General features: G+C 30.5%; 2 protein-coding genes and 2 long non-coding RNA genes across 4 annotated transcripts in view; 1 reads left to right on the top strand and 3 right to left on the bottom strand.

Moving 5' to 3' along the window:
• Window positions 1-15,530: 15,530 nt before the first annotated feature.
• LOC129972646 (uncharacterized) lies at window positions 15,531-32,274 on the bottom strand. Its single transcript, XM_056086858.1, has 8 exons — window positions 32,082-32,274; window positions 27,758-27,804; window positions 24,818-24,928; window positions 22,589-22,633; window positions 22,403-22,462; window positions 19,969-20,024; window positions 18,331-18,381; window positions 15,531-15,709 (listed from the first exon to the last, which is right to left on the bottom strand). Exons 1-7 carry the CDS (start codon window positions 32,218-32,220, stop codon window positions 18,372-18,374), a joined length of 468 nt encoding a protein of 155 aa, XP_055942833.1. The 5' UTR covers window positions 32,221-32,274; the 3' UTR covers window positions 15,531-15,709; window positions 18,331-18,371.
• A 491-nt stretch (window positions 32,275-32,765) lies between these two features.
• On the top strand, window positions 32,766-42,228 carry LOC129972457 (uncharacterized). The gene is made up of 3 exons (XR_008784860.1): window positions 32,766-32,913; window positions 38,809-39,058; window positions 41,471-42,228. It is a non-coding gene; the product is annotated as an uncharacterized LOC129972457 (long non-coding RNA).
• Window positions 38,424-54,311, bottom strand: LOC129972456 (uncharacterized). Its single transcript, XM_056086598.1, has 8 exons — window positions 54,162-54,311; window positions 49,055-49,101; window positions 47,804-47,914; window positions 46,562-46,606; window positions 46,374-46,433; window positions 43,907-43,962; window positions 42,567-42,615; window positions 38,424-38,631 (listed from the first exon to the last, which is right to left on the bottom strand). The coding sequence occupies exons 1-7, from the start codon at window positions 54,298-54,300 to the stop codon at window positions 42,606-42,608; spliced, it is 468 nt and encodes a 155-aa protein (XP_055942573.1). The 5' UTR covers window positions 54,301-54,311; the 3' UTR covers window positions 38,424-38,631; window positions 42,567-42,605.
• A 15,696-nt stretch (window positions 54,312-70,007) lies between these two features.
• Window positions 70,008-72,089, bottom strand: part of LOC129971249 (uncharacterized) — a 2,686-nt gene continuing 604 nt past the window's right edge. The window contains exons 2-3 of the long non-coding RNA XR_008784783.1: window positions 71,639-71,694; window positions 70,008-70,063 (exon numbers count right to left, since the gene is read on the bottom strand). This is a non-coding gene — a long non-coding RNA (uncharacterized LOC129971249). The remainder of the gene's footprint in view (window positions 70,064-71,638; window positions 71,695-72,089) is intronic.

The following is a 72,089-nucleotide window of genomic DNA, read 5'->3' as shown; positions in this document are numbered from 1 at the left end:
CGTTTTGGGCTTTGCTATATACTAAAAGTTCCCATTTCGTCTATTGAGATCAAAATTTTATACATAGCTGCAATTATAGTAACAAGATTACATACAAAATTTCAAGAACTTAATTCATTGTGTTTTAGAGTTGTCATGTTTATATACATTTGAATATCCGGACCAACAGACAAATAATCCTTTGATGGATCTGGTCTAAATTTGAAATAAAATTACATGTAATACTATAAAATTGACTTGATCTCCACTCTGATAAACGCGTTCCATCTCATTGCTATTTCGATTAAATAAACTTCTCCTCGTGCATGGTCAAAAGTGTAGGAAGATTCTGTATTTGATATTTGATAGTAATTACGTGATAATAAAGATTTATTGATTTGCTAAATCAAATATGAACATATAGTCTCCCATTTTTCATATCAACCATATTTTGCTGAAATCAACGCATCTTGGTGCATGCGCAAAAGTGGAATTTCGGTATTTGAGAATAGACAATACACTAATACATTCGTAGAAAAGTAAGAAAAGAGCAATCTTGGTGGTTATGAAATTCATACCCAACCGAATTAAGAAAACAAAATAAATAAAAATAATAAATTCTATTTACCACAATCGCACATTTGTTTTTCAAGGCATGCAAACAGCGCGTCTTCGCTTTTATGGCGCTTACGCCCTAAGCATTCTAATGCATTTGACGAAATATAAAGAAGAATCAATGCAATAAATCTAGGGACCACAGAAACCATTTCTCAATTATGTGAATTATTGTAAATGTATCTTTTGAGAAGGATTAAATAGTGATGTTTTAATTGTTGGCGTGTTTGAAATCTGCTGAGTAAACAGTTGCCAGTTCATTTTTTCTTATTGTCTTTCGGCTAAAGCTTGTAAACGTTTTCCTTTATAAGGAACGACAATACATTAGCAGAACATTGTAATTCGTTTTGTTACAAAAACGAATATTTATTGCCTTTCTCACCGTAACACGATAACATGAACTATTTTCTTGAACACGTGTATATTTTAGAATAATATAACATTACAGCGATGAAAATATTCTCAAATAAAATTTGAAAAAAAATGAGTATTTTCAGTAGATATATGCTTAAAGAGGTTCTGGTTATAATTAAATAATATCTGAGAGATCTAGCTTCGCAAACATTTTTTTTTTAATATTTAGATACAAATCACATACTGATTACATATGAATATTTTTTCAATCTTGCCTCATTTCACATCCATCAGCGCCATCTCACAAAATTTTCAAGTATCAGTAGGTCATCATTAGGGATTGCAATATCGGACCAGAATTTCAATACCGGTATTCGGCATTTTTCAGATCTTGATACCGGTATTAAAACCGATATTAGAAATTTTAGAAAAAGGAAGAAAACACAGGTGTTTCTTTGTTTTATTTGCCAGTTTTATTAAAAAGCGTAAATATCACAAAAAATAATTTTTAACTTATAAATTATAACATTATATAAAGAATTTTAAAAAAAAGTTCTCATTTTTTTAATCACAAAAAAGTGTAAATATCACTATTCAGTCTGTAGTACTATTACAAATTTTTGAAATGTAATCATAAAAAAACATAATGTATCAATTGTACTGTCATTAAGCCTGAAAAGTAATGTGCAAAAATTACCTGCTGTCGAAAATGCTCTTTCGGCGTCTACGCTAGTTGGTGGTACTGTTAGCAATGCTTGATATATTTTTTCCAAGTATTTACCTCTTCAAATAAATCGATTTCTCATCGGATGGTTTTTGGATATTGCTGCTTTCTGTATTGTATTTTGGTTCGTTGAAATTATTTTATCTATTGCTAATTCTAATTTTTGTTCAAGAGACAATTCCTTTTCACTATCGACATTAGTGTCACCATAATCTTCGATAACTGAACCGAATTCGTCTGAATGTGGATAGGTTTGTGGGTAAAAAATGTTAAGAAAACTTATTATAAACTTAATCAGATTTGAATTGGTTATTTTCTTTGCTTTCTTTTTCATTTTCATTTTTAAAATCATTATAATTATGTAAATACCATAAGACATTTTCTATTTCGGTATGCCTTTCTTCTGTGCGATTTTTCAATGTAATATATAATTCTTCAGCTAGTGATGTGTGCTGTTCTTTCATTGACTGCAACATTTATTTATTTTGCATTAGCTGTTAATAAATTAGAATCTCTCAGACATAATGCCTCAGTAGTCAGTTTTATTGTAAGTAGAGCTGATTCAGCTCTGGAATTTAAGTCGAATTCACTATTTGAAAAATTAATTTACAGGTTTAAGTCGATTATTGCTTTTAGGATTGGATTTCTCAGTTTCAAAATTCATTCCATCATTAGGAGTAAACTGTTCCAACGTGTTTTAGAATCTAATATTAACATATATTCTGTTTTATTTTCAGTTAGTATATATTTTAGTAATATGTCATTTTTTTATAGGGAAACGTTTAAATATCTTAACAATTTTTCAAACTTTATAAATTATAGGAAGCAACTCTTGATGGGTTAATATTTCAACCTCATTAGCAATATCTTCTTCTTTGTTATTATCTTCATTGTCAATATCACTTTCACTCTCTTCAAAATTGGAATCCGAAGTTTCTATATCCACAGTATTTGGATTCTTCTGTTCTTTCTTTCTTTTTTTTTTGGTATAATACATCTATTACTCCTAATTGAATTCCATGAGCATAACACAATTGCTGATTTACACCAATCAACTTTCCAACTTTTTTCATAACTGTTGTTCCGTCAGTCGTTATGGATACAATATCTTCTTTCAGGGATAATCCATGTTTCGCTAATTTAGATTTAAGCAATTAATTAAGCCATTAATTATCTAATAAATTTCGCCCATTAGGGAGACATAAAAACAAAAACGTGTACTATTTTGCTATGTTGGCGATCCCTGAACACATAGTGGAGAAAATTTTTTAAATTTCTAGTAAATACCGAAAAAACGGTATACTGGTATACAATACTCAAAATACTGGTATTCGGTATACCGGTATTGCAATCCCTACTTATCATCCTATGGCAACAATACAAGTACCACAAAAATTTAAGAGATGGGGCTGTATGACATTGTCAGCATGAGAGCAAATAAAAAAAAAAGGCTGTAATAGTAAGTTATACAAGTTATACAAAAGTGTGTGTGTGTGTGTGTGTGTGTGTGTGTGTGTGTGTGTGTGTGTGTGTGTGTGTGTGTGTGTGTGTGTGTGTGTGTGTGTGTGTGTGTGTGTGTGTGTGTGTGTGTGTGTGTGTGTGTGTGTGTGTGTGTGTGTGTGTGTGTGTGTGTGTGTGTGTGTGTGTGTGTGTGTGTGTGTGTGTGTGTGTGTGTGTGTGTGTGTGTTCGTTCAGGAAAGGCCTATATAGATAAACTTAAGAAACTAAACCTTATCTAAACAGAAAATATGATCCAAATTGTAAGAACGAAATACACGAGAGTCGCGAGAGAAATTGTTAGTCGAGATACGCGAAATATATGTATATGCAAGAATTTCTTGTTTAAAATTATGTGATAATATGGTTATAATTTAATCGGGAAATGGTGTAAAGTCGTAATTATTTTTATTTTTAGACTTTAAAATCCATTTGGAAACAACGTCAAGTCTCGTTTCGTATTGATTTCTTAATTTTGAATCTCTGTTAGTTGAGCTGGTTGATATCTGGGTTAGTGACCCTTCTGTAAACTTGCACAATACTTTGTTTTTACCCACGACGCCAAGTTTAATGTGAATTGGACTTGCATACAGGACATATGTTTAATAAAATGGGTTTTGGACCTGAAATTTTCTGCTCATGAACTTGCTTTTAAGCCATCATGATTCCATTTGAATATAGAAAGTTGACTTTAAAAATTTTAGAGCCATCTTTTTTTTTTATCGTGAAAGAATTTGTATAAAACGTAAATGATGAGTATTTGTTACTTTTTATGTACTCTTATTTGGTATGACTTGCTTCAGATTTATTTAGATGGAATTTTGTAATTTTTCCTTTACTCCCTGATCTGTTAGCTTTAAAATTTTACATTCAGGATGACTTTATGTTATTTCTGTACCTTTAGAACCTGGTTATCATTCCATTGATTTATAATTCGCACCGATTGCTAGTAGCTCCACCTCATAAAGAATATGAGAAAAATTAATGTGAAGATTCCTTAGTATTTATAAATATGTGATGGATCCGCAGTTCACAGAAATTCTGTGTGATATTTTCAATGTAAAGACTAACTTTCCATAAATTATTATGAAGTATATCGAATTTGAAGTGAAAAAGTATATTCATTCCTCAAAGTCAGCACCTTTCATGAATTGCGAATAGATACAGTGAGATTGTATGCTTCAGTTTCTTCATTTCATGTTTAGTTTTTCCAACCTTTTCCTCTGTTATTTAACTGACTTCTTTTGTGTTTTAGTTGCTGCTATTGTATAGAATCGCCTATGGATTCAAAGGAAATTTCTGACATTTTTATCTCCGCGTCTTTTAGTTTTCAAATCATAAGTTGGTTAGTGGCATTATTTTTATATAAATATAACTGTACTATGTATCAATTCTATGTGTTATCCAATTTATAACATTTGAATAACACAACTTTAATAAAATGGATGCATTTCAGTTAATACAAGATTCTAATTAGAATAATATTTTGTCTTAACTTGCTAAAAGGCTAATCTCGATTTCAGTTTCAACGAAAAATTTGCTGAAAATCTGCTTTTTGATGTTAGATACTAACAAAGTGCTACCGCAAATGCGATAGTGACAATAATTAGTTGATAGTTAATTTGATAATTAAAACCACATTATGTAATCAAAATTGATTACATTTTTTGTGATTTCTTTAAGATATAAGCTATAGTGAGCTGTTCTAAAATAGTTTATAAGTAATAATCGATTCATTATAAGTGTACTTCCAACAAAAGTAGTTAAGGGTAGTTAAAGAATAAGAATGGTATTTTGAAATTGATTTTGACATTTTAAAGAACATATTTAAGATGTTACCTGGTTGCCCAAACTTTCACACCTTACCAACATGATGCCACTTATCTCCTTACGACACATTAATATTTCATTGGTTTATAGATATATGGGAATTTTTCCGTTTAAATGGGTTTCGAGTCTGTTATTCTTCATTTTCATCTGCTCTGAGGAACATATATCTTCTAATAATAAAGAATATGTAAATATACGCTGCTGTTAGTTATGTGTAAGTTTGTTATATTAGTATAATATGTGTTATTAAAGTCTTAAAATAAATTTTAAAAATTACACTATTCAGTAATCATATAAATTTTTCCTCGATTCTGGTAATTTTTTTAGATATCTTTTTTGCAAAAATTTTAATAATGGATTTTCATAGTTGCGAGAGAGTTCAAACACTTCTCATAGTTTGAGCAATCATTTAATCGCTTGATTTTCTTCTATATTTGATATTAATAAAAAAAAGATTATTAAGTGTCTCTGAAGTTCATTAAAAGAAGAAGAAAGTGAAACGACAATGCCACGAATGATAAAGTGCAACTTGAAGATAAATTGCCTGGCAAATACATTTTTATGACATTATGATGTCATGGAAGGTTTATCAAAGCAGAATAAAAATAAAACAGGTGTAAATCTATTAAAATAGCGGGAATTTTATGCCTGTCTCAATTTGATGCATAAAAATTCTCTGTTGGAAAGTACTATGTGTATCAGATTATCCTTTTGATAAATTTAATTGAATTTAGACCTTACCACTATTTTCTGAATATCGCCAGTCACTAAAGGTATCTAGCCTTAAATAAAAATAAGAAATTATCGCTTAGTACGTATCGAAGCCTAGACATCGACAACACTGAAAGTGGATTTTGAAAACAAATTTCTGCTCTACATTTAGTCAATAAGTGGGCTTATTAATTATGGAATAAGCATAATTTTTAAGTAATATGCTGCTGATACAACAGTAAAGATTTATAATTAATGAATGCAGTTATTTTAATAAGTTTTTTTCAAGTTTGGATGAGGTTTTACAGTAGAAGTAATAGACCAAATGTCATATTTGCTGCTTATATTGCCATTTGTTTTGTTAAGAAACCAAACCAACAGCTGTTTTGCTTTATTCTCAGTATTATTAATTATACCTTACGAAAGAATCACGATGACTGAGTTGTTTGATTTGCAACAAATATTTTAGAAACAATTCTATTGTATCCTCTCTTAAAAATTGTTGTTTTCAGTGTTTCTTGATGAACTACAATTATCGTGACAAAATATAATAGCGAAAAATTAATAAGGCAGTAAACAGAAATCTTAATATTCTTCTCCCTTTGGAATTCACCTATTTAGGGAGGGTCATGAAAAAAGACCCGATAATTAATTTGAATAAAATTACGTCCACAATCCTTGCTAATTATTTTTTGTTTTTTCAAAAAAAAATTGTTGCTGTTGTTCTAAAGAAATTGCTGAATTGTTTTTATTTCTTAGAAAAAAATTATGGCATTCGATGAGATTTTATTGTTCGATATAAATTTCAATTAAAAATGTAAACCGATTGCAACCCGACCGACCCAACGTGTTTCATCATTTAATTTGCTATAAAGCAGGATTGTTAAAGTACTTCATTTTCATTTCGCAGAAAATAAATGCTATAACTGAATAGTTTGATTTACAGCAAATATTTCTTTTACTTATTTATTTCTTTTCTTAATACGTTGTTTTCTACAAATATTTTTAGAAACTATAACTATCGTGTAAGGAGACGTCTCTGAAAATCACTAAGCTGCTGAAATCTTGGTATTCCCTTTCTTTAAGTTGGACACTAATTTAAAGAAAAATCACTGAATCCACTTTAAACACAATTCTGCAATTGTTCCATTAATACATCAATGCATGCCATTCTTTTATTATTTTATTAGAAAAAGAATAATTACTTCCTATTTTTTTTTCTAGTTCTCAGAAGAAAAAATATCTGAGCAAATGAGTCGTCTGATTTGAGATAAATTTTTCAAAAAAAAAATTTATATTGTCGTCTTTTAAAATGTGTTGTTTCCTCCAAATAATTTGAGGAATTACATTATACCTGCCCTTCTGCCATTTTAATATCTAAAAAATATTTCGGGACCCGCCGATGAAATCTTGTGTACAGTCTTTCGGGTGAAATTACAATATCTACTCAAACATTCGCCGAAATTATCGATGAGAAGTCTGTCTGTCCATCCAATACATATGACAACAAAAGAGAAAATATTTATGTAAGTTAAATTTGGTGTGGAGTTTTATAGTTAAAATTGCAGATATTTATCAAATTTTTTACCAATTTTTTTATCAAGTTAACTTTTTAGCTATTCACCATTCGAATATAATTATTTCCAAAAATAGATTGGTGTAGTTTTATATATGATCTTTATTCCAAAATTGAAGACCGGCTTCAAATTTATGACAAAATATGTCTGTCGGTCTATCTATTCGTGTGCATATAAACAATGTGCACTTAAAAGTGATAAAAAATAAAAATATGAAACTTATTATGTAATCATAGCATTATAATGATTGGTATGTCAAAATTTGGACCAAATCCGTCAGTGAAAAGATTTCTAGATAGCATATTTCAACTACATTGCTGATATATACAAAAAGTACTCTGATTTTTAAATGCCATTTTAAAGCTGCAATATATTTGCAATTGTTGGAACTGAAAAAAAATGGATACAAAATAAAATTGTTGTGATAATAAATGAAACGGATTCGTGTTCGGTAACAAGTTACTTTTTTCCTCTTAACGTATATTATTAACCAAATTAGTTTCCAAATTTTGTATAAATCATATTGTTCAGTCCAGGAGGTTTGAATTCTTCATTAGCATTTGACATCACGTAGACTGTCCAACAACATGTAGGAACAATATAGTAAAGGAAGATATCGCAAATATCGAATTTTGTAGCAACTTTCCTGTATAATTGCAGCTGCTGTAAACACAAATTCGCGTGTATCGAACCAGCGGAAATAGCTTCACCTAGTTTTTTCATTTAATTCCATATTATAACGGATTTTTTAAATCTATGTGTCGTGAAAAATAGATAGTATATCTTTTGAACGTTTTCTTTCTAACCACTGGGATCTGAAATTTGATATAGTTCTATATTTATATAATTATATAATTTTATTTATTTGTTTTCTTCATGGAAGACAGTTCTACAAAATAACTGAATAAAAGACTAAAGAAAAGTTCTTCGTTAAAAAAAATACTTTAATAATTTCCCTCCAGGATTTCAGGTGATATAAATACAAATCTCGGTGCATAGAATCGGGGGGGATTTTTCAATCCGTGGCTTTCTTGCTTATTTGTACATTGGAACTAGATTTTATATCGATGTACAGTGAAAGACGCTGGTACACTAAAAGGCGTGTATGCATTTTAAACGTGTTTCCTTTCAACCACTGGAACCCGAATTTTGATATAGATCTACATTTATATAACTATATATCTAATTTAATTCCTTTCATTATTTTCTTCTCATAAGATTGTTCGACAAAATAAATGAACCAAATTCTAAAGAGAGATACTTGGCTAATAACAAATTCTTTCTTAATATTCTTGTATTAAATTATATAAATACAAATTTCGGTTCATAGAATTGGAGGAAGTGTTCTGTTTGGGATTTTCTCTCTTGTTTGCACATTAGAGCTAGATTTTACATCGATGTACAGTGAAAGAAAGCGCGTTTGTATTTTGAACGTGTTGCCTTTAACCATTTGGATTCAAAATTCTTCATAGATCTACAATAATATAAGTAGTTATCAAATTTAATTTATCTAATTATTTTCTTCTTGGAAGACGTAAAAAATTGTATGAACGAAGTGCTAAATGTAAATACTTGCAAGCAGCAAATGTTTTTTGTAAATTCTTTGCATGATTACAGAGGTATAAATACAAGCCTTGATGTTTAGAATCGGAAGGAATATTTTCTCTTCAGCTCTCTTGTTTCCATGCACATTAAAGCAGGTTTTTCTTTTTCATTTTTTACATCTACATATAGTAAAAAAAAGGAGTATCATTTTGTAACTTTTTCCTTTTTGGAATCGATAAAATAATTATATACCGCATGTAATATATTTAGCTACTTTCTTCTTGGAAAATTCTCCAAAAAAATATAAGAACAAAATGTTAAATATAAAAACATCAAAGCATATATTTCTTTCTTAATTTTCCAGCATAATTAAAGCAGGTGTAAAACGAAACATACAGGATGACTATAAAAAAAAACTAACCAATATATGAGACAGTAGCTATCATACCGTTCACAGGGGAAGGACTAAAATTTTGGTTCAAAATATTTTGAGGTATGCTCCCAAAATTCATATGAAAAACAAATAAACTCAGAGGGTTAATTTAATTGAAACTAAAAGTGACAAAATTTCAAAATGACAAGCATCAATTTTTATTGGAATATATTCCCCATCGCAAAAAACAATAAATAGCTTTGGAACTATATTGTAGCACGAAAATCGATAGCGCTAGACAGACTAAGAAGTAAAAAGAAAATACCAAATAAACAGAAAAAAAACATTGTATTATGTTTCACAAATTTTTTACTTGACCTACTTTAACCACGATGACACTTTTCAAACGACAAATGGTGGCTAGAATCAAAGTACGAGCAATGCCGAAAGGAATCTGTTCAACTTCATGCCTCTGGAAGGCACACCACAGTTATTCGTCTGCTTTCTTTCTGTCTAGCAGTGGTGAGTTTCGTGCTACAGGTACTGTTCCAAAGCTGTTTATTGTTTTTTGCTATGGAAAACACATTGTAATAAAAAAAAAGTCAATGTTGGCGTTTGAAAATTCTGTCTCTGTAACCGTAACTGTTAGAGCTTAACTTGTTTTTTTTTCTTATGATTCTTGGGAACATATCTCAAAATCCCTTGAATCAAAATTTTATTCCTTTCTTGTGAACAGTATAATAGTTACAGTTTCATTTATCAGAACAGTTTCTTTATAGTCATCCTATATACATACAGAACTCTTTCTCTTAAGAACCAGGAAATTGGCAACGAGTTTTGTACTTCAATGTGCAGGAGATTTAGCATCTACTTTATTTTTTTTTTTTTTACTGTCATGACATTTAGCTCTAATGTCACCGTACATTTGGATTCCTTCGATACGCTTTAAGTAGAAGTTTTGTCTTTTGATTGTTTACTTGTAACTGAAGGATGAAGATTCATTTAGAAATACTTTTAATAAATTATTTAAATATTTCTATTTTTTTCAAAATTGTCTCGAGTTAATATTGTTGGCTTTAAAATTAAATTATTAAAACCTTGTTTTAGTCTTTGTTCAGAATCAAACAGGGGACGTATGCAGGGAATTTGATTTAACCATCTTCGTTAACTCTGCTACTATATGACTGCGGCATGTTGTATAATCAAATTCACAAATTCGTCAAATATTGTTATAGCTAAATATTTGAGCTATATATTGCTAGGAATTTGTAATATTTCTTCCCTGTACAGTCTGCGTCATTGAAAAGAAGGGATTTTTTGCAGCTATTTTAATAGATGCTGTATGGAGGCTAAGTGAATGACCCCGATTTTGGTGATTCGTTGGAGACAAAATTGCGTTGAAGGCTACTTCATGAAAAGTTTGGCGACTAAAGGATAGCTCTAGAATATATAAGAATCTTAGCGATATCTGTGTAAGGAGTCAAGACCCTAGATCGTTCCAGAAAATTCGATATCGAATAATGTGTGGTCACAGGATTAGTTATCCAATACCATTATACTATGCTGTTATTTACTTAGCCATTCACTAATTCATGTGTATTGCTGATTTTTGAAAATGCTGCTTCTGAATACATTTCTTTTGTGCTTCACTTCACTGTTTTGTTCCGTTTTTTCTTACTGAGTAAAGCATCTTTACCTGCAAATTATCGAGCTTTTTATGCTTATCACCATGCACTAAATTGATGGAGCTTCCATATCAATATATATATTGTGTTAGTTCTGCCAATGTCGCACTGTGGTTCTTGATGTTAACAAATTCAAGATTTCGTCGTACTCTAATATACCGCGAAACTATTTTGTGGGCTTTTCGCATATATTTCAAGGGTACACAGGGATTATGGGCACTGCACAGAACACTTTCCATTTGGAGTTTTTATTTTTTATTTTATTTATCTTAGTTTTCTATTTGCTAATGAAATAGTTTGTTATACAAGATAGAATAGATAATAATTATTAAACACAATACTTTTACTCGTTAAGAAAGGAAAATGTTACAAATTTGAAAATTAAAGCAAAATTATAAAGGTGATATACGTGGATAGATATATTCTGAAATTAGAGTTTAAATCACAGTAATAGTATATATTAATTTTGCGTTTGTTTAGGATTTTTCTTTCATACGATGTTGTTCTATCGTACTGTTTTCAGTCTCAATATTTGTGACAACTTTTAATTTCCTTAATATATTTTCTAGCGCATTACTCTAATTAAACATTCTGAAATTAATTAGTAGATTTTATCATTTCTTTCTCGAATTCGCTATTAGATGGTATTTTCTCATTTGAAATAGCAATAAATAGCAGTTTATTAAAACAAATAGATTAATTTATAACAGAAACATATAGATATTTTATTTTCGGGGAATACACAAATGCAGAAAATTTAACACCAATAAAACTTAAAAGTATTTCAAGTATATCAGGAAATTGGTGATGATAAATCGATTACAAGATTCCAAACATATTTATTATCGATTCTTTTTTTTTCTATTAATCTATTCCTTATAAAATTTTATTCAATGAAAATCATTCATAATTATCCATTTTTTTTCTTTTTCTAAATGATTTGACATTGTTTCTATTTTACTGAAGTGAAATCACAATTTCTAACTTCAGAAAACACAGGATGATCTCGCATTTCGAAATTAATATAGAGTAAAAATTATTAATGACGTTTGGAACACCAGTGAGCCACAAAAATAGCTTATTTTAACTATATCCAGGTATCGAACTTGGGAATCTATTACTGATGCATAGATCCTTAAAAAATATATGTGATTTTATAATTGAGTTATTTGAAGGAATTTTAAGATGGTTAATACTTAACTAGAAATTAGATAACTTAAGTGTCTTTTTTTTCCCTTCTGAAATGTATGCAGTTATACTTTGCTATTTTCAGTACCAGTCTATTAAACTTTTAATGAACTTTTTACTTTTTCGCAACTGTACTCCTTTTGGAATTTTAACTGAAGCGTGACATCATTTTAATTACTCAGTCATTTAGTCAATCACTTCATATTCGAGTCACCTTTTTAATAACGGTGTTACCCTTAATGTAAGAATAGTATTTTTTTATAAATAAATTATATTTCACATAAAAATGCTATTTTCAACAAAGATAAATATATTTATTAAATTTTCTCTATTAATTTCATTTATCTAAAGGTTTTTTTTTGCATTTAAATACGAATTTTAAAATAAATACAAACAATTTATTATTATTTTAACTTTAACCAAATCTCTTACTCAAAACTTGAGGTTCATGTTTACTTTAAAAAAAAACTTTTAAAACTATCCAGTTAGGTGTTCAATTCAAACACACTCACACGCACAAAAAAAATCAAGAAATCCATTATTTATTTGTTTTGAAATGTATGAAAGCAAAACAATATTAAAATCATTTGTCCCATTTTGATCCTATATTGGATTTTGTATCCTTGACCACAGATTTAACTTTCTAATGCGAAGACGCATCTTATTTGGGACATTTATTGTTATTTCAATCACAATAATTATACAAAAGTTAGTTAAGATGTGGAATCGTTTCCAAGGGATTTTTGAGTTTTTAATTATGTAATATTTCTCAAATTCAGATTTAAATATTAAAAAGAAAATTCTGTAATTTGATACAAGTACAAACATGTCATTGTAAGGGAAGAGGTTAAATCTGATAAGTAATTATACTGTTAATACAATGTGCAACTGATACCATACCAAAATCCGAAAAAATCGGTGAAGGTGACAGTTTCTTTTCTAATTTTATTTTGCTACAAAAGAATATTTAAAATTTCCATCAGTTCATATAGCTTCATTTTAATATATTTTATATTTAAACCATACGTCTGTCGCAGTATAGGGAGAACTGGCTCTTTAGGCCATTAAAATCTACAAATCCAATCCAAATCCATTGATTCATTGTCTTTTCCTATACTTCTCACTAATCGTCATTGGATGCTAGCTTATTCGCCAGGAATTACAGTTGCGTTAAGTTTCAATCAAACCTCTTACACGTAGCTTGAAACTAGGAGAGCACTCAACAAAGTATCTTCAAGCTATAAAATATGACATTAAAATTGCAGTATTTTAAAAGACTTACACACGTTGATTTATTGTGTGCATGAACCTTCTGATAGCGTCAACCAATTGTCGTCATAGAACAATTAAATATGTAACTGTCTGTGCTATCTATCTTCTAATTGCACTCAGCCTTTCATGGTGTTGTAACTTTACCTTCTTATTCCTAGCGTGAGTGATACAAATAATAAATAGAATCCTCTAATCTTTCAAGTATACATTCCTATCACGAAATCAAATATTTTACAAAACACTTGAAACTCTTTAAATTTCAAATCAGGAATGAAAAGTATTTTTGAAATTTATGTAAATAAAATATTTTTAAAAATTTCAAGATTCATGAAAAGGAACTGGATTGCAAATAAGTTGGTATCATTGAAAAAGTAATTTTGGAATTTTAAAATTATTTAATCATTCTTTCTTCAATAATATTTTCATTAAAATCTCATACAAAATCCCCTAAATATTACCTGATTTTTTTTATTTATTAATGTTTGAATTTTTAAAATTCCACCCGAGCTGCAAATTTTATCCTTCCAAAATATTTTCGGAGGAAATTTGCTAATTCTAGATGAAACGATCTGATATCTAAAGATCCAACTGAGAGGACACACACAGACAAACATTCTGCTTTGTTATTTGTAGAGATTATTTACAAAAATAACATAGGAAAAGATTTCCGTGCCTGCGATGGGATTGGTGAAAAAATGAGATATGAGAATTCAATACAATGACATAATCTTTAATTCTCAATTAACCTTTTAACTATTTTCCTTTTTTTCATAATCTAATAAGATGACACCTACCATTTAAGGAATGTTCTGTATTACTAATTTCATCAAAAATCTATAAATTCTTGAGATGTTAGTGAATTATGTGTAATTTTTGCATCAAATTATGACTTCCTTGTATGATTCAATTTCAACTTATAGGTTTCAGAAGTCATATTCATTACTCGCATGACTTCAAGCACGGCTATGACTTTAATAAATGAAATAATCTTTCATACTTCTGTCAAAAATAGCATGTCTTAATATATCTGTTAATTATTTTTTTTCAAGTTTCAGCTTTTTTTTTCTCGCAATTAGAAAATGAAATATTGATCGGACAGTTCACGTTTAATGGCAGAAATAATTATTCTAAAAGTATTACTCTAATGAAAGTAGAAATTACTAAATTAAATGCATAATAGATAATGCAGAGAGTTTGTAAATTTATAAATGAAATCAGTGGCATTTGTTTCTCTGAAACTTTCTCGCATAATTTCTAAAAATGAATAGCCCTCCTCCCCCCCCCCATAAAACTGTGTATCATGAAAAGGGTGTGTACACCATGAGTTCTTCTTTTTATTATTTTCAAAAATCCGAGAGTTTTATAATTAGTAATATAATAAGGAAAACCGTGTAACCTTTGAATTAATTTTTTCAATTGATTGAAACAAAATTTAACATACAGCTTTAGCATCCAGCATATCAAATTTCAATTGTTTATGGCGTTTTCTTGTATGCGAAAATACAGGCAGACATAGAATCAAATATTTAAATGAATTTATTTAAAATGTGCTAAGAATATATATTTTTGAAGCTAAAATTTTATTTTCCAAATGACAATGATCTTAATTTTTACGTTTTTGAATTATTGAGTTTGCATACATGAGAAAATAAAGAATGCTTCAAGATAAGGTTCAATACTTGGTTAGAATTTACATCTTAAGTGCTAAACTTGTGTGTCAAATTTTATATTTCTAACTCTTTCCGTTTTGTAGTTATTGCGTTCTCGTGAAGTCAGACAAACTTCTTTTGAATGTACTTCGTACAAAATACGATAGAAATTTACAAATTCTGGGTAAAGATCGTAAAGCAAATTTCATTTGCTTTACTTAAGGTGTTTTTGAGTCAGCCTTTGCAAAGGCAAGCAAGCATAATTCCATTTTATGTTTTTTTTACTTCAAGAAGAGCTGAGATTTATTAAAATCGTGAGATGAATTTATTTTTAATGATTACAATATTTCTCTTTGTATATTTCATACACGTAGAATAAAAGTATAAAAAAGACTAATTCGCAAATTTAAATACGTTTTAAAGTTCCTTTCTGTTTCTATAACAACCCCCAATTAATGAAATTATTGGTTAAAATTATGATTTCCATTTTATGCATATAAAAGAATTTATTGTAATATCTTGCATACTTCAACAAAGTTTACATATGCATATTATAACAATTAATGTTTAGAAATATTTATACATTGCATTAAACAATGTGCAGTGAGAAAGAAATGTAATAATGAATGTTTTTCTTTATTTTACAATGGCAGGATTCCGTTGCAAAAAAAGGAAATCTCTTGAATCTTGTATTGTAGCCAATTTCTTCTCTGCAATAAGAAAAAAAAATACTGTAAAGCATTTCTTCTGCAAATACATAATTCTTTAATTTTATCATTTTGTCATGTATAGATTGTAATAAAAATCTCATTAGATTAAACTAAAATATTAAGCAAAATATTTTATGCGATTTGTTTACTGTTTAAATGATATTTAGATTTGTAATGAGATTGATATACTCAATTAAACAATTATCTGTAAATAATAAAAAAAAACTCTTATTAATACATGTACTCACAAAATTATGCAACAGTGATTGTCTTTTTCTATTTTATTTATCAGAACCGACTAAAGTATATGTGAAAACCATCAAAAATAATAAACATATAATTTGTTCCAAGGTATTTAAACAATGAAATTTCAAAGCAACTTGAAAACAATAAATTGATCGTGTATTTGTGATTTGATAAAAAGTTAGAAAGACATTGAAAAAAGCTTTGAAAGAAATCGTACACTTAAAATCCGCAATAACTGCAAACTGAATATAAAAATAAAATCCATCAAACAGCTTTATGGCTTCTATTTTGTATTTCTCTGTGCCATAAGGTTTTGTTAACGAATAAAATTATTATCAACCCTCCTTAGTTATAGTTACAGTTACAGTTTGCTGGGTTGGGAAATCACCCGGCTCGCTTTCCGCTGACATTGCACTACCGAGGTGATAGATGATAAAAACTTGTTTAACAAGAACAAGGCCTTAGCAAGTTAGAATCGATTAGCAAACAAGTTGAAGGATTTTATTGATTTTTTTCCCCTTGATTAATGTATTAAAAGCATAACATTGTAACCATTCTTGTGGAATTGTTATTTTAGGCTTCATCTAATGCTGGGACATAGTTACTCAGAGAACTCTGTTACGTAATCAAATGTTACGTCTATTTCATCTGAAACTGCAAAAATTGTTTCTGATTAATCTGAGTTTATGAAGGCGCTTGATAAAAACTCACTTTCGATGAATAAATTGTTCCCATTCTATCCTGTCTAGGACTTGTTATTGCATGGATGACTAGGCATCCTATGATTTTCAAAGAAGTTTACGTTTCAAAAAAGTTTATTAAAGGTTTCTATAAAAAAGGTATAGAAATTTTAGCAAAAATGAGTTGGTGAGGCGACACACGATCCAATTCTGTTTAACAGAACCTTACAAGTTAGAATCGACAAATAAATAAGTTGAATGATTTTATTGATTTTCATCTTGATTACTATATTAAAGGCAAAACATTATAATCATTCTTAAATTTTTCTTGATTTTAGGCTTTATCTAATGGTGGACATAGTAAAGATAAACTCTGTAAAGTAATCAAATGCTGCGTCATCCGCAACTACACAATCATTGCTGATTTATCTAAGATTATGGCGATATATTGAGAAAAGACCACTTTTGATATGTATACTTTCCAATATATTCTTCCTAATGTATCCTGGCAAGTTGCTCACAATACTGGACGTGACATTGCATCGATAACTAGGCATCTCTGAAAGAAGTTTATGCTTTCAAAAAAGCTTATTAAAGATTTTCACAAAGAAAATCGAATGGGAATTTTAACAAGTGCTATGAGTTTATTTACAATCCTACGTTTAGAGACTGTCTGTCCCATTTTAGGATGTGCTGCCAAAGCGAATGGCACCATGAAGAGTTCTATTTTGCAAAGTTCTTAACACTCTTTTAGAAGGTTTATTTTAGGCTTCATCTAATGCTGAGACATAATAAGGATGAAATATATTGTATAATCAAATATTGTGTGTAATCCTCAGCAATTACAAATTTTGTTATTGATGAATTTGAGGTTAGAGATGTATTGAAAAAAGTCCATCTTCGAAGAATAAATTGTTCCTATTCTATTCCAGTTAACTGTCCCAATATTCTATGTAATACTGCATGGTCTAGGCAAACCTATGTCACTTTGATCCCCAAAGAACTTTATGGTTCAAAAAGAACTTATTAAGGATTTCTATATAAAACCAAATGGGGATTTTTAAAAGAAGAGGTTATTAAGTGCTATAGGTTTATTTACTATCTCATGTCTAAAGACTATCTGTTCTATTTTTAGGGTGAGCCGCTGCATGATTGGCATTATAGCGAAATCCATTTTTGGCCTACTTTGCGGAGTTCTCGGCTTTCTCCTTGGTGGTCTAGTTTTTCATTAATGCGAAATATATTTTCTGATGAGCGGCAGTAATTTCTTGTAGTTGCGAACTAAATTCTACATTTGCATATTTCATTCGATATTTCTTATAATTTCACATTTGTTTCACGATATTTATTTGGAATTTAATTTACCCGAATCAAGAAAAGTATCAAAGTAGCTAGAAAATAACCCGTCAGATTAGAATTTCCTAGAAAGAATTTGAATAAAACATTAAACACTCTTATTTTATACATTTTTAATATCTTACAATCTAATATACAAAACAAAATCTATATTTTCAAAATAATGCAAATGTTTTTATGAATTAAAGATTAAAGCATATGATTGCGCAATTTTACATGGAACTACAAACAATCAGAATTAGAATCCATAGAATTAGTATCCAAAGAGTAAAGCAAAACTTTTAAATTTCATTCTGAATTTCCTTTAAATTACTAACTTTGAACTGACTTTATACTTACTAAATTGGAATTAACTCATTTTTTTCCGTTGTTCTTCTTTCTTAACCAATGCTGAAAGGAAATAGCACATAATTATTATCGATAATGAATCACTCGATATTTTCAATTATTCACTATTAAACTTTTATTTTTCTAAAATTATTATTTTCAATAAACCTTTTCAAAATATATATTCCCTTTGAATATGTATTTCAAATGCTTATATGTAATCTATTGCATTTGTAAACATCATAATACCTTCTATAGTAATATAACTATCATAACTGTGAAGTTGACTTTTATCAAAGATCATTAAATGATGCAGAAACAAAATCTCATAATACGCGGACAAGAATTCAATTATCCTTATCTTTTAATGATTGATTGAATACTATACACAATTAAAGCTCATTGTTAAATTTTTATTAATTATCCAAAATATCGTTTTTTAATGTCATATGAATCATAAATTTAATTTTCGTTTTAACTCTGTAATCACATGACCATCTTTTCACTTTTAATATTCTAATCGGTTTCCTTCAATAGTTTAACAAATTTAAAATACATACTTTAAAATAAACAACATTACCTTGCAAAAACAGGATTTTATTTTTCCCGAAAGAAGTAAATATGCTAACATTTTAAAAGATCGATCAAAATAATCTACATTTGAATTATAATCGAAACTCTAATGAAAAGAATGGATGTAAAAATCGTTGGTATAGGGTTTCTAATATTTGGGCTATAAAACACGAATATAATAACATCAGTTCTTTTCGTTTTGTAGATGGGTGACTTGACATGATGCTAACGGTATGATTCACAGAGGGACATAGGAAAGCTTTCTTCTTTTGGTCACGTGCTAAGAAACTGATCATCTTATACCCGTAAACTATAAAAGAACAGTTTTTACTGCTAAATAATATGTTCAAAAGAACATATGAAGAACTGAAAGTGTAAAACAAGACGGTCATCATCTGCAGCCAAGGACTAAACGCGCCACCAATTACTCATTTTTAATGCATTGAAGAATTATTCCAAATTACTTTCCGAAAAAAAATTATTTCTCTAAAAGAAGTAATTTCCCTTTTTATGAGATTTTACTTCAGACTCTATCCTATATTCAAATTTCTACGATTCATTTTCAGAAGGATATTTATCTCCAATGCATTCAGTGTGAACTAGAATCCCATATATCGCGGATACAAGATCATATTTGCCACCAGATATCTTTGGTTTTGAAAACCTAAGTGCGAAAGTTTAAAAATGAAATTCTATAGCCAGATACTATATGTGTAATGATTGAATAATCTCAAATAGTAAAATCTGATAGTTGTTCCTACATTTTGATTTTATTTGTTATATGTCCAAAATAATGTTAAAAAATAATCTTAAAACATTTGGCATTCTAATATATTATTCATTAAAACATATGATTGACTGAAACTCATACCGAAAACTATGCAAAAATAAAATACTTTGGTCGTTGAAAACACTAAGTAATAGAGAAAGAATTTGGTCATTGAAAAACGCTAAGAAGTGATTACCTCATGCTCATATCGGAAGATAAAAAGATTTCGGTTATAAAAAACGGCAAGAGCACTTCAAGCACATATTGGAAGAAAAATTGAATCATTAATACCGGAAAAAAATGATTACCTCATGCACATGTCAGGAGTTGACTGGCAGAAAGCAACAATTGCTTCAGAGCATTTCTACAAATGAAAAGTAATTGGAATATAGGTTAGATCGATAATAATGTTCCACATTACTTTAAATATTAGCATTCTTAAAATATATAGTATGTCTCTTATTTATTTCATCTTACTAAATTATAAGGTTATTTCGAGGTGCATAAGATTTATAGGAAGTAATTGGTGAGATTGATTTCGTTTTCAATTTTTGATGAGATTTAGCCTTCAGTGAATTTTAAATAGAACAAAAATGTGCTTATGTATTTTCATTGTAAGATTTTGGTCTATTATATTTAAATTTCTGAGTTCTGAAGATTTTTTTTTTTAGTTCTTGCATCGACTAGCTCCTTTATTTCCGTAAAGTATGAGACTGCTTTAGATTTCTAAGGCCAATATATAGGATGTTGCAATATCTTAGGAAGAATTGCAATTAGTTTTATATGCAAGCATAAATTTCTGAAGCACTATTGAATAAAACTTTGATAAAGTGCATCATTAGATTCATTTTTAAGCATTTTAATAATTTTCAATAATTAAAAAATATATTTATGAAATTTGACCTGTTTTCAGCTGAATAAATATTAGTTTCTTTGTTTATTGTTCTATAATCAAGCATTTTAACGACATGTAACATTTGCAAATTTTTCTCGACTCATTTTAAACAACAGCTTTCAAGTATTTCATGAATGATAATTATTAACATCTTCCAAATATTTGTAAGAAAATATGAATTTGAGTAAGTTCAAATTTTGGTATTTTTTAAAACCGATTCCTTAGCTACAAATAGAAAATATTGTACCTGGACATTTCTAAAAATTTCATAAACATATTGTTTGTTATAGAAAGTATCTGAGAGGACATTTGTTATACACTATCTATCAATAAGTATTTGAACACCCATGCAAATGAGGATATCTGCGGTCCTGATCTACGTCACGCCTTCTGTACTTAAATATCATATTGGAAACAGCATTGGCATTAGTCGCATGCAAGATGCCACTAAATTCAGAGCGATATTTCTTCGGGAAAGGCATTGTTGTCGTATGTCATAGAAATGATCGATCCTGAAGAGACATATCAAGTGAGTTAAATATTCCCAAATCGACAGTGAGTTTTGTGATTAAGAGTGGTTATCGGAAGGAATTATAGTCTGGGGATGTTTTTCGTAATTTGGACAGAGGACCTTTGATCCCAATTCATGATAAGCTCAACTCTAGAACAGTGACTCCACTGTTCTAGACAACAATGTGCTTCCTAATAATGTGGTAATTTTGCGTGTTAGATCATTGTAAATTAAAGGCTGACAACGTTACTTGTCATGTTGCGCGGTCCATAATGAATTGATATGATGACCAAAATGGGGTGAACCTACTGGACAAGCCTTCCCGGAGTCCAGATTTTAATCCAATAGAAAACTTCTGGGACGAGGTGCATCACCTAATTAAGGAGTTCAACAACCACTCAAAGAGCTTACATATCTTCTTCAAGTCGAGTAGAAGAAAATACCACTGTCCATCATTCAAACACTTGTGGAAAGCATTTCCCGGAGGTTAAAGGTTATAATTGCCTCAGATGAAGTCTCTACCAACTATTGAGCATGAATAAATTGTGTTTATCTCTTTTCACACACATGTTCAATTACTTATTGGTATATAGTGTAGAATGTATCCACAATTTTGATATATATCTGATTACTAGTCGCCTTTGGTGACCAATTGGTTTGCCGTATTATTGTTTCTATTTAATATCGGTCAAATCGTTTAGATATAACTTCGAGCCCATGATTTTTTCAAATTACCTGATATTAAAGCCCAAGTTATTTTAATTTTCTTTCATATGTTTTGTTCATTCTATACATGGACTTTTTCAAGACCAGACCTATGACATCATAGGCCTTCTAAATTTTGTATTTTTGGAACTCCACGTTTTTATTCGTCTTTTAAACTACACAGAACCTTTCTTCTTTACCTTCTAATAATGGAAGAAAACCATGCTATTAAATATTTTGTGGAAAAATGAAAAATGGATTAAATTTCAGATTAACCATGTAATTATTTGAAATTAGTATAAAAAAATTATTTTAAATTTCCAAAACTCAGAATGAACTTACTTGCAGGATTATTAAACCAGTATCATAAAAAGACATTTTTTTTAAAATGACAACTAAGCGGTGTAGAATTCACATTTGTACAATAGTATTTTCAGAAGTTACCATTATATAATGCCTAAAATTAGCTTAATTTTTAATTAATTAATATACAATATGTGCCATGTTGGTAGGTGTAGGTCAAACGACCCGTAGAAGGTCAATACACACACTCGCGCATGCGCACTCGCACTCGCACAGAGATACATTTTTATTAGTAGTAGAAGTAGAGATTGTAAACTTTATTTCTTACCCTTGCTCTTTCAAACGCTGGACTTTCATATGGACCATGCATTCCACTTGAAGCTTCTATCTGTATGTGATAGATGAATGTGGATTATTTATAAAATACAAAATGTTTTCATTATTTAAAATTTTAGATTTTAGGATTTTTAGTCAAATATTTTTAAAACTGAAGAAACAAAAATAATCTACTTACAATTCGTCTTGTGGCTTTGTTATTAAATTCATTGAAACAGGGTCTCTAAAAGCAAAAATAACAATTTGTACAACTTTAAGAATCGTAAGTCTGTAAAAAAAAAAAAGTTTTATTTTTATTCAGTTTAATTCATATGTATGAATTATACCATAAAATATAAAAATTCTTACTTGTAATTTGTTTAAAAAAAGAAATTAAGACTTTACCCGTAGTTGGAGGCGGAAGTCAAAATGACTCTGCGTTGTTCATTTGCACTGATTATTACATTTTTTTATTTTTTTTGTCCTTGAATGCAATAATTACCTCAGTACCTTCAAGTAGTTTCTTTAGTAATATATTGGCAGAAGTCTCCATTTGAACAAGTGCGCATTATTACTTTCACAAAGTTTTCGTTGCTATTTATAGAGTCATTGATTCTACGTCCTTGAAACTGTGATTGAATAAATATATGGAACAGCAGCTAATTCCTATGTGTTTCGCTTGGCAATCTGCTTCCTTTATTTAGAATAACATATCGTTGTTTAACGTAATGATAAAGGAGAGGGAAAAGTACAAACAAATATTTTACCATTTGCCCTCTAAAATTAAGGACAAAAACATCTTCTCTATGTCATTCTTGTAAACACCCAATGTCCCGTAGCCGTATGCCCCAATCGCATTTGAATGATTAGTTGTTTTTTTTTAGTTTAGCTATATTAACGTCCCGTTTAAAGCAATACTAGGGCTATTTTGGGACGGACCTCGTAATTTTGAACCATGGTCAGACGACGAGGACGACACCTGAGCTGGCACCTCCCTCTCCACTCTACACCAATGGGAGGACGTTTGGCCCTGACGGATTTATCGTGCAACAGACTCCCTTACCCGGCGGTCTAAGGCGCTGGTTTAAGGCACCAGTCTCCTCGGAGGCGTGGGTTCGAATCCCACCGCTGCCAGAAGTTCTTTTAAGAGAATCTTCATCATTACACAGGTGAAACTTAAAACTTATTTTCTGCTTTACCCAGCTCTAGGAAAAGACCTAGAGCTGCAATTGATAATGTTTATATCAATTTCCCAGCCGTAAAAAAGCTGAGGACATCGTAACTCTGTTGCCAATCTGGTGGCTTAAAATTCTCAAAATTATTACTGTTTAGGCCCTAGATAGCTACGATGTGCTACACGCGTGAAAATTTTCTGTAATTTTATTCAGCCCAGTTAAAATCAGTCCCCATAGAAAAAGGCACGTGCAACGTAAATCCATTAAAATTATCTATTTACCCCATAAATAATCTTTTTATTATTTTAATTAAATAAATTAGATCAAATATTGTAAAAATATGTATAAATAAAATTAATTACCAAATTTCATGACGTTAGAGCTTTACTGCGCTCGTCTAAACTAGTTCAATTAAATTTAACTTTCCCTAAACTAACAAATTAAAGTATCTATTCCAAATTATGATGTGGAGGTGCTCGTGACCACTTTGTCACATCGCGGAACTCCGAAACATCACGACGTTGCCGTTGCCGTTACCCGGCGGTTCTTCGGTGGAATGGGGTTCTTCGGTGGAATGAAACCCTACGGCTGACAAGCCGAGACCTTACCACCAGGTCACCACGGCCCTCGCATTTGAATGATGTAAAAAGCAAAAAGAATAAATAAATATTCCTAAGGTAATATTCTAAAATATTGTATTCTTTTAACTTTAATATTTTAAATACTATATTCTTTAAAATATTGTATTAAACAGTTATTAACTTTATTATCATCTCATAATATCTTAACGAAGTAAGCATTCATTGTAAAGTTTTTTAATAAGATCTTTCCAACCTTTAATATTATAACATTTAACATTCTTAATATTATTATTTTATTTTATTTAGTAATTACATGATTTCCAGAATATATTGGGTTTCCAAAATAAATTGCAAAGCGGTTTAGAAAAGAAAAAAAAAAAGAAAAATTACAATGGAGTCTTTTTGACTCTATGTCTCTGTCAACGTAAGGAAATTCATGCTCCCGGGTTACAGGTTATGTTCAATTTTTCATCAGGCACGACAACATCATCAACCAGTCAAAAGAGTCTCCAAAATTCTACTATTTTGTAGCTAAATGGCTATAACAAATAATTATTAGGATTGCAATAAAAATTACTACTTTTTGCGAGTAATCGCCGAAAAAAATGAACTGTGATGATTTGACATCATTCTTGAGTTGATGTGGAAAAATTATATCTGAAAAATTCTTACCAATTCCTCACGATCAAGAGTGCATATTTTATCTATATCTTCCTGAACTTCGTCGTATTCCAGTTGAACAAGATTGCATGTATTCAATTCGTCTACCATCCAGATCTTCGACTGAAAAGAAAGTTTTACAACACATTTTAACAAGCAAATATTAATAGGTTCGCATATTTATCAGCAAATGTGATGATGCATATCCTGTAACGAAAATTGCGCCGAAATTATCCTTTGCAATTAAACGAAATAGAATAAAAAATGTATATATTAGGAGAAGTCATAAAGTAAAGGGAATTCTGCAATTTCTCTTTCCAGGGCTTGGTGATACTGCTAGTATCCTGCACTGAATTAGAGTAATCGGCAATACTTCTACGCAACGTAGTTACTCTTATTTCCAAGTTAGTCGTTGAAGTGTAGCAGACCGCTAAATATGGTATCTCCATTATCGATGAGCATCATGGAGGAAATGAGGGCTGCGATTCGCTTTTTGTTTGCGGAAAGTGTTTCCAGCACTAAAAGAAAGTATTCAGTGCTGAATTAGTGTAGTTGGCAATACTTCTAAGCAACGTGTCACTCTTATTCCCACTTAGTCGTTAGAATGTATCAGAGCACTAAATATTTCAGCTCCATTTTTGATCTGCACCAAGGAGGAAACGAGAACTGTGATTCGCTTTTTGTTTGCGGAAAATGTTTCCAGCGCTGAAAGAAAGAAAATATCCAGCGCTGAATTAGTGTAATCGGCAATACTTCTACGCAACGTGTCACTCTTATTCCCGTGTTTGTCGTTAGTGTTCAGACCGCTAAATATGGCAGCTTCCTTATCGATCTAAAGAGGAAACAAGAGCTGTGATTCGCTTGTTGTTTGCGAAAAGTGTTAAACCAGATAGAATTATTCGTCAAATGCAAGCGCAGCATGGCGACTGCTGTTTATAAAGATGCAAGATCTACGAATGGATTGAGTGCTTCAAATAGGGAAGAACTTCTGTGATGACGAAAGATAGGGCAGGCCAATGACATCAACCACTGAGAACAATATGAAAGTCGTTGAGGATATAGTGATGGATAACATACAAATAAATACATTGTATAAAACTGTGAAAAGGTGTCATCCTCCAGCAAAATAACGCTCTGCTACTCTAGCCCAAACAATAAAGGCATTGGGATTCGAAATGCTGGTACACCCACCATACAGTCCAGATCTGGTTCCAAGCAATTTTCATGTGTTTGGACCAGTAGAGAAAGCGCTAAGGGGAAGAAGATTCGCAATCTATAAAGAAGTCATTGATGCGATGCAAAATTACAAATACAATCGAAAACATTTTTTTTTACACGCGGAACTAAAAAACTTTGGAAACATTGGAAAAATGCTTTGAAATTCCAGGGTGGTTATGTCAGAAAATAATGCATGTTTTAGTTTTCTATCATTAGAATAAATGCATCTTTCCTCAAATGTCCCTTCACTTTTTGAATCTCCATCATATTTTCTGAACTTTGGTTAAATATTTTTTTGACCTACAGGAACTGAGAACCGAAAACTTCCCATCTTTGAGGAAGGAGCTTCCCCCTTTTCACCTCAACCCCTAAAAATTAGAAAAAGTCTAACAATAAAACGATTATAAATTGCTTAGAAAACAAGTTATAACTATGAGTTTGTATAAATATATGTAATTAATTTACAATAGATTAAACTATGCAAGAACATTTCTACTACATTTTCTACTCAAATTTTAATTTCATTCGGTCAGCAAAAAGGCGTTCCAAACATATATTCTGGCGTGAGATTCAGTATGTTAGATTCACGCCGAAGATCTATATTTCATAACTAGCGGCTTGTGCTAACCCAAGTTCTATATTTTTATACTGAGAAAGTTTAAGACCTTAATTGGAAACTATGCTAGAAAATTTTGGGGAAACAACTCTAGTTGGCTCAAAATATGTTTCACAATTCAAGCTTATTAAATGAAAGAACTTTTGATTCATTCGGTAAGTTTCATATAGTGAAATGTTTTTCTTTCACCAATTCCATGCTGTTCCTTTTATAATTTTACAATGCATTAACCAACATTACTTTTTGTTTTGTGTTCTAGTTAAAAATTTTAATTTCGCAATTAATCCAAATCATATTTATTTTCTTCTAGATAGTTTTACTGACAAAAATAACTATAAATTGATAGAAACTATTGGAACTCAATGGAACAGAATGTTATTTTTTAAATTCTCGAATTTACTTCTTTTTTTGTGTGTGTGTGTGTGTGTGTGTTTTATTATGTTTTTGAGTATTTTTTTTTCAAATTATTTCTTTTAGTTTTCCAAAGCCTCGTATCAGTCTTCCGTTGAATATGTTTGTTGGTACAGACTTTTTCCCCACTTGCTTATTTTGATGTTAATTTTGAAAATGTATTAATATTTAGACTAAAACATTAAAAAAAAAAATGCCTTATTTCAAATGCAGATAATGAATAAAATCTAATTCTTTTTCATATAAATTTCAATTTTCATTATATTTTTCAATTTTATCGAGAAATAAAAATAAAATTTTGAATACGTTATGTATTTAATGATTTATTTAATAATTATTTAAGTTAATAATTTAAGAGCCAATAACCAATAATGGAACTAACAAGTTGGTCACCAAAGACAGCAAATTACATGCTTAGAATGTATGCAATATATTTATGCGCAGATTAATTGCAATAAGTTAATGTTGTATAAACAACAAACATATAGTGTGTAAAATTATTATTAATCAATTAATCTTTTATAAAATATTTCATAAAAATAAAGATGTCTTTATTTTTATGGTACTTAAAAGAATTATCTTTAAGTGCACTAATAACATCAAGCTTACAAATAAAAGCTATTGGTGTATATTTTGTACACTTTTCGCTAGATGAAAAAATTTAAATTAAGTATTGCATATCAAGTAAACATAAAATTAATACTTACATTATCTGTCAACTCATTGTAGCAATCTTCAAAACGCTGGCGTATGCCTGCACAGAAAAGAATAAATAAAGTTACGTATTTCATTAATATATATTTGGAGTTATATCCAAAATAATTTGAATTTTCTCTACTTTTTTCATCCTTTATAGAAAAAGCAAATAACATTTAATATTTTTATTTTCTTTATTCTAGGAATATATTTTCAAATTAAACGAATCTCACAATCTAATTTTGTAGTGGTTACATAACTCTGCTACCTTCTATTTTGATACAACAGATGGCTTTACCTTATTAACATCACATATATTTCCCATAATCCTTCTTGGATGCCATTATTAGATTGTATTCTATGTGAGTGCCGTGTTTTTTCCTGTGTGTGTGTGTGTGTCTTGTGAAATGAGGAACTTTGAAAATAATTAAATAAGTATTCATGAAACTCGTCTATTATTTTCAACTGCCTCTTAATGAAGTTATAAAGTCCCTCTACAATTCTTTTTAAATTTAATCAGTCCTTTCTTCAAAGTTTTTTTTTAATTATCAAAATTTGTGATTTAATAACAACAATGAAAAAGGAGGGGATTAAAATTTAACACAACTCAAGTATTTTAAAAATTTTAAACTGAGCAAGTGGATTAATATTGTCGTATTGATAATATATTTCAAAGACTCCAGAAAAGTTTGAGTTTAAATTTGAACGAATTTTAAATTTTATGATTTAAAAAAACTGTTCATATAGAATCATTATTCATTGTTGATGTTTGAGCATTACTAAATCTGGGCAGAATGTTAAAACTCAGTTTGAAGAAGGAAAATCTGTATAAAGAAGGTTTGGGGGGGGATGGAATTGTTGGATCAAATTCTCGACAGTTAAAACTCAGCCTTTATATGCGAGGACTGTCTAAAAAAATATCCAATCTTTGCTCAAGAAAATTATATTACTTACCTAACGAAATGGAGACCTTAATCTCCTTACAAGTAGGCCCCTTACACTTTCACACACTTAACCCACCGATCTTTCCAATGTCGAAAACACTTCTTTTGGAATAGTATTCATCTCTGTTGTCGCATTCTGCATTATCTCTTCTCTACTCAAAATGGGATTCTTTCTACGGCATCTTCGATTTCGGAAGTAACCAGGAGTCGCAAGGAGCCATATCTGGAGAGTAGAGAGATTTGTAGACTACTGGCGTGTTTCGCCAAGAAAGTCTGGATCAATCATCTTGAGAGAAATAAAAGTTCCAACGAATACTTATAACTGCACACCAGCAGGTAGTGACTGAGATATTCGAATACGGTGAAAAATTTAGACATGAGCATTAAGTAGTCACCTTCTATTGTGCAAGGTGGTGCCTCTCTGGCATTATTACCATACGAAGAAAAATTCAAAATTGGATACTTTTTAGACAGTCTATGTATTTTGCTTCGAAGTTATCAACAAGAAAGGAAAGATTTAAGGAAGAGCAGGGTTAATATCTCTGGTAAAATTTGTCATTCCAAAGACTTTCAAAAGATAAATGAGGATCATTATACATAAGTTGGAAGGGCGAGTTTCAAATAAAATTAGCATCAAGCGAAAAAAAATTTCACAAAGCAATAAAATAAATGAAAAACAGCTTTTCATATTTGGCGAAATTTTGTCCTACAATTATTCACAAGAAATAACTGCAGAAATGGAAAGTCCTAAATAAGCGGAGTAATTTGTCAGGAGAAACATGAGGATCATCAGAACCAAGTTTTAACACTCTCATTTCTGATATCACTTTAGTTGAGATACTGCAGAGTACTGGAAAGCCTAAATTTATCTTTCAAATATAAGAAAGATCTCTCCCTCCCACATAACCCCACAATAACAATCTTTTTTCTTCAGTAATTGTTACACAAAAGAGGTCCCAACACAGCTGATGCCTGTTAAGCAAATCTAAGCTCGGGTATTCTTTGAGTATTCTTGTAAAATCTCCTTTTGGCTCAAATCTATTTAGGTGATCATCTTTAAAGAGCGAAGCACGCTCCACTGATATGCAGTCAGTCACATTTAACTACAGGGGAACAAGACGACGAATATCCAGACGACACAAGTGGGATCTGTAATTTCATTGAACGAGGATTTATTGCCTTCCCAAATGGATAGAGTTAAAGAGGACATCAAAGTAAGTCAATTTTCTACACAAAATTTATTAGTTTTAAATAGAGAGGTTAAATATTTATTTGTAGTCTAAATCTGATGATTCGGTAACATTTGGTAAATCATTTTAATTAATGATACTATATTCAAAAATTTAAGGAAAATTTTGTATGGACGCTACTTTGAAAATAATATATGCATACAAAAAAAATTCATCATGCTAAAGGCCATTTCCTTCATGTTTCCAGTGGAAAGAGGTATGCAATTACTTTAGATTTTTTACAAGCAGTTTTACATCATGGGCTTTCAATTATTTATAATGAAAAAAAAACATTGTAGAAAACCAAATTTAAAAATTATTTTGTATGTTAAAAAATATTATGGTCGAAGTTTTAAAAATTCTAATTAGGAAAAAAAAGTATTGATAGAGATAGAAATAGATTAAGATTTAGAATAGTAATAATAAAACCATTTTATTTATTAATTTTTTTTATTATTATTTTAAGGATACCAAGAAAAACGGCACTATGAGACTTTAAAATAAAATACAAAATATGATTTATCAATAAGTATTTGATTCTGTATATCACATATTTTAAAATCTCGTTCATAATTTCATATGCATATCTAGATCGTCTACTTTTATGATTAAATTTAATTTTAAATGCTAAGTATTTAGGATTTCAGTAGCAACCAAGTTAAGTTCGTGCAAGACTTTTCTACACAAAACAATCGAGAGGAGGAGGGTTTTAATGCATTAATATGTATTGCTAAATATCCCAACTGTAGCTTTGAAGATTAAAGTTGTATATAAAAGTTTAAAAAAAAAATGTTTTTCTTGTTTTAAGATTTTCAGGAGAAAAACAGTTGTGTGAAATTTTAAAACAAAATTTAAAATATGGTCTTTCATTGTCTATTTAATTCTGTAATTTTGCATATTAGTTAAATATTTTTTTATTTCCTATGTATGGTGACACTCTGCTTTGATTATGAAATTTCATGTTAAATACAGAATGGACAAAAAGTCCGTAAAAACTTAAAAAAAATTCATAAAACTTGGAAAATGAAGCAAAATAAAAAACGGTTTGGAGGTTTAGCATCGGTAACTCACGTTTTTTTTTTTTTTTTTTTTAAGATGAGAAAAATAATTCAAAAAATAGTCGATAGCTGGCGTTTTGTACATAAAAGAAAGAAAAGACACGCAAATAATAAAAATAATGTTACCAAACCATTTATTATAACAATATGTGTTCCACTTGTCCATTACCGCAGGTGATAACACATGGCAGATGTGTCACAAATCCTCCCCAGCAACGGCAGAGTGCAGTATGTCCGGGTGTATACATAAAAGTTCTCGGCGGATTCCATCTTTCAAGCCCAACATATTGGATGGGCGGGATCGATACACACGGGGTTTTAAATTTCCCCATAGCTTGCTGGTCTGCTGGTGTCAGATCTGGAGACAGAGGAGGCCATGAAAACTTGGCTTCTGCCAACTTCCCATGTACTGCTAGTCCTGTAGCGGATTCTGAAGCAAATGTTTCCATTTGAGCTGCAACGCGCGCCGAACGTGTCTGCCTTAGACTTGGTATCCGGACCTTACACGATCCAGTTTCCTCAAATCACTGCACAAGCTTTAGGAGGCCTGCTACTATTAAAGGTTCTTTCCCATTCTTCCCATTTTTCTGAAGTCGGAATTTATGCAATGCAACAGTAGCTGATTCGTGGTTCATTTAAAACAGCTTCGCCAAAAAAACTTTCTCTTTCCCACTCAGCATCCTTATTCATTTACATGGCATATATTAGAGAATTGGTCCTGGATCAAGAGCGTAAGTATTTAATATCGTCTGCCTCATTTGCATAATTCTAACTAAGTCGTTCATACCAGCGCCAATTGGCGGATTTTTTTTCTTACCTTAAAAAAAATTCCGTGACCAATAAATGGTAAACCAGCAAACCGTTTTTTATTTTGGTTATGTTTTCGAATTTTATGAATTTTTAAAGCTTTTACGGACTATTCCCCCACCCTGTATTTAAGTTTTTATTAGTAAGAAATTTAAGTCCGTGCAAACGTTTTACGTACAGTTGTTTTAGAGAAACAGAAACTGTTTATACTAAGAATTCAGTGCAATCAAATATATCATTAAATAATATATTTTTTGATATATTTAATTTATAAATATAACTATAAACGTAACTTACCACATTCACACATTTGTTTAAGAGTGCATTGAAGTAAGGCCTCGTTTCCTGACTTGCTTCTACGGGCTGAACATAAAAATGCTTTTATTGAAAAGCAAAGAACAATCACAATAACTAACCTCGGCTGCGAAAACGCCATGTGTAATCTAGGTGAGATTCACTACATGAAAAAAAGCATGCTCAGTTTTGTGGGGATATTAAAGAGTTGGATGTTAATTTTTAGCGTGCCTCAAACCTGCTGTCTAAACATCACTCAATTTATTTTCAAACTAGGTCAACGATGCTTTAATGAACCATTGTAATGATTTATTAAGATATGGAATGTTTTCAATGCCATTCAATAAAAATATGACACATCATTTATGAAACAAATGTTTCGAAACATATCATATTGCTATCAAGGAAAAATACATGAAAAGAATCTGGAAAAATGATAATTTCTACGAAAATAATGGAAAAGATATCAAACAAAAAAAATCTTTTGAATTCTGTTTTATCCTTCACGCAATTATCAAACCAACAATCGAATAACTAAACATAAACTGCAGCTGATTATTTAACTATTTAACTCCAGCTGATCAATCCGAGTTAAATTTGTTCAAATCTATATAAAAGAATTCAAATTGCAAATGATATACTCTGGTGAGGAAAAAAAATTTAAAGAACAAATTACATAATGTTTGTTAATCCAATGCAATATATTAGTTGCACTAATTTCACGACTACAGCTGAAAAATGCATAGTAGCTTCAAAATTTGATATATTCCTCAAAAACAATTGTAGATTACACATTGATAATTGCAGGTTTTAAACTACGCATACATCTTGACAAGTAAGTGTGAGATGTCATTTTGTGAAATACCTCTCTATTTTTTTGCACTTGTTTAATAACATAAGCAATAATTTTTAATGTATGAGTTTGAAAATGAACCTGCTATTCTGCATAATTTTGGAATTCTTGCTTTTAAATGTGAACGAGTTCTTTAGCATAACTGTGCTATTATTTACTTGATGATTCGCTGTTTCCTTTTATGTTCCTGATTTATGCACTGTATTTATGTACGCTTCTTCTGTGTTTCACTTGTTTGTATCGTATTTTCTTGCGGAATAAAACAACTTTAATCCTTATCGAATTTGCAAGATTCTCCCGTACATTCAGGCGGTGGTTACCTGGTGGTAAAGTCTCGGCTTCGGAACCGGAGAGTTACAGGTTCGAAACCCGATTCCACTAAAATGCTGCCATGTAAACGGGTCTGGTGCAAGTTAAATCCGTCAGGCCAAACGGATGGTTTGGCGCTGAAGTTGGGAGAGTCGGGGGCCATTTTAGTTTCGTTCTCGTCATCTGACCGCGGTTCGAAATTTTAAGAGGTCTGCCCTAAAATAATTTTTCTTAATATATTTTGTAATACATTCTATAATTAAGCATTCAGAAATTAATTAACAACTGCTAATAATTTTTTCTCTGATTCACTTCTAGATGGCGCTGCTTATATACAAGCAAAATTTACTATAATAAGTTTATAAAATCACATAAAAAATTATATATTCTCGCAGGTACGCACAAATGCATAAAATTCACACTAGAATAAAAGCTCCCATAAGTAAAAATAAAGTATTTTAAGCGCATCAGAAAGCTAGAAAAAATCTATTCCAAAATTATGATTTATATTCATCGTTTCTTCACTTTCGAATTTGCAAATATTTTTCCTTATAAAATTTTCTTTAATGAAGATTTTTCATAACTTCTGATTTTACACGTTAAGAAATTCTTTTTTTTTTCAAAATGATTTGGCAGTATTTCTTTGCTCACTGAAATAAAATCACAGTTTCTAACTTCCCAAAACAATGTTTAACTGGATTATTTAGATTTTTGAATTTAATATAGTGTAAAAATATGAAATGATATTCACATGTTTAATTCAACTTGTTAATTTAATACAAAACTGATCTACATGAACGTCATACCTGGGATTCTAACACTGTACTACAATAGATTCTTAGAAAAAGTATTTTATAACTGTATTATTTGAAGGATGTTCAGAAATTTAATCTATTAATCGGTACTTAGTCACAAATTAGATACTTTATTGTGCAATTTTTAAAAAAAAGTGTATAGAAATATTTTATTTTCAATATTATTTATCCTTTTTAAAGCTTTACTCTTATTTTCTAGAATTTTTATTTCTTCACAATGTTATTATGATCTAAAACTCGAAGACATTCTATATTTTATTCACTTTTTAAATGAAAATATCACTCTTAATGCATGAATATTATTCATTGAATAAATAGTATTTAACATAAAAAGGCTATTTTCAACAAACATAATTTATCTTTCATTTATTTTCTTATGAGTCTTTTTCATTTATTGCTTTTCTATATATTTCTTTCATATAAATTTATGATATTTAAATAAGAAATTGTTTATGCTTAAAATAAAATGATTATTGAAATAATCCTATATATTGCATGCAAGAAATAGGGTTGTGTTTAGTTTCATTAAAAATCTAAAACAACTAGAGGTTTTTGCGTTCTTCAACAAAGTTCTTTAAAGCATCCGATAAGGCGTCTAATTCACACACACAAAAAAATCAAACAATCCAGAATTCATTTATTTGAAATTCGAGAAAGCAAAGCAACACTAAATTAATTTGTCCCATTTTGATTCTACACTGCATATTACCCCCTAAACAAATGACTTAACTTCCTAATAAGATGACATTTGGGACATTTATTGTTATTTCAATCCCTCTAAAAATAGGGCACTTGAGATATTGAAGCACTACCAAATAACTTTTGAACTTTAAATAATATTAATATTTAATTCATATAGGATTATAATCATATAGGATTATTTAATACTATCATTTAATTTCAGATTTATATTTAAAAAAAATCCTCTAGGCAAGCTGGAAGGCAAAGGAAGATTCTTTTAAATCTGCGTTACTATCTGGCAACATAAATTGTTGATGTTAGAAACAGTCAAAATTAGGGCATGAAAATCCCTTTTCAGCACCGTAACTTCTAAAATACTAAAGTTATCGAAAAAATTTGAAAAAAAAATGCAAAAGTTTTTCGTCTTAATGAGAAGCTAATTTGACTAACTGGATTTATTTTTCTATCGTCAATATTACGAAAATTATAGCGAAATGAATATTACGAAAGTTATAGCAATCTCCACCCCTCTACCCACTATTTCCACTCCCTTTGACCTAGATGGGTCATTTACATACTTGTCCGAGATTTTTACATTTCTATCAACATATTCATAGTAATTAAAATCCAATCGCAATTACTCTAGTTATTCTATTCAAAAGATAACTTTATATATAAGCGTTTGAACGGAGGGTGGTTTTGGGTTCTAGGAACCATGATCGGTAAAGAAATTTTCCTGAAGTCTTGTCATGAGAGCCATTTCAATAAGTAGTCTTTCTATAGGAATCTACTTAAAAATCAAAAATTTGATTCAAGTCTCAGACAAGTCATTGCACATGAAAATGTTAAATTTTATAATTAAATATGTATTTGGTATATTAAGTCATTGGCGCCATATAAAAATCGCCAAATATTAATGAAACGGACCGTTTCTTTTCAAACTGCGTTTGGCTATAAAGGAAAAATGACATTTATTGTTTCCATCATTTCTCATTGCTTCATTTTTCATTCCATTACTCTGCACTAATCACCAATGGTGACTAGATGGTTCGCAAGGAATACTGGTTGTGTTTAATTTTAATCATACCCCTTACGCATAACATAATTCTCGCAAACACCTCAGCAAAGTATTATCCAGCAATAAGATGAAATGGCCTTTAAAATCACATTTTAATAGACTTACACTTGTTCTACTTATCGTGTACATAAATTAGCTGCAGTTGTCTTCAAAAACTTGAAGACAACTGCTATTGAAACTTTCTCGCAAACTCTCTAAAAAAGGTTTTCATCAGATGACTGCTTTTCTTATATATTCAGAAATCCGGAGATGTGAGTTTTGTTTTTTGTAGTGCAATAAAGGAACTTGTGTATGCCTTTATAGGATTTTTCAATTGATTGAAACCAAAATTGATACAAAGTAACAGTTTTAGCATCAAATTCACTTACCATATTTCATTCACTTCAATCAATGCATCTTATGGGTTATCGCCTTTACATACATGTGAAAATACAGACGGTAAGACAATAAGGTGGTAAGTATCTACATTTGAATGCTAAAACTGAATGCCAAATTTTATTTATCTAATATATTGCGTTTTTGAATTAAAGAGTGTGTATGTATACGAAAGTACAGACAAATGGACGGTCAACAACCTAACTGATTTGGTTTAATACTTGGAACGAAATTAAATTTCAAATTCTAAACCTGCGTGCCAAATTTTATCTATATAGTTCTTTAAGTTTTGTAAATATTGCGTTTTCGTGTACTTATTCAGATAGACAAGCAATTTTCGCTCCGAATAGTTACGTACAAGTTTGACGTACAGATCACATGCCAAATTTCTTGCTTAAAGTGTTTTTTTTTGATTTTTCATTTTCATAGACAGGTAGATATAAACATGATTCCAATATATATATATATATATATATATATATATATATATAATATAATATAATATAATACAGGGTGTTTATAAAGTCCCGGACCCATTTTGATGTTTAATAACTCGTAAAATAATAAAGATATAAACAAACTTATGGCATTTATTGATGGAATAACTCATATATTTTCCTTTTCAGGTTTGAATATTTTTACTTTTGTAAATATCGTCTGCACGTGTGGTTATTTTCAGATTATTTCATTTTCCAGTCTAAATATCTGTACTTTTCTAAATATTGTCTGCTTATTAATTGCATTTTTCTCTCTTTTGTTTTTGGCAACTATTGCAATGTTATGTTTACTTTTGATGTGTTTGTTCTATGTAGTACTTTTGTATGTGATGTTTTATTCGAGTGGATATTAAGGAGAATGCGTACACCACAAGAGAAAGCACAGATTTTATGGTGGTTAATAGAAATGAAATCGATAGTGCAAGCACAGAGAAATTTCAGAAGAATTTATCAAAAAGATCCTCCATCCAAAAACAGCATCTTGCGGTGGAAAAAGAATTTTCTAGAAATTGGAAGTATCGAAGATAAGAAATGTTCCAGACGTCCTTGCACAAGTGATTTTGATGTTGAGCGTGTCAGAGAGACATTTTTACACAATCCTAGAATATCTGTGAGATCAGCGGCAACAGAATTGGATATGCCAATTTCGACGGTGTACAAGGTTATTAAGAAAAAATTAAGACTGCATGCATACAAAGTTCAAATTGTTCAAGTTTTGGAACCGAACGACAGGCCTAGGAGGATGGCCTTTGCAACAGATATGCTAAGGAGGATAGAAGATGCTGCTGATTTTCTGAAGAGCATAATGTTCTCCGATGAAGCATCCTTTCATGTTTCTGGCATTGTTAATCGCCATAATGTGCGCAAATGGCTCTGTGGATGCCGACATGCTTGTCGCTACCTGGCGTGAAATTGACTATCGACTTGATATTCTCCGTGCGACGAAGTGGGCACACGTGGAAGTTCATTGACAAGGGTCATGAAACTTTTTGAGTCTATTTAACCATTTATGTTATTAATTTAAATCTATCTTTATTATTTTATGAGTTATTAAACATCAAAATGGGTCCGGGACTTTATAAACACCCTGTATAATATAATATAAAATATTACACTCAAGGAGATTTGAAATATGGAGATTTAAACTTCAAACCCTAAACATGTGAGCCAAATTTTATCTATCTAGTTCTTAGAATTTTGTAAATATTGCGTTTTCATATATTTGTTCAGCTAAACAAAGAACTAGATTTGAATGAATTTCGTTCAAAATTCGGCTTACAGATCACATAACAAAATTGTTGCTCAAAGCGTTTTTGAATTATCATTTTCATTGAAAGATAGATAAAAAAAAAATGATTCCAAAAAATTGTTTTTTTTTTTTTTTTTTTTTTTTTTTTTTTTTTTTTTGCATTCAAGGCGATTTGAAATATTTAAAAACTTTAGATTTAAAATTCGAATTCTAAATCTGGGAGTCAAATTTTATCTATCTAGTTCTTTTTGTTTTCTAAATATTTCGTTTTCGTGTACTTGTTCAATTAGATAAGCAAACTTTCTCTTACTGGATTTCGTTCAAAATTAGGCGTACAGATCACATACCAAAATTTTTGCTAAAAGCTTTTTTGAATTATCGTTTTCATAGACAGACAAATATGATTTAGAGTTCATTTCTATCTGTATAATAACCCCCAATTAATAAAACAGATTTGTAATTGGACAAAATCGAAATTTTGAAACTCATTTCATGCATTTGAAAGAATTTATTGAAAATGATTCACATGGATCAATAAAGTTTACATGTACATGCTTTGGAATATAATTTCACGGGTTCAGTGTGTGCAGTGAGAAAGAAATATATTGAAAATATCTTTCTTTATTTTGCAATGATAAAATTCCATGGAAAGACAGGAAATTTCTTGCCTTCTGTGTTGCAATCAATTTCTTGACTCTGCAATAAAGAAAAATAAAATTACCCTCAACCATTTAATCTGATTGTTGTGCTGATAGATTGAAATACATATTTTTCTATTTTAGTGCTTTGTCAGGCAAAAATTGTACCATTACATTTTACTAAATTTTTTAGAAAATAAACGATTGTCTAAAAACTATAAAAATATAATTTCAGTACATCACAAGTTGACTACCACCCAGGGACACGGATAAATCTGAATAACCGAGTTACCGTAACTACGTTGGCTGGAATTAAGATTGAGACCTAAGAGCCTTAACTGGAAACGGCACAACCCTTCCCGGGAGAAAAGCGTCCCGTCATCGGTAGGAGGTAGCCGACCCCCACCATTTGTGTATCCACGTGGGTGGCGAGAACCAACCACCATGCTGGAAGCGTCTCATCTTCATATCTCAAGTGCCCTCTGGTGGGAGTCCTTTCAGTATATGTATTTAAAAATACTTCAATATTTTACCACTAGTTCTTTTTTATACTTTTCATATCACAATCGATCCTAAGTACATATGAGAGTCAACAAAGATTATAAACATGGAAATGGGTCAAAATCACTTAAACAATTTAACCTCAAAACAATAAAGTGAGCATTACATCGTTATTTGTTAAAAAAAAAATAGAAAGAGTATTTGAAAATCTCTGAGGGAAATCTAATACTTAGAAACTACAATACAAGTTCAAAATGTATGTAAAATTAAAATATTTCAAGCAGATTCATTGGTTTTATTTTGGATTTCCCTGCCATAAATTCTCACCCTTATCTTTATCTTTACTTATAATAAAGTGTTTATGTGTTTTCGCTCCCAACAGGTTTGATTTAGAGTTCCTAAATTTTGTATATATATATATATATATATATATATATTACAGGGTAGAAATATTGGAATTTTAATTAATCAAGTATCATTTTATTGAGAACTAATCAAATATATTGCTGCAAAAAAAATATTTTTACATCATCTTAAAATATAAGAAATTATCTTTTCAATTATATCTATTGTTTTGCTTATTATAATTTTTATCAATTTAAAAAAAATATATTAAGCTTATTTTCCGACAATATGTTTCGCTCAAAATGATAAAATTTAACATGCAAGAGTACATTATGCTTGCAGGAAAAAAATTATGCTTTTGTCAATTCGTTGCCACGACATTGAGCAAAACTCAAACTTCAAAAATTGAGTTCAGTAACACTGCAAATCAACAAAGATAAATGCAATTTTTAGCACATATCTCTCAAAAATAAAATAAATAACAAACATTATGTTTTCTACAAAAATAATTGTATTAAAAAGGTTTTCAAGTCTATTAAAATATCTATATTATTTCATTAATAATATTTTATCTGAACATTGTTTAATATATATATAAGATATCCATTCCAATCCTGACCCAATGGTTCGTTTCTAAACTGTTAATAATTGGCACATACATCTAATAGGAAAATGATGTAAGTGAAGTAAAATTATTGTTTTATGCAGTTTGAGTAAATAAATGGTCTAATGAATTACAGAAAATAATTTTAAAAATTACAAATTATTAATAAGCGCATAAATCTAAATTAACTCCTAAAATTATAGTATATACTTCACATTACAACATTTTTTATACAAATGCTCAAAAATATTATATAGCATGTTTATATTGAACAAACAATATGGAAATTATATTTCAAAGCTCTATAAATATTATACAGGGCAAACAGTTTTAATATAATTTAATAATAGTTCTCTAATGCAGTCTTTCAATAATATTTTCCTGTTTACCCAAAGGCAATAAAAACATCTATTTAAAGAGTGGTTTTCGACCAGGTGTATTTCAGCGCTTTGTTCATTGGGTTTTCGATTAGATGGTTTTATGTTGGGGAAAATTTTATGCATTTGTTGTTCTGAAGACAAAAGAAACTCCTGTTTGTCCTGTAGGAGTTTTTATACTTTCTGGTACATGCAAAGAATTTTGTGGATTTCCACTTTCAGGCCAGAATTAAAAGCAAAACTTGATTGCCTGTAATTCAGTATCTGAATTAAACGTAATGAGCTCTGTTGCGTAGTCAAATACTGTCTATTCCTCCAGTCACAAAATTTGTTATTGATGAAGATAGGATTACAGGCATACTGAAAAATGTTCATGATCGATATCTTGTAAAAGCTGGTAAATATTCTGGAAATTGCAATGAATTGTATTTATTGCTTGCGGATTTTTCCTTTGAATATTAAATAAAAGGTAAAATTTGCTTGCCTTTAATTCAGTATTTGAATTAAAAGCAATGAGGCTCTGTTGTATAATCAAATATTTCTATTCCTCCGTAGATACAAAATATGTTAATGATGAATACAGGATAGAGGTATACTGCAGAATGTTAATCTTCGATATCCTGTAGAAGCTGGTAAATACTTTGGCACATGAATTAAATTGAATGCATTTTTTCTTTGAGGACGGAATTAAAAGCAAAATTTGATTGCCTCTAATTCAGTATCTGAATTAAAAGCAATGAGTTCTGTTGTATAATCAAATACTGTGTCTATTCCACCACATTTGCAAATTTTGTTATTAATGAATCTGAGGTGAGATTCATAGAAAAAAGTCCATCTTCGAAGAATAAGTTTTCCTATCTTATTCCAGCTAGTTGTTCTCTATACTCGACGTAATACTGGAGGGTCTAGGCAATCCTATGTCACTTTAATCCTCAAAGAGCTTTATGGTTCAAAAACAGCTTATTAAATATTTCCATAAGAATACAGATGGTAATTTTAAAAATGAGAGATTATTAAATGTCATAATTTATTTATGATCTTACGCCTAAAGGCTCCCTCTCCCATTTTAGGCTGAACCACTTGCATACTGTGCGATACCCCAACCTAGCCAGACGCCATGCGGGAAACTTGATGGGACCGCCTAAGAGCACAAAGGAATAAACTACACTTGAGGACATTGGACACTGGCAAACAATTAAAAATCCTTTAGAGAAAAACGCATATTGGTGCAGAAAAAGAATAGAGAAAAAGCATTAAACTTTACATTGCATATTAAGTTGTAAAACATTCAAAATGCATAAAAAACGTAAAATAAGTGTTTAACTTTTTACATTAGGAGAGTTTGCATGATTTGCATTTTAACAAAACCTATTTTAGGCCTATTTTCTGGAGTTCTCCCAATTCTTCTCGATAGTTTAGTTTTCCATGAATACGTAATATATTTCGTGATGGGCAGCATTAACTTTTTTATGGTTATGATCTAAATTATTCTTTTGGATTACTCTTCAGATATTTTGTTTCTTATAATATCATATTAGTTTCATAATGGTTTTAATTTAATTTGCTCAACTCATGAAAAGGACTAAGGTGGTAGGGAAAGAATCATCCAAATTCGATTGTGGGTAAGGTCTGGGGGTAAGGTCTCGACTCTTGAGCCATAGGATTTCAGGTTCGAGACCCGATTCCACCGAAGAACCGTTGTGTAAGGGGGTCTGTTGCACGTTAAATTCGTCAAGGCTAAACGTCCTCCCGCTGGTGTGCCGTGCCGTGGTGTGCAGGGGGGGGGTGCCAGCTCAGGTGTCGTCCTCGTCATCTGACCGCGGTTCAAAATAACGAGGTCCGTCCCAAAATAGCCCTAGTGTTGCTTAAAACGGGACGTTAATATAACTAACTAACTAACCAACCAAATTCAATTGTTTTATAAATAATTTGAATAAAACCTCAAAATATATTTACTACACAAAATAAAACCCATTTTTACATAGAAATAGATATTTACTTCTGAAATAAAACATTAAAGCAAGTGATAGTGTAATTTTATAAAAAAGTCGAAATATGATGGATTTGAATACATAGAAAGAATTTAAAAAATTAGTTTTATTAAAATTTTGGAATTGAATTTCGTTTAACATCAGAAATCCAATTTTGAATTGAACTTATACTTACTAATTGAGAGTTCATGATTTTTTTCTTTGCCCTTTTCTCTTAACCAACGCTGAAAGGAAGTAGCACATAATTATTTTTTATTATTCACTATTTTTACTATGTTCGATTATTCAATTATAATTATTATAATTTTCAATAATCCATCATTTGGAAACAATAAAATATTCAATGGTATTTTAATTTTATTACACTTATAAAGTTAGCTTAAAGCGAAAAAGAAAACAAGAATTAAACTTTATAAAAATCAAATTTAACATTTCATATAATTCATATAATTAAAGTGTATCAGTTATTCAAAAAATCGCTTTTTAGTATCATATGAAACATTAATTTCGTCTTCGTTTGAATATTATAAACCGTACAATTAAGTTTTTTATATTCCTAATTTCTTTATCAGTTTCTTATGGCAATGTAACAAATTCAAAATACATGTCAAAGTATTTATTACTATTCTTAAAGACAAACATTAGCGTCAGAATTGGCTGCAGGGACTAGCAGTACACGGGAAGCTGGCAGAAGCCAAGTTTCCTTTGCCTCCTCGATCTCCAGATCTGGCACCAGCATACTTTTGGCTATGGGGAAATTTAAAATCCCGGGTGTATCGAACCCGTCCATTCAATCTTTGCAATTAAAAAATGTAATCCGCCGAGAGCTGTACTGTATACAGCCGGACATGCTGCACTCAGCCGTTGCTGGATTTGTGACACGTCTGCAATGGGTTATCACCTGTGGTGGTAGACAAGTGGAACACATATTGTTATAATAAATGGTTTGGTAGCATTATTTTTATCATTTACTTGTTTTTTTTCCCTTTCATTTATGCACAAAACGCCACCTATTGGCTGTTTTTTTAATTAATTTTCTTTCTTATCTAAAAATTTCCCGATGCTAAATCTGCAAAAACCGTTTTTTATTTTGTTTAATTTTACGGGTTTTATGAATTTTTAAAGTTTTTGCGGAATTTTTGCACATTTGATATTTTGCAGCTTAGTGATGCTACAGTTATGGTATCGAACAAATGCCCCCTGTGTTTCAAAATCAAAACAACATCTTTATTTTTAAAAATTTAAAAAAGTTAAAAAATGCTATTTTATTGCAAAATACTCAGGAAATTAAGGTGGCTCTTAAATTCTTGATTCATTTCAAAAACTGAAATCTGATATTTTTTCTAACATTTAAATTTTAGCTGCTGTGTTTCTGAATTATGGCAAAAGAATAACCTTTAAAATTGTTGGCACTTTAATGTATCATTCATCAAAATACGTGACTGATTGAAGCCCATTGTGAAAGCTATACAAAGAGAAAGATTTTGGTAATTTAAAATGCTATAAAATGATTACCTCATGCACATATCAGGAGTAGATTGACAGAAGGCAAGAATTGCTTCAGAACATTTCTACAAATGAAAAGTAATTGGAACATACATTAGACAAATATTAATATTGATCGTTACATTATATATTAGTGTTCTTAAAATATATAGTATGTCTCTTATTTGTTTCACTGTACCAAATTATGAGATTTTATCAAGAAATATAAATTTTATAAGAAATAATAGTAAGATTGATGTCATACTGAATTTTTGATGAGATTTAGATCTAAGTAAATTTTAAATTTGACAAAAACTTGCTTATATACTTTCATTATTCAAGAATTATGAAACATATTTGTTTAAAGCTGAAGACTTTTTCCAATATCGCTTTTAACTTATGATGACTTATAAGCGAAAATACACCAAGGTGAATCGAAATTTTCAAGGGCTTCTCCTTTTGACAAGTACACGAATTATTTAAATTAGAATTATTAGATATAAAAGAGGACCATTAATTATATCTTAAAATAATTTCGAAAAAATTTAATCCATTTCTAATTTTGAAGAATTCGGTCACATTTGCTGCTCTGGAAATGTTGATTTGTATTAAAGAAAGCACAGGCTATATTCTGAAATATCAAAATATATTTTTGAACTAAGTAATTTCAAATCAGAATCTTCCTTCGAATTTTTAATATGAAGCTATAGTGAGTTGCAAGGAAATTAAGCACAGTAAATTAAAGCACAAAGTAATAAAAATTAAAGAGTATTTGTTCGAGTTACGCTTGTGGTAAGAAAAGAGTGACAACTACTTAACTGACAGAGTGAAAGAAATGCTACTTTGCGCAGTAAAATATAATAAAACGAATTATAAATAATAAAAAAAATGTGACGGTATTAGAATTTTTCTTTACAAAAATTCACTTGAAATTAGTCAAGTGATAAATTAACTCTAGAACATCAGGGATTTCGACTTTCCCCGGTGTATTTCGACATCTCGATATAAAATACATAAAATAATTGTAATAACTAAATAATTGCAGAACAATTATTCAATCAGGTTTAGTTTTAAGACTTTTCAATATTATTTCATGTAATTATCATATATTATGACCCTTTATATCATAAAAACTGTAACCAAACAAATTACTTCTTCAGATTTTTCGCAGTCACTTTTACGCAATCTTATGTCTTCATCGGAGACAAGACAACTCACCAACATCCGATTCATTCTCAAAAGATCTCGCAACAAATTAGCAGTTTCATCAGAGCTTAGACCTTTTCTACGAGCCATTGTTTCAGGGTATCTGCTCTGCATAAGTTTCGAAAATTGAATGATTTTTTTTTATGAGAAGATAAGCAAATGCTGTATAACGAAATACTTAGACACAACAATTTTAGAATAATCGATTCGTTTCTGCTGTGAACCCAATAACACTGAATTCAAGGACAAACTAATGTACTATAGTATTTTGGGAAATTTGTTTTACTTAGTGAACGATCGTTGTTGAACGACAGCTATTTATAATGATAAATTGCCTTGGTATTGAAATGACGTTCTAAGTAATTATTCGTTCTATTTAATTGTAAAATCTCTCTTAATTAATCTAGACTTTTTCTTTGTAATCACCATGGAAAATTTTTTTAAGTCATGAAAATTTTCAAATTTCCTGCTAAAATGCAGAAAGGAGAACAAACCAAACAAGCTCCGGTGTCCAATCAAAACTTCTTGTTCTTGCGTACAGCCGACCACCCCGCCACCACTGAACATAGCAGTATCGACAGGATTTGTTGTGGCCGACTGCTATGTCCAATCAACACTGACGGACGTTGTAGTGTTAATAGAATATATAATTTGTTGTGTGTAAAGCATAGGCCTAGGCCCATTGCCCTACTGAATTTAAAACTTTTGGATCAAGAGGATTTTTTATAATTCTTGCATCTGCCGACTAGCTCACCGATTTCCATAGATGTGTGAGAAAACTGGTTAAAGTTTTTAGGTTCTGCTAAATTGCTTCTTTAGATTAATTTTTAAATATTGCAATGGATTTCAATAATTTTGGATCTCAATTATTTATGGAAATTTGATCTCTTTTCAACGAAATAAATATAATTTTCTCTGTGTTATGTCCTATAAGCAATCATTTCGATCATTTCAACGATACGTAAAAACGTTATACGTTTCTACGATCAAATCATTTCTACGATATATAAATTTGCAGATTATTTTTTCTCACAGAATTTTGAACATGAAGTTATTCTATGAATAATAAAAACATCCTACAAGTACTTCGCAAGAAATATGATTTTTAGTAAGTTCAAATTTGTCTTCAAGCACTGAAATTTTTCAAAATTCCTTATTTGTAACTTCTTTAAGGTAAATAATGAAGCCAACTGACAAAACCTTTATTAAAAATGTTTTAAATGGATGAAAGTTTTACAGAATGTTTCTGAAAGTTAGAGAGATAATAATTATTTTAAACTTGATATCTTACCCTTGTTTCCTCAAATGCTGGACTTTCATATGGGCCATGCATTCCACTTGAAGCTTCTATCTGTATGTGATAGATCAATGTGAATTATTTATAAAAATACTAAAGGTTTTCTTTATACAAAATTTTAGATTTTACGTTTCTTAGCTAAATATTTTTTATAACTAAAGTAGCAAAAATAATTTACTTACAATTCGTTTCATGGCTTTGTCATTAAATTCATTGAAACAAGGTCTCTAAAAGCAAAAATAATAATTAGTAAAACTTTAGGACTCGTATTCTGTAAAATAATGCTTTATTCAGTTCAATTGATAGATATGAATTTGTGCCATAAAGCATTAAAAAACTCGCACAATATTTATTAAAATGGAAAAAAATAAGACTTGACAACTAATATTTTTTTATCATGTTAGAACATAATGTTGTTTTGGTTAGGGAGTTTTAAAGCTCGAAATCGCGTAGGCAATGAATACTGAAGCTTGAAATATCGTAGGCAATGAATAAAGCATAAAATCAATTTCCATTATCATCTTTTAATCACATATATTTTTTACCTGCTTTTACCAGTATTGCATTATTATTATGTATGCTTCTTTAATAGCAGAAGCGTTTTTAAAACGTTGACCTGCTTTTACCAGTATTGCTTTATCATTACGTATGCTTCTTTGACAGCAGATGCGTTTTTAAAAGATTGACATAGAACTATGACATCATAGCTGTTATTTCATCTCAAAATCGGTCAAGCTCCAAAAATTTATTTGCCCGCTAGAAATGAAAGTTTAAAAAATTATCATAATATATATATATATATATATATATTGTTTGTTTGTTTCTTATGGCACTTGCCACGGACAAGCCTGCTGTTCAAACACAGCCGATTTTAAGCCTAAGGGGGACGCCTCTTGTTTTTATCGTAGCGCCAACTAGGGCCAAGAGTACGACTTTGCTACTCACGCATCACTCATTCGCTTGCACAACCCCTTTTTACAGGAGGGCACATTCACACATCTCACAGATAGAACAGGAATATATATATATATATATATATATATATATATATATATAGGGATAGAGACCAATAAGGATAGACCGTGATTGTTTCAAACCAGTTTAAACTGGTTAATGAATTAAATTAATTAAGACAAATAATGACTTAAAAATAATAATGTTCTCACATGATAATTTGAAATTTGCGTAGCCTTCATTTTAATTTTTCTCCAGCTTTGTGTATTTGCTTCTTGTTGTTATTTTTTTATATCAAACGCTTAAACATTGCATCAACCTGTCCAAAAAGTCGCCAAAAAACTATTTTGACAGTAAATATTCCGACTGTAATAAAAATTAAATCGTAAAGTCGTAGAAAAAAATCATCTTCGGCGCCCTGAGAATATTCTTAAGTTCATCTGAAAGAGTTATATCTGAGCAATTCTTACCAATTCTTCTCGTTCAACCGAGCATATTTTTTCTATGTCTTCCTGCACTTTGCCGTACTCCAAATCAAAAATATTGCACGAATTCAATTCGTCTACCGCCCAGGTCTTCGACTGAAAAGAAATTTGCATAACATATTTTAGAAGAAAAAATTGTTAATTGGCTCTCATATTTATATGTGATAATGTGATAATATGTAATGCAATATGCGAAATAAAATAAAATTACTCAAAGTGCTTGCTTTGCAGGCAGTCTATTGGATCCAAAACTGACATTTTTAGCACAATAGTGTTCTTGGATAATAGAAGCCATTTGAGAGTTTAAAAAAATTTGATTGCATTTAATCAATTAATCAAAATTTTAAAGCCTTTCTGCAATAGTTTAGAAGCATATTATTGTGCAGAAACTATTTTTATACTATTTTAAAACGCGAAACATCTGATTTGCAATGATATTGGTTTTATTCCGAAATTATTTTCTCAAATGTTAGTTAATTTAATAAAATGTTTTACAAATATTTTACTTTAAAATTCTCCATTGTTTTAGTTTCTGAATTTATAATTACGTCTCTTGCGATAATGTTAATTGCAATATTTGCTTGCAGTTTGTTTGTTATCGTTTTTGTATATATCGGATCAAATTTTAAAAATAAATAATAAGGAATGTGTCTAGCTTAATATATTATCTATTCCACCGGGAGCATTTCCAAACAAGCTTTCCATAATAAGCTTCCTGCAAGAAGGTTTTGACAGATTTGATAGATTTCGTATAGTGAAATATTTTTCCGTGCCAACGCTATACTGTTTCTTTCATAATATTATAATTAGACAAGGGGCATAACAAGTTGGTCGCCAAATACGGCAAATTATAATGCTTAGAATGCTTAAAATAAATTTCAATAGCGAATCCAAATAAATAGCAAAATAAAACTAAAATTGTTAAAATAATAAGTAAAATAATTGCTTTGCAACAAAAAAATTAAAAATAATTTCATAAAAATAAAAATGTATTTGTAATAATACCTGTTGCTTCAAAACAATTATCTTCATGCATAAAAATACTGACAATATTGCGTTATGCTAAAGATATAAATAATATTTTGTATATACTGTAAACAAAAATTATCATCTTATGATATTTAAAACATAAGATTAAAAATAACTGGTGATTATTTTAAAGACTTTTCGCTAGACGGCAAAATTTAAATTAATTGAATTTTTACATATCAAAGAATACACAAAATGAGTGCTTACATTTTCTGTCAAAAGCTCATAGCAGTCTTCAAAACGCTGGCGTATACCTTCACAAAAAAAGAAAAAAAAATGATGTTAAATATTTCATTAATAAATATTTGAAGTTATTTTGAAAATGGCTTGAATTCTAACTATTTTTTTCATCTTTTATAGGAAAAGAAAATGACGATTTTTAATATTTTTATTTTATTTATTTTAGCAATATATTTCCGAATCTAACAATTCCACAATCTTGGTAATCATCTCTCTCTCTCGCCAATTTTTTTTAATTACAACTTCCAAAATTTTGATTTTGCAAGAACAGTGCAAAAAAGTGGTGATTAAAATTTAACTCAACTGAATCATGCTTACTTTAAAATGACGTATTGACTACATGCAAAAAATGACGTATTGGCGTATTTTAACGTGGTTTAAAATGACGTATTGACTACATTTCAAAAATACCAGAAAAGTTTGAGTTTGCATTCGAACAAAGTTTTAAGGCATCAAAAAACTGCTCATATTAAATGTGCATTTTATTTAATATCTTCAGAATGCTATATGCATTTTTAATATCTCAAATTGGAGAAGAACGTTTAAGAGAGAAAGAGAAACTTCTGGATAAAATACTTGAAAGTTAAAAATAGCTTTGATATGTGATAGTATTTGTCTTCGAAGGTATCAAAAAGAAAAGAAAGATCTAAAGAAGGACAGTGTTACTATCTGGGATAAAATTCATCATTCTAAAGATTTAGAAGGTATACATGACGATTATCGAAGGCAAGTCTTATAGATGAATGTTGGACAGAATGAGTATCATCTGCAGTGTTTCAGAACAATTTGCAAGAGTTTGCCAATAGAACAGCTTTTAATAAAAAAAAAAAAACAGCAATCAACTTAAAATAGTCAAAGGACAGCTTTTGATAACCAACAAGAGATTGTTCTTTAGTAATTTATTCACGAGCCATGGTTATAGAAGTAGAAAGATTTTAAAAAGTAATGCCCGGATAAAATTCTTCTTGAGAAACATAAGGACAACCAGAACTAAGTTTTAAAGAAGAATATCAGAAAGAGCCACTACTTTTGCGTATCCGTTTTCAGCCAAAAAGTTTTAGAAATATTTGTAATATCAATATTATAAGTAGAAGATATTTGAGGATCTATTTGTAGCATAAATCTAATGACTGGGTAAATTTCCACTTTTCCACTTCATACGGTAAAATATATATTTATTAATGATGTTGTATTCAGACTTAAAAAGAACTGGCCAATATTTGTACGAATGTTTGTTTCTCTTCACAAATATATTCATGTTCATAAATTAAGGATAATTCAGAATCACGCGGAAATCAAAATCTAAAATACATATATCACCCGTAAACTGACTACACACCTCTTCCAAAATCATATGCAAATTGCAGGAAGCCGCCAGATGATACCGATAGTACATCACAATGACCAGAGTGTAAGAGAGTGATGTATAAGGAATACGGGCAAAAAAATGAAATTGTTCGCAAGCGCTTTAAAAGCCTTTTAGTGCAATAACCGCATAGTTATGACACAAAGGACGTATTTGGATGGCTTTTTACGTGGTAGAATTATCGGCCATCTGGAATGTGGGCGTACCCAGCTGGAAGTATCCGAGGAACTTGGAATCGCCCAGAGTGTCATCTCCAGGCTTTGGCAACGATTCCAAGATCATGGTAATGGGAGTAGACGTTACAGCACAGGTCACCCCCGAGTTACAACGGCGAATGAGGACAGGTATTTCGCAGTTACTGCCAAAAGAAACAGACGGAGCATAACATCAGGCCTGTCTCGTCACTCTCTTCAGCTTCTGGTACGACAGTTTCAAGGCAGACCATGTACAGACGCTCAGGGCGGATTGGTTTGTATGCTCGTAGGCCTGTCAGATGCGTTCCACTTACTGCAACTCGCTGTCGCCTGCGGTTAGCCTGGAGTAGAGAGCATGCATTATGGACACCGCAACAGTAGCCTTGTGTGATGTTTTCCGACGAGTCCAGGTTCAGCTTTTAGTCTGATTCTAGCCAGACTTTCGTATGGAGAGCGTCACCGTTACCACCAAGAGAACATCACTGAACGACACCGTTAGGGTGGTACAGGATTGCTCGTTTGGGGAGGAGTTATTCTGGGTTCCAGAACAGACCTGCAAGTTCAAGTTGAAACTGTGACAGGCCAAATCTATCGGGACGTCGTTTTGGAACAACATGTACGTTTGTTTAGGAGTGCCATGGACACAGAATTCGTGTTTATAGATGACAACGCCCATCCTCACCTTGCAAACATTGCAAACGAATGTCTTCGATTGGAGGATATCACCCTTATGGACTTGCCAGCATTCTCACCGGACTTGAACCTAGTAGAGCATGTGTGGGACATGCTTGGCCGACGAGTTGCAACCCGTCAACCACCTCCTGCATGCCTACCGGAACTTCGGAGAGCATTGCTTGATGAGTGGTGTAATATTCCCCATGATCAGATCGATAATTTGATACTCAGCATGCCTAGGCGTTGTACGGATTGTATTGCATCGTCTGGGAGACATGCTATGCATTAACCATCATACCAACTATGTAATATAGGTTTTTGTAATTTTTTTTTTAGCAATTTGCTCCAGGGAGCAAAGAATCTCAATTTTTATTAATGATATCAAAAATAAGCATATTTTTTCCTCTTTACCTTTTGTTTAATAAAACAGGCTTTTCAAATAAGTCAATTTTTGCTTCTGGCTCTTTCTTTTATTGAACTTGCATTATCCGTAATTTATGAACATTAGGGTAGTATATACACGCATAAGAAAATGATTTTGTGTTTAATGCCTTTTTTCTTTATGTTTTTAATATAAAAAAAAATATGGAAACACTCTTATTTTACAAGTAGTTTTACATCAGGATCTTCCTATTATTTATATCGAAAAGAAATTATATTAAAATAATTTTTAAATATTATTTTGTATGTTAAAAATATTGCGATCATAGCTTTAAAGATTTAAATTTAAAAAAAAAACATTGTTAAGGTATGGATACAAATAGATTAAAATTGAAAATATTAATAATAATACTTCTTAGATGAGTTGAGTTTGTTTGCTTTTTCTGGCACAAATGTCTTTGACTAATCTGCGCCACACTCATGGAATTAAAATATTTGTATCAATTTATAATAAAATTGGTCTACGAAATTCAAATGTCTAAAAGTGTAAAAATAACAGCCGTGAAAAATAATGATGTAAGGTATATTACAGGGCTAAAAAGCGTGACTAATGTTTATGTATGATTATACGAACCAATATTCTTTTTAAAAAAACTAAAAAGGATAACATAAGGAGTTTTGGAAACATAACTCAGACACTATGAAGAAAATCGTGGGCATTCTACAAGAACATATAAAACAAACTAAGGACTATTACAAATTGAGCAAAATAGTGGTGTTGCCTCCATCAATAAATGCTGATGGGTGAATTGAGAGTGACCAATCCTTAATCTAGTTAAAATGGTGTCCAGCTTTCTGCTGGGTAATATGGGCCAGAGATCTATTATAGGCTTAATTGTATGAAGCTTATTACAAATCTTTGCATCCTAATCAGTTAATATCTCTTACTAAACTTTTTTTTATTACTTTAAGAATTCTAACAGGAAAATGGCATTGTGAGACTTTAAAATAAAATACAAAATATGCTTTATCTATAGATATTTTTTCTGTATATCACATATATCATTTTAAAATTTATTTCTTATTTCATATGTATATCTAGATGCTCTTCTTTTTTGATGAAATTTAACTTTAAATGCAGGATATTTAAGATTTCATTAACAACCAAATTATATTCGTGCAAGATTTTTGTATACAAAAGATTTTAGAGGAGGAAAATTTCAATTCAATAACATTAATTGTTAAATAGCATATTTTTATCGATATGCAGGGTGTTTTTTTTAACTGACCATACTGAGAAATCTCTGTAGTTCGAACAGCCACAAAGCCACCAAATTTTGTACGGGGACTATTGACGGCATGGGGGAAAAAATCCGAGAAAAAAATTTTAGTTCGAAAGATTGCCGAGAGGGAATGTGGAGCTTTTGATCTAAATATTAAATTTATCTGCACGATGCAATTTTAAAAAGCTACAGTAAACAGATAAATGAATAACAAGGAATTAATTTTTCCACAAATGTGCTTTATTCAAAAAAAAAAAAAAAAAATAATAAATAACTTCTGAAAATGGTTACAAATTTAAAAAAAAAAGGAAAAGAGGAGATTCTATTCGACTTCCTTTTTATTCTTTATTCTTCTGTTTTTATTCATTAGAAGAAATAAAAGACATTTGCTTTCCCGTGGAAGACATGGGCTACTTTCAATATGACCTCCATTTTCTTGGACTAAGCATTGTATTCTGTACACCGTACTCTCTACAGCTGAATTCAACATTTCAGCAGGCATGTTCATAACAGTCCGTGTTATGTTTTTCTTTAAAATTAATAAGTTCGAGAGTTCACCAAGATAAACCTTCGATTTTAAATAACCCCACAGAAAAACGTCACATGGGGTCTGTCCTCTACCAGGCCGAGTTGCGAGAGAACCTGTTTTTTCAAATTTTTTTATCATTGCTTTCATTGCATTAATTGATAGAGGTCCTTTACATAAATTGTTTCGACTTCTAAATGGGCGAAGAGCGACAGCTATATTGGATTGATTAAGATAAAAGAGCTGCACAAGTAAAGCACATCGTTCTAAAGTGAGACGCATTTTAAAAATCAACTGATACTTGAAATGATTTTCAATGCCCTGCTTCTTTTTTATAATTCAAAATACTAGCTTTGTGTCGACTACGTAATCGAGATTTTGCATTTTGCAATTTCCCCCCATGTTTTATGCAAAATTTTAGCGGTCTTAAAGTGTAAAGCGCCACATTTACCCCTATCGGCAACTTTTGGAACTTTTTTTTTTTTTTTTGCACGGATTCCTTTTTCCTTGTTGTCAATAGTCCCCGTACAACATTTGGTGGCTTTGCGGCTGATAGTTCAAGCTACAAAGTCTCTGAGTACCGTCATTTAAAAAAAACTGTATTTTTTGATATATTTAATTTAAAAACTTTATTATAAACATAACTTACCACATTCACACATTTGTTTAAGAGTACATTGAAGCAAGGCCTCGTTTCCTGACTTTCTTTTGCGTCCTAAACAAAATATTGTGTTTATTGAAAAACAAAAAACAAGCAGAATAACTAACCTCGGCACAGAAGAACCCATGTGTAATCTATGTGAATTTCACAACATAAAGCAAAAATTCTCAATTTTCAGGGATATTAAAGAGTTGGATGTTAATTTTTAGCGTGCTTCAAGCCTGCTGTCTAAATATCCCTCAACTCGTTTTTAAAATTGAATAACAGTACTTTAATTAATCATTGTAATTATTTGTTAAAAAAAATGAAGCATTTCCAAATTCAATGAATAAAAATACAATATACTATTTTTGAAACAGAATTCTTTTGAAACCTATTGTCATGCAAAAATAGGCAGATAGAACCTGGAAAAATTATAAATTCTACGAAAATAATGGAAAGGATTTCAAACAAAAAATCATTTGAAATCTATTCTATCCTTCACGCAATTATGATACCTTATTATCATTTGAATTATTGTTTGAATACCTTAAGAGGAACTACAAAATTATTTAACTTTCAGCAGATCTGTACGATTTAAATTTGTTTAAATTTCTATGAAAGAGTTCAAATTACAAATAATATGCATTGAAAGGAGGAAAAGTTAAAACCAAGAACAGTTTATATAATATCCGATAAACCAATGCAATAGATTAGTTGCATTAAAATATCAAAGTATATAGAATTGCAGACTATTGCTGAAAAGAATTCATATCATCTTAAAAATATGATATACTCCTCAGAAACAACTGTAGATATTAAACTTGTTATTGCAGATTGCTAAAATTATTCTAACATCCTGATAAGTCAGATGTCATTCTGTGAAATACCTCCCCGCTATTTTCTTACACTTTTTTAATAACATAAGCAAAAATATTTTACTGGATAAAAATGAACCAGTTTTTCTGCACTATTAAGCTTAAATGGGAATAGATTCGGTTTTATGGCTCCGATGTAAGAGATCTCAGATTTACGAAAGCATGTCGGATTGCATTGAAGCATGGTCATTAATATTTTCATGCTGTTACAAGAATCCTACTATCAGATCATTTGTTTTATTTCAGTGTCATATACATTGCCATTCATTCAGGATCTTCAGGATAACAATGAGACAACACCTTGTGCTGGTATGCTAGGTCTAATACGGTAAGTACTCGATAAAAGCATTTCACGGAACATCCTTCAATGATATGAAGATCATTAGATCATTCCGAGTATCAAGATGGGTAATTCTGTCTCGGAAGTACAACTGCATTTATTTCATTTGGATCTCCAAATATCTTTTTATAATGAGGATATTTCTGATTATATCTTGGAGGAAGTGGTAAAAGCTTGCTACAAAATTAATTGAGCTTTTTTTTTTCTTTTGAAGAAGAAGAATCCATTAAGTATTTGTTGGAGTGAGATGTGGTCATTTGGGTAAAAATTTAGTAATCAAATTAGTTTCAAGTAATATCTTTTGGTCCCAACTATTGTGTGGTTAAACATGTTCGAAACGAGAGATTATTAACACCTATTAGAAAAATGTAAGTACAAAAGTACTTTTCAACAAATTACAATGGATTCTACAATGAATAATATATAATTTCTAAGAATTCAAAAATCACTCAAAAAAAAAAAAAAAAAAAAAAACTCCATCAATTGTACTTCAAGAAAATTGCAAAAATTTGTATCACTGTTTCCAACAGCCGTTTACTTAAACATTTCGTTTGAATTAATTTTCTTCAATATAAAAAGTGAAAATGAAAGAAAGCAACGAAATATTAAACATCAAAAATAATTAAACAGAGAATCTGCAGAAAATGTAAATAGTTAAATTACATTTACGGATATTTATACAATATAATACTATCTATTCAGTTATCCTTATAAAAGTATGCATCCTTTAGCGTACCACTGGAATAGCGGTTCCTCAGGGACACATCTTATTCAAGTGTAACAGGTTTCAAGACCCCGAGGTACTTTAGTGATCTAATCAATCTACCTTCCAGATTCTCCTCACCTTTGCCTATTGCTTTCTGTTATATTTCTTCCTTCCATAGACGGCAAGCGAAGGTGATCTCCATGAGAAATCCCTCATTAAGGATGATCACTGTCCTCATGAGTGGCTCACAGTTTATAGCTTTGATAAGCCCCGAGGCTGGGAATTTCTAGAGCTGATGGCTCCATCCCTTATTGAACTTCGAGCTTGGAGAATCATTTTTCCATATCAAATAGACTTAACCAAAAAGTGGCGTCATATTGTACATGGTACTCCTAACTTTGAATATCATTTTGATCTATTCTTTCTTATAAAACATTTACCTGACAAAAAGGAATCCTTTTTGGTGTAGAAGTAGCTCTCTGCAATAGTTGGGAAAGTAACATCTGGTAAAAAAATGCCCTCACATATCATTAGACATATCTCAATGCTTCATTTCTTAAGGTGTAATATTAAATCTTCTTGTACATTTGATTCAAGAGAAGTTAAAAACACAAGATGTTACACAAATCTACCGCATTACCATCCGGCGAGAAGAACATATACTCGAAACTAAACATCAACTCACCGTGTTGATGTCGTCAAAATTACCAGATTTCATACATTAAGCTACTTGTCAGGTCGTAAATTCCAAACCCTCTAAGATGTTTTGAGTGCCAGCGTTTTGAACACTCAGAAGCGAATTGCTGCTCATCTGTTACTTGTGCTCGTTGTGCTGAGAAGGGGCTTGAGAGCCAGCAATGTTCCACATCAGAAAAGTGTGTAAACTTCAAAAGTGATAATCCTTCCTTTTCCTGGTTATGCCACGCTGAAAAGTAAGTAACTATTACGAAAATTAAAGGAGAAATCTCATACACCGAACCTAAAAGAAAATCTTTGCACAACATCTTCATCAAGTGTAAATTGTGCATCCATTCTTCAAAAAAAAAACTTTTGAAGAACCTGATCTTGTCCTGATTTTACTAAGAATGTTATGTAAGTGAGCTCTTAAAAATCCGTTTTCGATACAGAGAAATCGTTAGACAGTACTTCCGACTCTGAAAAGCTGGATAAAAAAAACAACGGAAATCGAAATTCAACAAATCTCTCAGATTAAAACTTGCAAATGAGTTAGCTATCGAAGTCCAGCCTAACTTAGTTTCAAAGGTTCTGTTAACAGTTTCTAAATATTCTGTTACTTTGGAATTCATTTTTGGAGGCATACGAAACAGTTCCCGATCTCAAATTCCATTCTTCTGAGGATGAGAATGAATTATGATGTTTCAATTATTTTTTCCAATTCTTCTCCTGCAACAACGGAAATCGAAATTCAACAAATCTCTCAGATTAAAACTTGCAAATGAGTTAGCTATCGAAGTCCAGCCTAACTTAGTTTCAAAGGTTCTGTTAACAGTTTCTAAATATTCTGTTACTTTGGAATTCATTTTTGGAGGCATACGAAACAGTTCCCGATCTCAAATTCCATTCTTCTGAGGATGAGAATGAATTGTGATGTTTCAATTATTTTTTCCAATTCTTCTCCTGCAACAAGAATTTCTTAATGGGTATCTTTCTTTCTTGGAATTGTTACAGCATTCGATCCAAATTCAAAACATCCTAGCACACATCTCAATTTAAATACTTTTCTAAAGGTTGTGACTATACAAGTTCACACACGAACATTCATCAGATTCTATTACATCCATTTACCGCCTCGTGTTATCATTCGTCAGCAAGATATGGATAACTTAGTCAGCCAATTTCCTTCGCCTTTTATCTTACTCGGCGATTTTAATGGACCTAGTCATTTGTAAGGATTGGATAATACAATTTCTCTTGAGCGACAGATTGAAAAGTTTATACCTAATAATTGTTTCTGTATGCTCAATAATTATGAGAAAACGTGTATGCATGAACCTACATATACCTTTCACTTTTTGACCTGGCCATTTGTTCTGTTGAATCCTCCCTCTGCTAAATTTCGCAGTCAAAAGTGATCTCTACAATAGTGACAACTTTTCTGTAATTGTTTCCCAAGCTGAAAGTGAAGGTGTGTATTTATGTCTTCCACGTTTCCTACTCTAGCTTGTATACTAAATTACTTTCTCGCAACTGGCAGATGTCTCAGAGACTACAGTCAAAATTTTAAATATCTCGGAAGCAGTACAACATATCATTGATAGAATGAACGTCGCTAGTGTAATTATATCTAAGAGTTTCCCGTTTCTAAGAAAATTCTAAGAAAAAAGAAGTTATAACAAAGTTAGTAAAGTCAAAAAAAAAGTTATAAAAACCAGAAGAAACTTTAGAATATATTTAGAAGGTATACAACGATGTAAAGCTTTGTTTTTAAACGCGCTAAAGCCCTTGCTCATCGCATTCTCCATCTTAGTCAGAATTCATGGGCATCCTTTATTCCATCCAAAATATCCTTTGCTTCCAGTAAAATGTTATAGAACAAAGTTAAAACCTATAATAGGATTTATCGTGAATTTTTCTTTCCTGTTTTGATTACAGGAAATACGATGCATTTTATTCTAATAGAAATAGCTAAAATTCTCGGGCAAGCATTCGCTTAAGTTTCTACGATTGATTCTTATAATCCCGATTTTCTGGGAATTAAAAATAGAGTGGAAAGTCGCCATTGCGTTTCATTGCCAAAAAGTTTTTTCTATATGACTGCGAATTTAGAATGTTTGAACTGAAAATGATGTTTTCTCATAACTATGATACCAGTTATAGACCAAATGAAATCACACACAATATGCTTTGCCATTTAAACATAACTTCCTTTTCAATCTGTTACTTTTAATAAACAAAATCTATAATGAGCAGAAATTATTTTATCAATGGCTCGAAGCTGCCGTGATTCTAGTCTTAAAACCTGGCAAAGAACTGGCAATCATATTAATTGCTGAATTCGTTATATGGATTAAAACCACTCGATCATTCTTCCAGAAAGTTTGTCTTTCGTAATTTATTTAATCCAATAACACTTTTAATCAATCGGTAAACAAAATTTATACAGAAAGTTTCATCGAAAATTCTATTGCATGGAATAGAGTAAACAGAACAAGCAATCCCACTTCATTTCACCTCGCTTTATATGTTTCAAATTTCGAATGTACACATAGTTGTTAAATCATTACTTTTGAATGTTGGGCTATTTCAATGAAATAACGAAATTTTCAAAACCATTTGGAAATAATGCTGGAACAACTACATAAATATTCCTTGAACTTTATGCCATACAAGGCGCGCTCGAATGAATTGCGACTGTGATTCTATTTCTGCTATTCCACGTAATGAAACTTTGTGATCGATGGGGTTCTTTTAACAAGATAACCTGTTTCACTGGTTCCAATTTTCTGACTAATCATTTAAATTAAAAGATCTATAGAAAAGACTTTAATTTTCATATAGCATAAGCCAATAAAAACACCCTTCATTAATGGTCCATCATAATGGTCCAAACCTGTGATTAATGGTCCAAGAGGTATTTAGTCTTGCGGTATTTTTGATCGACCAATGACAAACATTTATACAAACCTTCATTGAAATCGTCTCAACATTCGAAAATAATGATTTAACAACTATGCACACATTCGTTGAATTTTGTAACATACAAATCGAGATGAAATGAAGTGGTATTGCTTGTTCTGTTTACACTATTCCATATAATAGAATTTTGTCATTAATGCTTATTTACCCAGAAGAAATTTGATATAAAGTAATTAGTAAACTTGTATTATTTAGTGAAATAAATTGCTATGTACCATAAAGAATGAGTGGAGGTTAGTAATTGAGAGATACGCGTGGAAAAACATATATTTTGCTGTACACGGAAAATCAGGACTGAAAAGGCCACTTAACCTCTTCATAAAATAATCGATTGGCTCTTAATGAAACAGAAATTACCATTTGTGCATTAGGAAGTTCAGAAGAAAATTAGTGTCAAATTCCCAGGAATTACCAAAAATTAAGCATCTTTTATGTTTGATTTATAAACTGTTTGTGCTGTTTTTATTGTGTTGATAGCTGATAGAAGACTTGCTGTGGAGGCGTGACAGTGATTATCATATGTGGAGACAAGAATTTTAATTACGTTTTATAAGTGTGGTCTCTGATATAAGAAACGGTGCTTATTAGGCACTTTGATTCAGAAAATGAGTAGAGACCCTGACAGATCTTTGGATTCCGGCTTATTGAAATTGAAGATGACTCAGCATTGCAATTTTTATTCCATTCAGTAAAATTTGATGTCGGTCAACCGTGAGATGTTAATAATCTCGCGGTAATCTCAAGATAAAATAAATAGTGTCAAGATAAAATGAAACCTATATTGTGAATTGTATAAAACTTCTATGTACAAAATGTAAATTAACTATTTATTATTAACTAGCAGTGCGTAAATGAAATACTACTTTCAGCTTATCGCAGCTGCCTTCAATTAGGGGTCTCTTTGGACGCTTGTTGATAACTGGAAATTGTTTGTTACATGGTTATACAAGACTGAAGAAAGACTTGAACATTCTTCTTTCAGAATACTCTGATTTAATATTGGATTGTAAGACTTCGATTCAACTATGAGCGCAATAATCATAAATATGTATTTAAAAGAGAAAAAAATGTGAATTTGCCATTAGCAAATAATTTTATATCCTGCAACTGTATACTTGACTGAGGCCACCCTTACTGTTAATCATGATTGCTTTAAAGATTGCAACCTCAAATTTTGCCTTGTGGTTTGTAATGATCCCATAAAAAAATTTCTCTAATGTTCCAACATCAGGCCTACAAAAGTATTTTGTCACTGCTCTGCCAAAACATGTCTTCCAAATAAATTCCCTTGATGATCTAATGACTTGATTTCCCACATTGAAGTATTTTCCTGATGGTTAAACAGAGAATAATGTAAACTACAAAAAGGGTGAGTACCTTTCTGTGTTTTGGAAACTGTGACCATTATACTATAGCTTTTAGTTAAATATTTATTACTAAACTAGTATAATTTTGGAAGATGAGGCATGTATTTTGCTAGCAGTTGTGTTATATAATATTTTATCTGATATTTGGTTATAGTATTTAGTGTATACAATTGAGAATTAGTAGAATATATGTTAAAATTCAATTAGCATTGCTGATTGTGGCCTAGTTGTTAAGAGATATTAATAAGTTTTACTTGTTAAGCATAGCAGAAGAGTAACAATAGTCTGCACATCCGAATATCAACGGATGGGATTTCAATTTTATTCTGTCTAGTGAAATTTATGAATACGTATTCAGAAGTATTTTCAATATAACATTAAAGAATTAAAAAGAAGGGAAGGAAATCTAAATCACTTTTAGAGGATGCTTTAATTCTGAATAAATCGGAATATGTTAGTTCAAATAGATATCATCTGTATATACAAATTTAATTTTGAGAAAAGCAATACTTAGTTCATATCTCGCAAATTTCATCATCATATGGAGAAATTTAATTTAAATAAATCGGTCTAGATAAGCTATCTTATGAAATATTTCAAGATACAACGATGCATTTTTAGTTTTTGCGGGAGAATCGAAAGATCAGTCTAACATTAACGAATGTATTAAAATTATGTTATTGGAAAGATTTAAACGCTAAATCCGAAATATTTAGACAAAAATTCATTTTTTATTAGAAAAACAAGGAGCATGACTGTAAAGATTGTGTTTGCCAACCAGAACTACTTAAAGGAATGGCTGAAAAGTACGTTCTTGATATTCTAAATAAACTATTGATGCCATACCTTGATTCCCCTCCCCACCACCACAACTGACTGAAAGAAAGTGAAAAGTGAAAGAAAAACCTGACAGAAAAGTGAAAGAAAAACCTGACAGAAAAGTGAAAGAAAAACCTGATGAAAAATTGTTCTGAACACAAAAACCACTTTCTCTCACAATTGATAAACAAACACATTAATTCGGAGATATTTACTCCTTGCTTCACATCAAAGAAGAGTTTTCCTATTTTGATTTATTTATTCTTGGCTGCTCGAATGAGGCAAAATTAAAAAAAATGTTCGAATACATTTAGCTCAAGCATTTCAATTTCATAACCCAAGCTTTTGAAAGCAATGATGGGGAAAAGTTCCAATCAATTATGTGGGAGAAAAGCGTATTGATATTCATCCGGGTTTTTTTTTTTTTTTTTTTTTTTTCGATCTCTTATGCAAAATAGAAATTTTCCTTGGTTTTCGAAAAATAATAGATTTGGTAACATTGACTATGCAAAATCAAAATTTTATTGAAGGAAAACATTTGGATTAAGCAATCTTTGGATGATCATCATATTTCATTACCATTAGCAGTAGTCGAGAGATTTCGGAACAGCGCAAACAAAAGCAATCTTCTTTGCTGATAGTTTAGATCAGGAGACTAATAATTTATTTTAGTTAATAGGACAGTAGTCTTTATTAATCAAGAGAGCTTGAGTAAATTTAACAAAACTGAGCCGATTAATGACGATCTAAACTACATCGCTAAAGAGATTCTCTCTCATCGGATAGAATAGAGGAAAGCGAAATATTAAATAAATTCAATGATACTTTTCAATTTGAACTTAATTCTGAAATAATTAAGATTCTAAACCTGGTTCAAGAATAAAAGGAACTAAGTTTTCTAGAAATAAACTGAAGAGAATTTAAAACTTTAAAGAATAGTTTTAAGAAAAGTAAATTTTTGAAATAGCTGCTAATCAAACTTTTATTACGAAAAATAAATGGGTATCAGGCCGAAAATCGAATTTTGATTAAATATCAAAATGATCGACTGGTGAATGATACAAGTTGTTGATGGCTCCAGAAAGGCTAGAAGGTGAAACGAAAAATTTATGTCACGAAGCTCATTATTGGCTCATTTGAATGCGCTAAGTTATTGAATTATTTTTACTGACTTTGTAACTATAGGAACATTGAAAAGTACATTCAGATATGTGATCAATGTCAAAATGCCGGAAAACCAAAGAGTAGAATGAAACCTTCGCTCAAATTAGTCATTGTAATGCAGTAATTACAATAATTTAATGTAATGTAAAGCTATACTAATATGGGGTTAAACTGAAATATTTAGAATCTTTTCGGTGACCTATATCAATTCTATGAGAATAATTGATATTTTATTTACATATTCAGTAGAACCAAAATTATTCTCAAAATGTAATAGAGTACACACTTCAGTACGTTAATGATTGATTTTTTTTTAATTATTTGGCAAAAGTTCTGTCTCTTCAGTGATATCATCCTCAGTTCGGTGATGTAGACCTATTTTATCGCAGTGTTTCAACGGATATTATGTTTAAGAATATTTGTCTAGCCACAGTGCCTGTAAGATAAGGTACCAGAAGTGCCATCTGCTCCTGACACTTTAGGCAATACATAAGGGTCACCCATGAAAGTATAAAGGTTTTCTATTGCAAAGTTTTCCTCTGGGTAGAATCTTAGAATTCTTGAAACTTTATTGTTTGTAAAATATTTTGAACTGGGAAAGAAGGTAAGCTAAGTAATGGACTGGGAAAGACGGTAAACTCAGTAATGGAATACATTTTTCTGTTGATTATCGGGTTAAAATTATGCTATAGTCTGTGTATTTTCTGTAGGCGGTTCAAGGTCTCATTTTGTACCTCGTTACTGGTTGTCTGCCTCGCAAAGCTGGGACAGATAACAGTGTCACACTTTTTCTTACACAGCTGTTAAGGTATTCCGAAGGTAAGGTATTCCCGAAACGTACTGGAGGGGGGGGGAAACATGCTTTGTCGAAACCATGGCAACGGAGAAGGAGAAAGAGTAGGAAAGAGCAGGCGAGTGTCCTTTAAACGACTACAGAAATTACACAGACTATAATGATGAAGTAAATGAAGGAGAATTAAATAAAATAAAGAAAATTGTAAACTAAAAGTGCAATAAAGTAGGAATTTAAATAAACGGATTTTGTATTAGCACTTGCCTTTGGTAAATTAGAAAAATATTTGGAATACAATAGATGGATCTTAGTAAGGTTCAGAGTAAGATTTTGGAGACATGTTCTATGGTCTAAATTCTGGGGGAAAGGAGAAAGCTCTAATTTTATTACTTGAATATGCTGAAACGGTGCCTCACGAAATTCGAGATAATCAGTTGGGTGGAAATTGAGATGTGGGATGCGTCGTAGATGGATGATAAATTGAATTTTATTTACTCTGGAATTAATCCAAACATTTATGACTCCTAAAAAGCTTAACAAGATCGTAGTTTAAATAAACTTTGGAATCTGAGCAAATATATTAGGTAAGATGGTTGCCAGGTAAAGTATACCGCTATTTTCTCTAACGAATCTAATTCAACTGATTTAGTAAACCCCACCTTCTGGTTAATCAACGAAAATCCAAACAGATAAAAATTATATTGAGTGCATCACAAAAAAATTAATTTTGAAGAATTTATGGAGTCTCTTTATACTTTTCCATTGATTCTCAATGAAGCCATAGTCAAAAATCTGAAACTCTGTAACTATTATCACATATTAAATGAAATCACTCGATTTTTCTCCAAATTACAAATATAGAAGAACGAGTCAAACTTGTAATCCTTATCGTTAAATTTCCGTTCTAGATTTGTCAAAGAGTCTCTGGAAAATTTCTTTGAAGGCAAATGCGCAAAAGTTACCGGCAATTTGTACTGATTTAGAAACTTATCTACTTCTCATGATAAATTTCAGGATTTTAAAAAAATGTCATTTATCTTTTAAGCTATTCGTGGGTTAAAAAGAAATGTGGTTTCTTATTTGAAGTGGTACTTCATTTTTAACAGATACTTGGATCATCTATTTATATACATAATAATAGAAAGGTTAACAATTAAGTTTGCTAATTAAGGAGATATTTGCTCAGAACCATGTGAAATGTCATGAGCATGTGATTGGTATGTTTCTTATCCCCGAATAAAGAAATAAAATTCAAATTTGTCTTTTTCCTAAAACAAAATCACAGGTACGGGTATTTTTAGCCTGGTGGTTTATTATGTTAATTATTCTTTTATACTCATTTAACCCTTTACACTCGGAAAAGTAATTCGACTCAAAAATTATTCAGCTAACGTGGGGATTTGCTTATTTCTATGAAAAAAATATTTATTACATTTTTAAGGTGAATTTTACCGAAAAGTGATCTGCATATTTTTACCATTTTTAGGTATTCTTTTAAAAATCAAAAATCAAAAAAAGTGTCAAAATGATGTACCATCTTGAATGGTGAGTGAGAGACACCATCCAAATGCAAAAGGGTAGTGTAACTGATCCTTTGATACATATTGTACTTATAACTAAGGTTTTGAAAGGAAAAGTGAAGGAAAACGAAGTGAATTTAACAAAAGTCTGCGAAAAGGCATGGGGCAATTATATTAAATTTTTATGTACTAAACGTAAATAAACTGTTTATTCTAGATTTACTACCAGTACGAACTTCCATAAAGGAAATCTTACTTTCAACCTCACACACTTCTAAAAACGCTTAGAAAGAAGCAATTAAAGTTTCGTCATCAATTGAACAGTCAAATATATAGATGGACGAGATTGATTTATGTTCCGTATTGCAGTTTCCAATTTTCTAATAGTACAGCGATTTTAATAATGGAATACAAAACGTATCATCAGGTCAAAGACACGGTTGAAGAAATCTCTGCAGCATACTTTCTTAAGAGGAAGAATTATCAAATCATCCTGTTGGCAGATCCAAATTATCGATTAGGCAAAGCTGGCATCTATCTTGGGGCCCTACAATTTCAGGCTGCTCTATGCAGCAAAGCTTGCTGTCTAGGTGTTTGGTGGTCTTATTCTCATGGTATTTTCAGAGAATTAAAAAAAATTTCCATGTGATTTATAAGAGCTACGTGTTTGAACATATTCAAATTAAAATAAGCATAATTGAAATTTCAGAAAGTAATCAGAGGATTCTTTTTTTTTTTTTTTTTTTTGTATACGAGTATTTAGAATATATTGCGGAAATTGTGTAACTTTTTAAAAATAAAATTGTTTAAAGTTAAATAAGTTCATTTATATTGAAACTAATTTTTGAAGGCAACTTTTAATCCAATTTCTGCAATTATAATTCGTTATCATATGTTTAACTTTTATACAGAGATCAAAATCATATAAGTATATTATATTAATCGACTCTTCAATTTGTGCTTGCGGGTCACGGTGACCTGGTTGTAAGGTCTTGGTTCTTGAGCCGTAGGGTTTCTGGTTCGAGATACGATTCCACCGAAGAACCGTCGTGTAAGGGGGTTTGTTGCAATTTAAATCCGTCAGGGTCAAACGTCCTCCCGCTGGTGTGGTGTAGTGTGGAGAGGAGGTTCCAACTGAGGTGTCGTCTTCGTCATCTGACCGTGGTTCAAAATGACGATGTCCGTCCCAAAATAGCCCTAGTGTTGTTTTAAAGTGGGACATTAATATAACTAAACTAAAACTCAATTTGTGCTTGCTTGCTAATACATCTTTTTTGCTTTTGCTTTTGCTTTCATTTGTGAGAGTTATATTTGTAAGTGAATTTTCACTTTTTAATTTCTCGTATACATAGTATAGAGAAGTATTGTAATCGTCAAAAAATTCGAACACGAGATTTTGATAAATCTCCCCAATTTAGATTTCCTCGAGTTCGAAGAACACATTTTTGGAAAACGTACTTCTTTCGGCCTGTCTGTGACAAAGATAACTAAAAAAAAACCCTTTAAGCTAGATAGTTGGATTTCGATATATTGTATTAACACCAAATTTTCAGATTTCTATCAAATTTTGAGTAAACTCTGTTCAGAGGAAGTCTGTCAGGCTGTTCGAATATAAGTTAACACGATAATTACAATACGAAGACAGCTAAATGGATAAAATTCGATACACAGAATTAGCTTCTATAATCTAGAAACTTTTCAAATTTTGAGCTAAATCCAAAAAGGGATTGAACTTTTGTCTTTCTGTACTTTCATAAAATGTAAACGGGATATTTTTAAAGACGCAATGACTTAAATATATCAAATTTGATATTGATTCTATAAATTCTGTGTCAAAAAAATCCTTGACAGTTTTGCGTCAAATTTTTGTGTCAGTTCGACTTAGATAAGTGTGTTTGAAACATAAATTTTGTTTCCGGATATTAATCGCCCGCCAAGGATTACACTACAGATTCAGCAAAAATACTAAATTCACGGCGAAGTTTAATATTTCGTAACAATTGTACACCAATGCCATGCCAGGCGTTCTTTGGAATAGCATCTTTAATAGAGAATATACGAGAAAGTTTTGAGAGAGCAATCTCTTTAATTATATTACTTAATCGTGATACAGTTTGATGAATAGTCTGTTGAACAATAGAGTTCGTTAAATTTTGCATTATGACATCGTAAAACTGTAATACATGAAATTTTCCTGTAATTATCTGCATGCTGAAATTTATATCTCGCAGTTGATTCTCACATTCCTTACATCTTTCTGATACATCAAATTTGCAATTAAATGGAATCATTCTAAATATTGTTTTTTTATGTATATGGAAGAACTGAATGTTGAAAATCTGTGGCCCAACAAAACTTGTAGATATGAATTACAGAAAAAACATACATCAGATTTAAATATATTTTATTTAATAGTGTGCAATATCAGTAAGAAGAAATCAGAGATATTGTGTTAATTTTTTGGAAGAAAAATGTGTTGCATTCAGATAATAATTGCGTTGAAGAAATTCTTGTTTTAGTTGATTGTTGTTCCTGCAATAGAAAATAAAATATAAATTTATTTAAATTGGTTTAAGAAAAAAAAGATGAAATTTATTAAAAAATTCATCTATGAGCATAAGATTATTGAAGCTAAATTGCAAATGTGCATCTACATATTTAATGAAATATATAAGTTTTTTCTATCTTATTGTTCATCAGATTGTCCTCGCTTCGAATATTTCATTACTTTATAACCAAATTTCGAGAAACCCTAATAAAATAATTAAGAAAGTGGCAGTAATTTAGAAAGTAACTAAATAGCTGGTGAAATTACGGAATACGATATTTGTAACATTATCTAAAAATGTGTAAAATCTGCCTTCAACAATTTCATTTACGATAGATTATTTTTTTTAATCTTTTCATGTGACCTTTATTCTTTTCATGCCATATTGTATTTAAATATATCTAGAAATCTAGCATGAATAAAATTAAAGAATCTAGTATCAATTAGCATCTTTTTTTTTTATTTCATTATGAAAATATTTTAAAACATGTTGTTTCTTGAAAATTATGTAACTAATTTCAGCTTTACAAAAGTATAAAATATTACTAGTTATTGAGCTTATATTTAATTTATCGTACTCTGTTTTATTACGAATAAGATTTTTATTACATATTCAAAAACAGTTTATGGTTCAAAGGAATTTAATTGAAGAATTTGATATATTTTTCAAAGAAATAAAACCAGTAGAAGATTTTACCAAAAAATTTATGGATTCCTTTGTTTTATATCTTCCTAGTATTTTGGATTGGTTAAAGATCCCACTCAAGAAAATGGGATGTATCACTTTAAGGATGCCACTTTAAAAAAAATACATTTATCCTCTGATTTATTTTTTTTTACCGGGCAGTTTTATGACGTCCAATCCTTTGTTGATTAAATAGCCCGCTGAAGACTTAAATATTTTTTTATTAATCGGAATATCACTTTATGGTCCAGTTGAAACAATTATCCGATTATACATAGGCCAACCCCCCGGGGGGCACCTCGAAATGAGGATGAGATGCTTCCGACATGGTGGTTGGATCTCGCCACCCTGGAAGGGTACACTAATAGGTGGGGGATCTGACTCCTCCCATCGATGACGGGACGTACTTCCTTCGGGGAGGGTTGTTCCATGGCCGGTGACAGCCCTTAGTACTCAACCACAGTTCCCGCCAATGTTGCTGTTGCGGCGGGCCGGTCATTCAGTTTTATGGTTTAAATCCGTGTGCCTTCGTGGCGGGTCGGAGAGTTAGATGGCTGACTTATACATAGGCCGTATAATCGATGAGGGTACAACCTCTTATTCATCAGTATCATGATTTATGTAATTAGACAACTACTTTCAAACTATAAAAATTTTAGCCATGTATCATCGATCCCCTAGTGTAGCCAGTCAACTATTTTCTTCAATGAGAATGATATTACAGACATTCGATTCTTCTCAAGTATTTATTTTTATTTACACTGCCACACTTCCCAATCTAATCGATTAGGTGTAAGGCCCACAATGGACCAGTGAGGAAATCATTGACTGTAGCGTATCTGCATGAATTCTAATAACGAATAGGATTTCTTTTATACCTATTGCTATTCACACGTTTTGAATGTTTCATGAATGTGCAATAATTTTAGTTTCAATTATTACGATTATTTTTTGAGTAGCTAGAAAAAAATTTTTATATCTTTATTCTGATCACCACATTTGTTTTATCTTAGATAATTAAAACTTAGCACAATCAAGTCATAAAAATGCGATAAACTACATACATAAAAAAGTATCCATATTTGTGCCTTCAGTAAAATTTTAACTATTGAAAGCTTTTGCTATTGTTTTCCTGCAAGTATCCGGCAGTTTAATGCTTAATTATGAATTTTATATTACAAAGAAACACGAATTTCCTTATAATATCCAAAAATTCAAGCAAATAATTTTGCATTTTTAAAAGATAATATAAATAGTATCCATTAGATGAATTAGTATTCATTGGCTAAACAAAAGGTATATATTTGGGTGAATTTTGAATGTTTAGTTGAATATTTTTTGAATGAATATATCAAGATTTAAACTGAATCTGTACTTACTTTATTCTCTTAGATCCATTCTTTAGCATTGCCTGCTTTTTTTTCTTATCCAATGCTATAAGAAAGAAGCAAATAAAGATTTCAATCAATATTATGATGTTATTTTTCTTGAGGAAATATTTTATTTTGAAAAAAAAATGCTTAGTTCTTATGCAAGTCATTTCACTATTGGAAATCATTCAAAAATTTTAGTGAAGCTCCTGTTTAGGTATTCTTGAAGTAATGGATGATCCGCAGTTCTAATTTAATTGATTCTAAAATGACTCCTCGAAAAACCATATTTAAATATTAAATTATTTAATACATAAAAATGAGTTGGCCTGTTAGCCAGCAAGTATTTAAAATTGGAAATGCACAAAAAATTTTATAAAAATTCTTATGGTTTTTCTAGTTTTTTCAATGGGATAACTAATAGTTTAGTAAGCGTATTAGAAATAAGGAATTTGTATCCTTTTTGAATAACGAAATATAATAAAATAAACCATGCCCATAAATCTCACTGGTGCCTATTAAGAAATAACTAAATAACTTGAGAGGTAGAATGCACACAACAAAATTTTATCGATATCTGAGGTTGATTTTATAAAATAATAATACTGCAAAATTCGAGAATTTTAATAATTTAGATATAAATTCGATTGTCTTTTTTTTATTTAAATTTGGATGGAATTCCATGAGTAATTGGACTGGGTATTTAAAACATTTTTTCACTTATTTAATCCAACCGAATTTCTACTTCATTTGAAACAACAAAACATTGTCTTATCTTTTAACAGTTAATATATACTTCATATGCTTCATATGATATTTCAGCAACTGACCCAACTTATTTTTGGCGAAGGCAGTTATCTTGTTGACATATCAGATTTAATTCCTCGTTAGTGTCTGATATAAAATCAATACATTTGACTGATGAAATATCGGTACTAGCTTTTATTGTTCTACAGCGAAATTGCTGGCATTGTGTTAAACTTTTTAAATGTGATTCCTTGCAAGGTTAATAGAAGGTCATCTTTGACATCAAATCACAAATGCTGGAGCTAATATACTGTAGGGTTAAAAGTAAATCAAATATCTGGCCGCATCAGCCACAAGTTATTACCTAACTGAAGCGATAGACCGCTGCATCTTAAACATCAACAGATCTAATTCAAATATTCTATAACTTCCAAATCCCTAAAAATAAACTATACACAACGCTGGTGGTTACAAAGAAGAATTATAAATTTTATGCTATTACCATCTTTGCATTTACTGTTAACAAACTGCATCAAAAAATATTATAATTAAAATGTAAAAATTTTATTATTATTTAAACCCTATTAACACAAAATGCCAAACAACATTGTTACAATATCTTTCCGACATTGGCCCGGCATTTAGAACATCAAACAACATCGTAGGAATATCGTACAATATCTTGTGCTTATAGAGTAATTATATGGATACCACAGCAAAATTTCCAACCCTCAAAAATTTTCTCCTTCTAAGTAAATAATGAAAGGCTTCAAATTAACTATTGAGTTGTTTGTTTTTCACGTTATTGTTTACAGAAGAACAAGAATGAAGCTCAGAGTTTCAACGTGAACAAGAAAAATATAAATCAACAAAAAAATTAAGAATTAATTACCTCATGCACATATCAGGAGTTGATTCACAAAAGGCGAGAATTGATTCTATGCATTTCTGTAAATGAAAAATAATCCAACTATTCATAAGTTAAATACTAATGATGAATTAATAGTAGTCTTAAATATACCGTATATCATTGATTATGTTGTGCCAAGTGTATAGGATTAGATTAAAGTTATACGCCTTCACTTAGAAGGACCTGCATACAAAATATACCAATGGCTGTTTGAATTTCAGGTTACACCTACCTCAGTCATCTACTTCCGTCTATCTTAAGAAGAATATACACCGAATACAGTGCTTCTAATATCACCTGCAAAATCATTTGACCAGAAAGGTCCAAATTTTCAAAAAATACTATGAACAATCTGGAGAAGATTAAGACTTCAAAACGATTCAATTTATCATATTCATGGTTAATCGTACACGTTTATTTCACAAAAAAGATT

This window comes from Argiope bruennichi, chromosome 6 (genome assembly GCF_947563725.1).
Source record: "Argiope bruennichi chromosome 6, qqArgBrue1.1, whole genome shotgun sequence".
Classification (NCBI taxonomy): domain Eukaryota; kingdom Metazoa; phylum Arthropoda; class Arachnida; order Araneae; family Araneidae; genus Argiope; species Argiope bruennichi.
The sequence above is the reverse complement of the archived record's forward strand: the minus strand, read 5'-3'. Positions and strand labels throughout refer to the sequence as shown.

Bases quoted from the DNA above. Each gene is read 5' to 3' on its own strand.
- LOC129972646 (XM_056086858.1), bottom strand. From the start codon at position 32,220: ATGGCGTTTTCGCAGCCGAGGTTAGTTATTGTGATTGTTCTTTGCTTT. The intron at 22,634-24,817 runs GTAAGAATTTTT...TTTTGCTTTTAG, and splicing joins CTCTTGATCGTGAGGAATTG to AGACCCTGTTTCAATGAATT. The intron at 20,025-22,402 runs GTAAGAAATAAA...TTTCATTTGTAG, and splicing joins CAGCGTTTGAAAGAGCAAGG to AAATGCTCTGAAGCAATTGT.
- LOC129972456 (XM_056086598.1), bottom strand. From the start codon at position 54,300: ATGGGTTCTTCTGTGCCGAGGTTAGTTATTCTGCTTGTTTTTTGTTTT. The intron at 49,102-54,161 runs GTAAGTTATGTT...TTTTTTGTGAAG, and splicing joins TAAACAAATGTGTGAATGTG to GTATACGCCAGCGTTTTGAA. The intron at 46,434-46,561 runs GTAAGTAAATTA...TATCACATACAG, and splicing joins ACAAAGCCATGAAACGAATT to ATAGAAGCTTCAAGTGGAAT.